Source organism: Eschscholzia californica, unplaced genomic scaffold, assembly GCF_041429995.1.
Source record: "Eschscholzia californica isolate CP2 unplaced genomic scaffold, dmEscCali1.0.p SCAF_6, whole genome shotgun sequence".
In the NCBI taxonomy this organism is placed as follows: domain Eukaryota; kingdom Viridiplantae; phylum Streptophyta; class Magnoliopsida; order Ranunculales; family Papaveraceae; genus Eschscholzia; species Eschscholzia californica.
The window spans coordinates 18,238,622-18,310,710 of record NW_028238483.1 but is presented as its reverse complement, the minus strand read 5'-3'; the positions used below and the strand labels follow the sequence as shown (position 1 = coordinate 18,310,710).

At 37.6% G+C, this 72,089-nt stretch overlaps 5 protein-coding genes, 2 long non-coding RNA genes and 1 pseudogene across 7 annotated transcripts; 5 read left to right on the top strand and 3 right to left on the bottom strand.

Annotated features, from left to right (window-relative positions):
• Window positions 1–18,283: 18,283 nt before the first annotated feature.
• LOC147532155 (uncharacterized) lies at window positions 18,284–20,984 on the bottom strand. The gene is made up of 4 exons (XR_015228325.1): window positions 20,653–20,984; window positions 20,513–20,571; window positions 19,763–19,843; window positions 18,284–18,570 (listed from the first exon to the last, which is right to left on the bottom strand). It is a non-coding gene; the product is annotated as an uncharacterized LOC147532155 (long non-coding RNA).
• A 12,063-nt stretch (window positions 20,985–33,047) lies between these two features.
• On the top strand, window positions 33,048–34,051 carry LOC147532154 (uncharacterized). The gene is made up of 3 exons (XR_015227736.1): window positions 33,048–33,237; window positions 33,338–33,436; window positions 33,842–34,051. It is a non-coding gene; the product is annotated as an uncharacterized LOC147532154 (long non-coding RNA).
• Window positions 34,052–34,356: 305 nt separating this feature from the next.
• On the top strand, window positions 34,357–36,061 carry LOC147532153 (uncharacterized; the record flags this gene model as incomplete). Its single annotated transcript, XM_086648367.1, has 2 exons — window positions 34,357–34,503; window positions 35,107–36,061. Coding segments are annotated over 2 exons (798 nt in total), but the record flags the coding sequence as incomplete, so codon positions are not given.
• Window positions 36,062–36,269: 208 nt separating this feature from the next.
• On the bottom strand, window positions 36,270–39,495 carry LOC147532152 (uncharacterized; annotated as a pseudogene).
• Window positions 39,016–41,676, top strand: LOC147532151 (F-box/kelch-repeat protein At1g57790-like). Its single transcript, XM_086649635.1, has one exon. The coding sequence runs from the start codon at window positions 39,538–39,540 to the stop codon at window positions 41,440–41,442; it is 1,905 nt and encodes a 634-aa protein (XP_086505761.1). The 5' UTR covers window positions 39,016–39,537; the 3' UTR covers window positions 41,443–41,676.
• A 13,161-nt stretch (window positions 41,677–54,837) lies between these two features.
• Window positions 54,838–58,151, top strand: LOC147532150 (uncharacterized). Its single transcript, XM_086649634.1, has one exon. The coding sequence runs from the start codon at window positions 55,537–55,539 to the stop codon at window positions 57,982–57,984; it is 2,448 nt and encodes an 815-aa protein (XP_086505760.1). The 5' UTR covers window positions 54,838–55,536; the 3' UTR covers window positions 57,985–58,151.
• A 2,097-nt stretch (window positions 58,152–60,248) lies between these two features.
• On the bottom strand, window positions 60,249–68,542 carry LOC147532149 (subtilisin-like protease SBT6.1). Its single transcript, XM_086646907.1, is given in 7 exon segments — window positions 60,249–60,593; window positions 61,271–61,377; window positions 61,380–61,491; window positions 61,493–61,714; window positions 67,156–67,729; window positions 67,817–68,080; window positions 68,481–68,542. Coding segments are annotated over 7 exon segments (1,557 nt in total). The 3' UTR covers window positions 60,249–60,377.
• Window positions 68,543–70,432: 1,890 nt separating this feature from the next.
• On the top strand, window positions 70,433–70,942 carry LOC147532148 (uncharacterized). The gene is made up of 3 exons (XM_086646900.1): window positions 70,433–70,592; window positions 70,663–70,708; window positions 70,801–70,942. Exons 1-3 carry the CDS (start codon window positions 70,433–70,435, stop codon window positions 70,937–70,939), a joined length of 345 nt encoding a protein of 114 aa, XP_086503026.1. The 3' UTR covers window positions 70,940–70,942.
• Window positions 70,943–72,089: the final 1,147 nt, after the last annotated feature.

Here is a 72,089-nt window from a genome sequence, read left to right as displayed (position 1 = left end):
CTATTAATTTAATCTTGTATCAAAATATTATTATTTTATTTTGACAAGAACTTAGATGGTTATTGCACTGATTATGACATTGAACTGACATGTCACCAAAGTGACCCCTATTTGGGTAAAATGTCATAGTTGATGCAGATAAACATGTCTTAGCCCATGTGAAGTGATCGACCTAAAGGAAGGTCACTTTTACCGGTCTAAGGGAAGCCTTAAATTGCCTTATGCCGAGGGTATGTGGTATACTTCGTTGTCATGCGAATATTATGTCGGTCCAAAGGAAGGCATAATATTTGGTAGATCTTGTACCAATATCCGAGAGTATCACTAGTATGTTACTATCTCTGTCCAAAAACTAGGTCGTAATGTTACACTTGATATCTTGAAATGGGTCCACAAATTGCAACTTTTGTTGTTTTCAATAGTTGTTAATTTTTGTCTGATGTAATTTGAACTCTAATTGAGCATATATGTATTTTGTTATTCTTTATTTTATAGTAGCTGCAGTATCTGCAAACATGAACAACATTCCTGTGCTTAATGGCACAAATTTCAAGAAATGAAAAAAGCACGTGATGATTGTGCTTGGTTGTATGGATCTAGATGTTGCTATCAGGGCTGACCGCCCAGCACCTCTGACAAACTTAAGTAACTCTGAACAGAGGGCCGCTTTTGAAAAATGGGAAAGGTCTGACCGTATGAGCTTAATGATCATGCAAAACTCAATTTCAGACTCCATAAGTAGTGGCTTGATTGAGACGAGTTCTAAGGAGTTCCTTAAGAAACTTTCTGATCGCTTCACAGCGAGTGAGAAGGTGGAGATAAGCACTGCATTAACAAAGCTTGTCACCATGCGGTACAAAGGAAAGGGGAACATAAGAGAGTACATTATGGAGAAGTCTAATCTGGTTTCCAAACTCAGGGAACTCAGATTGGAACTATCAGATGACATCCTTGTTCATTTGATCCTCATTTCACTTCCTGCTCAATATAACACACTGAAGATCTCTTACAATACTCAGAAGGATAAATGGAGTTTGAATGAGCTCATAGGACAGTGTGTTCAGGAAGAAGAGAGGATCAATCCGGAGATGTCTGAAAGTGCTCACTTAGCCTCGACCTCAGGAGTCAAGAAGTTTGCTAAGCGAAACAAAGCTAAAGGTAAAGCAACTGCAGTGGGTGGAACATCACAGACTAAAGGAAAAAAAATACAGGTCTCAGGACCTTCCTGTTTCTTTTGTAAAAAGACTGGTCATGTGAAGAAGGATTGTTCCAAATTCGCCGCTTGGCGTGCTAAAAAGGGTATATTTCTGAACTTTGTTTGTTCTGAAGTTAATTTAGCTATTTTACCAAGTGACACATGGTGGATAGAGACAGGAGCTACTACTCACATTAGTGTCACTATGCAGGATTGTCTCCACTACCGAACGCCGTCTGATGGTGAAAGATACATCTTCGTGGGCGATGGAACTATGGTTAAAGTGGAAGCTATTGGTGTTTTTAGAATTTAGTTATGTACTGGTTTTTATCTGTATTTAGAAAATACTTTTGTTGTACCGTCATTTAGACGGAACTTAATTTCTGTTTCTTGTCTAGACAAATCTGGCTTTACTTGTTCATTTGGAAATGGATTATTTAGTATTTCTCTAAAGTCTGATATTGTTGGTACTGATAACTTAATTGATAAATTGTATCTATTAAACACCATAAAGTCTAATTGTGATGAAAATTTACATATTAGCACTTTGGGTACAAAGCGGAGATTAGCTAATGAGAATTCCAGCATATTATGGTACAAACGATTAGGTCACATCTCTCAGGAGAGAATCAAGAGACTTGTGTCTGAAGGAATTCTTGACTCCCTTAACGATTCTGAATATAAAATTTGCATAGAATGTGTTAAGGGCAAACAAACAAACGAGGTAAAGGCGCATATAGAGCTACTCAACCGTTGGGACTGATACATACAGAGATATATGTGGTCCATTTCCTAAGGCATCATGGAATGTACAACGTTATTTTATTAGTTTCATCGATGATTACTCGCGCTATGGATACCTTTACCTTATCCAGCACAAATCAGAATCACTGGACAAGTTTCAAATCTTTTAAGCTGAAGTTGAAAACCAACTCGGCAAGAAGATTAAAGCTGTCAAATCTGACCGTGGAGGTGAATACTACGGCAGATACGACAGTTCAGGAGAACAACGTCCAGGACCATTCGCCCAATATTTGAGTGAGTGTGGTATAGTCCCTCAATACACCATGCCGGGAACTCCAAGTCAAAATGGAGTAGCTGAGAGACGAAATCGTACCGTCAAAGACATGGTACGAAGCATGATTAGTCATTCTTCTTTACCAGAGTCACTATGGGGCGATGCCCTAAAAACTGCAGTTAATATATTGAATAGAGTACCAAGTAAAGCAATAACTAAAACCCCTTACGAGTTATGGACAGGCAAGAAACCTAATATTAGGCACTTGCATGTATGGGGTTGTCCAGCTGAGGCTAGGCCTTACAAGCGTAACGAAAGGAAACTGGACTCGAGAACAATTAGTTGTTATTTCATCAAATACAATCATACCGACTAATCCTGTAGTAGATGAGGAACCCTTCCCTATACAAGCTGGACAAGCACCTTTGGAAACAGAGGAAGTAACTGTGGAAGTCCCAAATCAACAACTTCAAGTTGAGGAGCCACTTAGAAAATCCACTCGAGAAAGAAAAAAGGCAATTTCTGATGATTACATTGTCTATCTTAATGAGCACGAATATGACTTAGGATTGGAAAACGATCAAACTTCTCTTAATGAGGTCAAAACGAGCTCAAATTGTGAAAAGTGGATTGAGGCCAGAAGGAAGAGTTAAAGTCTATTGTTGACAACGATGTTTGGGATCTTGTCGAGTTACCTAAAGGGGCGAGGCCAATTGGTTGCAAATGGATTTTTTAAACCAAAAGGGACTCAAAAGGTAACGTAGAAAGATACAAAGCACGTCTTGTCGCTAAAGGCTTTACACAGAAGAAAGGAATAGACTTCAAAGAGACATTCTCGCCAGTCTCTACGAAGGATTCTCTAAGGATCATCATGGCTCTGGTAGCTCATTATGATTTGGAGCTTCACCAAATGGACGTAAAAACAACTTTTCTTAATGGAAACATGGAAGAAACCATATATATAATACAACCTGATAGTTTTGAGTCGAGTAGCTCAAAACAACTTGTATGTAAGTTAAAGAAGTCCATTTATGGCTTAAAGCAGGCATCCCGTCAATGGTACCGGAAATTTGATGAGGTTATTACCTCCTTTGGCTTTAAGGAAAATATCATTGATCAGTGCATATATCTCAAGATGAGTGGGCGCAAATTCATTATCCTGGTGTTGTATGTAGATGATATTCTACTAGCAGGCAGTGATATAGGCATGTTGTATGAAACTAAGGTATTTCTTTCAAATAATTTTGAAATGAAAGACCTTGGAAATGCTTCATTTGTTTTGGGTATTCAGATAGACCGAGATCGCTCAAAAGGCATCCTCAGTCTTTCTCAACAGGCTTATATCGACAAAGTTCTCCAACGCTTTGGCATGGAAAAGTGTTCACCAGGAGACACACCTGTGGCAAAAGGTGATAAATTTAGTTTGCTCCAATGTCCAAAATTGAACCTTGAGAAGAAGGAAATGGAGATGATCCCATACTCGTCTGCAGTTGGGAGTCTTATGTATGCACAGGTCTGTACACGTCCAGATCTGGCCTTTATTGTAGGAATGTTGGGCAGATATCTGAGTAACCCAGGTCTAGATCATTGGAAGGCCGTAAAGCGGGTTATGAGATATTTACAGAGGACGAAGGATTACAAGCTCACCTTCAGGAGAAACGATCACCTAGAGATCGTAGGATACTCCGATTCAGATTTTGCTGGATGTATTGATAGTAGAAAATCAACATCTGGATACATTTACATGATGGCTGGAGGAGCTATTTCTTGGAAAAGCGTTAAGCAAACTCTTATAGCCTCTTCAACCATGGAAGCAGAGTTCATAGCTTGCTTTGAAGCATCTAACCATGCTATATGGCTTCGAAATTTTGTCTCTAACTTGAAATTGGTCGATAATATTGAACGACCAATGAAGATTTATTGTGACAATAAGGCAGCCGAGTTGTACTCAAAGAACAACAGAAGTTCTTCGAAGTCTAAGTACATCGACATAAAGTATCTTGCGGTAAAAGATCGAGTTCAGAATGGTTTAGTGTGCATTGAGCACATTGACACAAACTCCAATGTAGCTGACCCGTTCACTAAAGGTTTACCGCCTAAAGTGTTTTGTGAACATGTAGTCCGTATGGGGATTCTAGGACCCCTTGATATTATTGATTAGTGGGAGTTTATTTGGTCATTTTATTGGATCCTTCAGTTTATGTTCTTTGAACATAACTGTATTTGGTATTAATCTTGTACAAGTTTTGAGTTTTAATAAAAGTATATATTTCATCTCAATATTCTGAACTTCAGTACTACAACTTTCTATTGAGGAATCATTTGGAGAAAGTTGGACTCTATGGAGTCGCTGGATTAGTTGGAAATAAGCATGTATAGATCACATAACATGTAATTTCCAAGCTACACATCCACACTTGATCTATGTTGTTAATTACGTTAGTAATGTGACCATTAAAGGTCTAGTCATGAACAAATGCGACGAACGTCGTTTTGATCCTTCGCTGATGTGATTAATGAACCAGATTGGGCGTGATATTTCTAAGCTCAGAAATAGCCTTTTATGCGCGCACTAAAATTTTTCGTATTATATAATTCAGAATCATATAAAGTCCAAGTGGGAGATTGTTAGTATTTTCAATACTAATAATTATGTGGACTTAATATGAGGTTTATAATATATAATATGTTGGCTATTTCGATTGAGGGTCCTTAGTGGTCTAATTAATAATTATGTGGACCTATTTAATATCAGTTATATTGTGTGGGGGGGATATAATAGATATGCATTGTGTAGAGCCCTTGAGTATTATTACTAAAGAATGATGGGCTCTTTAGTAATAATTTGGGTAACTTCCAATAACTGGTTGGGAGTTCCGATCCATAAATGGGAAAATCCCTGATCCAGAGAGACATCACTCTGATTTTGTTCTCTTCCCATTAAGTCAAAATTACTACAGAGATCTCTCTAGGTTTAGAAGATTTTGCTTCATCATCATCATCATGGCTTCTAATGATTCGGGTAAGTAACTCATTTAAATTTCATCTCTTTATTCATCAAATATGACTCCTGGAATGTTTTTCATTGTTTAGAATTGATAACATGTTTGATGCTTGTCTATAATGATGAAAAATCCCAACAACGAATACCCTACTTCGTATGAACTTGAAATTTCTATCTGGAAGCGACATGAACTAATTTCAGCATGTTTTTCGTTTGATTTTTATGAAATATAGATCTGAAAAACAGAGCCAAATGCAGTTCGTGGAAAGAGAAGATATGGAAGACGAAGAAGACTTGGCTGTTGATAAACGTAAATATCTATACCTATTTCAAAGTTTCTCTCTGAATTTTATTTATTGAGTTGGATTTTCTGCAAATTCTGATATAGTAGTTTTTTTGCGTTTTCAAGATTATGTCCGATTTAAGCATTTCTTTCTTCAGTGTTAGCCCTTGTTCTTATTATGCAGTTAGATGCTAATAAAATAGATCTGAATTGATTGATTCGAAATTTTTTTTAGTATGAGCGCTGATTCAGTTAGTTTTTCAATTCAAGTAGGATTTCCATGTGTTAGGTCTAATACTAATCCATGAGAATTTTTTTGTTTTGGAGATTATGTCCGATTGAAACATTTATTTCTTCAGTTTTAGTTTCGTTTTGTTACAGTTAGATGCTCGCTCCTAACCTAGATCTTAATTGATTGATTCGAATTTTTTTTTTTAGTATGAGCATTGATTCAGTTTTTCAATTCAAGTTCGTCGTCTGTTTTGCTTATACAAGTAGGATTCGATCAAGCTCTTAATTTCTGCAATTTTTGCAGTAATCACTCGGGGAATGGTTGTCGGAGACATTAAGAAGCTTGAAGATGAAGGAATCTATACATGTGATGGATTGATTATTCACACGAAGAAAGTAACACTCTCGTTAATATGAATCTTTGGTTTTTTGGCGGTTCTAGTTTCCTCCATGTTTTTGGTTGTTGCCTTTAACTAGTTTCTTATTGGGAAATTTCTATTTCAGCTCTGTCTCAGTAGTTCTTATCTTCCTGAGAATTTTGGTTACATCACTGGGAGCGATGAAATGCTACGACTAAGTTCAGAACACCTCTCTCTCTATATATATATCTATTATATAAAACAGAAGGGAAAACGATGACTGGGACAAACATCCTTATTTAATTATGTATATTGTCTAGAAGCCCTTCTCAAAATTTCAAATATAGTCCTTCGTAGAGATAAAGTTACCTATTTAAAAAATAACAATCATTTCCTTCTTAGAAATAAAAATTCTAATTTAACAAGAAAAGAAACAAAATAATTTTCAAGGGTTAAAAAAAGAAATTAAAATCTCTCTCTCTCTCAAAAAAAGAATAACTAATTTAAGAGAAAAGAAACAAAAAAAATAATACAAAAAGCCCTTCTCAAAATTTAAATGACTGGGACAAACATCCTTTTTTAATAAAGGATATTGTCTAAAAGCCCTTCTCAAAATTTAAAATATAGTCCTTCGTAGAAATAAAGTTACCTATTTAAAAAACAATAATCGTTTCCTTCTTAGAAATAAAATAACGAATTTAAGAAAAAATGTAACAAATAAATTTCAAGGGTTAAAAAAAGAAATTAAAATCTATCTCTCTCTCAATAAAATAATAACTAATTTAAGAGAAAAGAAACAAAAAAATAATAACTAATAAAAATATCTTTATCTCAAAAAAAATATAACAATAAATTTCGTAACATTTGATTGATACAAGTGTCCGTGCCCTAGGGCACGGGATATACCCTAGTCTATTATATAAAACGCAATGGTCTTTTTTGAGAAGTACTGTAGGATTTATCTCTAGATATTCATGATCGTCCGATTTATTTCTAATCTAATGGCTGATTTTAAATTTTAGATAAATAACCACCCACCCACTATTCTCTCTCTCCCACGTTTTTATTCAGAACTCTCCCTTAAACATCCTATAATCTCTCCCCATGTTCAGAAAATTAGTTACAAACCACCCAATAAATTCTCTTCCTTCCCACTTCCTACTTATTTTCACACTCTTCTTCCCACTTCCTACTTGTTTTCACACGCTCCACAAATTATGCCGTGGCGGAGGCACGGGTATACCCTAATATATATACGAGGTAATTTCTGAAAAAGTCAAAATAATATTGAAAATGAGTAGAAAAGCACAAAACATTTGAAAACTATTATTCAGGTAAAAAAGTGTGCAAATAATAAAATACCCCTTTTTGTCATTTTGTGTAACTAAATTCTTTTATTTTTTTAAACTTTAAATCGATATAACTTTTGTTTGAGATGTCGGATTTCTATAAAAATTATATATTTAGAAATGATTTTTCATTAGCTTTCTAACAAGATCCACTTTCAATACTTTTTTTTTTAAAAAAAATCCAGAAAAAACGGCATTTTTTTCCTTTACGTTTTTCTGCAAACGTGTTTGGAAGAATCTGTTATGGAAACGTGTTTGCAAAAATCTGTTATGCAAACGTGTTTGCAACAATCTGTTATGCAAACGTGTTTGCAACAATCTGTTCTGTAAACGTGTTTGCAACAATCTGTTCTGCAAACGTGTTTGCAACAATCTGATCTGCAAACATGTGTTTGCATAATGTAAACTTACATCAAACACCTTCTCTAATAGGAAATTCATCAAACACCTTCTGTCCACCTTGAATAAACTTATATTTCCCATACATTTGTAATATTACAAACTGAAAAGCTTATCTTCCCCAAACTAATTTTGTTAACATGATTTAAGATGTTAAAAAAATCGCGGTGGTATAAATTTATATTTTTAGGATTAGAGAATGATGAAAGTTCTTAGTGTGTTTTATAATGTTAATATAGAAAGTACTACCATGAAACACAACAGATAGACCACCAAAAGCTTCTAAAACTGGTTTTGTTTACATAAAAATCATAGTATATTCAACCATAACAACACCCATAACTCCCATTCATGAGGGTTATCCATCAGAGAAAGTTCCTTTCAGTCATTTCGACAAACTCCTCATGAGCTATGTTGGTATCACCGTACCTCCCATACATATTTACAAGGTCATCATTTATAATAACATCAACTCCAAAATACATATTCACAGGGTCATTATAACGATGGAATTGTGCCGTTTAGCAAGTTTCCAAACATATTCAGATCTTGAAACTTCGAATTCAATCAATCTTTTTGATGTTTTGAATGAATACATAGTAAGGTAATTTAGTCTTTTATGTTTGGGAGATGCTAGAGTGACTTAGAGTATGACTCAGAGGGTGACATAATGACGTGGAATTCATTAAAAGACAAGGTTTTTCAAAGTTTGACTACGGTGGGGACAGTTTTTGTTTTCAAATGAGGAAACATGTCATTCTCCAAGTACCAATTTCTAAGTCACTTTGGCCCCGTTTGGTTCAGCTTAAAAAAAGCTAAAAGCCAGCTTTTAGCATATTTTAAGCGCTTTTTGAAAACTTTGCGCGTTTGGTTCAAAAAAGTTGTAGCTTATTTTAAGCTAGAAAAGTCCATTTTCCCCAAAAAGCAGAAGTCACAATTTTGTGGCTTTTTTATAGGTGCTTATTAAAAGCTAGATATGAGAATAAAATAAATATTTTTTTTTTGTCACCATCAATAAACATCCACCACCATCACAACCACCCCACCACCTCTACCACCACAATCACTCCACCACCTCTGACCATCACCCCACCACCTCTGCCACCATTCCACCACCATCACTAACACTTCACCACTTCCATACCACCTCCGACGCAACTCCATCACCACCACTTTCGCCGCAACTCCACCACCACCACCACAACCACAACTATTCCACAACCATCAATTTTTTTTACAACCACTCCACCACCTTCGCCACCACTCTACCACCATCACGGGCGCTTCACCATCATCCCCCGCGACGCCAAGACCTCCGACGTAACTTCACCTTTGGTTCAACTCCACCACCACCACAACCATTCCACAACCACTTCACCATCGTCGCCACAAATCGACCACTCCACCACCACACTATACCACCTCCACTAATATCATTTCACTATAGGCGTTACAACTTTACCCCCTAACCACCAACACCCCCTCTATTCTACAACTAACATCACTACCATAACTCCGCCACCATTAAGCACCACCATAACACGTCCACCACTATTGAGCCTATCACCACTACATAAGATTCAAATTTTGACCTTTATGTGTTTATGAAAATTAAAAAATATCTATTATTTTATTTTATTTTTAATATATATACTTTTTTTTTATTAATATAATGATATAAGCATATTGTTTAATAACTACTATACGAAGTTTACCTTTTTTTACCAAATGTCATATTCTAGCTTTTTAAGATACAAAAACACTTTTTATGTAGCATACCAAACGACTCAAAAAGATTTTTAAAAAGCTCTTTTATTTATGGACTTATCATTTTCGTTTATGTTTTTTTACCTTCATAATAATTATGAAAAGTTTTGTGTTTTTATTACTTACTATCAATATTATTTTGACATTTTTAGTTAGGGTTATTTCCCTAATGGCCCCCTACTTTGTGACAAGCTTCCTGCCTAGCCCCCTACTTTATAAGAAATGCCCATATGGCCCCCTTCCGTTATAACACCGTTACTCTCTCTCTTTCATTTCTTTTCTCTCTCCTCCAACATGTTTTCTCTCTCTGCCACCTCGTTAAAACCTGCCAACTCATCATCTTCTCCGGGAAGGTCGCCGGCCGACCAATTTCCGACCGGCGACCTTTAAACCTAAAATTTTTTTTTTTTCATCTCTCTTCTCTTTCTCTCTCTCTCTCTAAAAAAAAAAAAAAATTTGTTTTTTTCACCTCCCTCTCTCTCTCTCTCTCTCAACTCCGGCGAAGGGGGTTACCCTTCGCCGGAGGACCTTTAAGGTATGCCCGAGCAGACCTTGATCTGCTCGAGCAGATCTTGAAGGTCTGCTCGAGCAGATCAAGGTCTGCTCCGGCAGTAAAGGTCTGCAGGAGCAGACCTTCAAGATCTGCTCGGGCAGACCTTTAAGGTCTGCCGGAACAGACCTTCCAGATCTGCTCGGGCAGACCTTACCATGATGGTCTGTTCCGGCAGACCTTAAAGGTCCTTCGGCGAAGGGTAACCCCCTTCGCCGGAGTTGAGAGAGAGAGAGAGGGAGGTGAAAAATTTTTTTTACTTTTTTTTAAAGAGAGAGAGAGAGAAGAGAGATGAAAAAAAAAAGTTTTTTTTTTTTTTTTAGGTTTAAAGGTCGGCGGCCGGAAATTGGTCGGCCGGCGACCTTCCCGGAGAAGATGATGAGTTGGCAGGTTTTAACGAGGTGGCAGAGAGAGAAAACATGTTGGAGGAGAGAGAAAAGAAATGGAAGAGAGAGAGTAACGGTGTTATAACGGAAGGGGGCCATATGGGCATTTCTTGTAAAGTAGGGGGCTAGGCAGGAAGCTGGTCACAAAGTAGGGGGCCATTAGGGAAATAACCCTTTTAGTTATTATCCTGTTACTTACATGTGTGGCAGTTATTTTTGCAAAAAAGTAATTAGCTATTTAAAAATTTAGAAGACCTCGTTTATATTGGTTGAAATTCAAATATAGATGAGTTTGACCATTAAACATATCTGAATATGACAGTTTATTTACTGGGACATCTTAATTCAACCCTAAACATGCAGGGGCGTGGCTATGTGAGGGCCTGTGGGGTCACAGGCCCCCACGCCCCACATACCTAAATGAGAAACTCCTTTCACCCACTTCTGTGCCCATTTTTTTTAAAATAAATCTTCTGCCCATTTAACAAACTAAGGAAGTCCTCCCTATACCTACACAACTAAACACAAGCCCATTTGTTACTTCTTCCTAAATCAACCCTTTATCTCACTTGGAAGCCATCATTTCACAAACCCAAAACAACATGTGTCTTTGACTTAGTTAAAGTCTAACTCTTTGGACCAAGTTTTTGTTAAGCCCATAACAAAAAAGAGAGTAGACGATGAACAATTTTGAAGGAAACTCTTTGTCAGCAATATGAACTATGACCCAAACAAATGAATGGAGAGAGATATTGTCGAATTAAAGACAGAGATCGCCAGATTAAGGGAAAGAGTGAGTGAAGGACAAAAAGCGAGTAGAGAGAGATAAAGATATACGAATGAGTTGATTATAAATAAGTAGATGTATGATTTCTTGTGTGTCTATATAACATCCCATTTCATTGTTAACCCTAACCTTCCTAGTATAATTTTTTTTGTATACAAATTTTTAATTTATAGTCACTAAAACGGGCCCCCACGACTAAAAGTTTTGGCTTGAGACATGTCCCCTTTTTGAGATACTAGTTGTTGAGTTTTGTATTGGAGAAGATTTTGAGTTTCTATTGCAAGTTTCAAGAATTGGAGATTATCTTATATGAGAAAGTCTAAATCTTTTAGTACTATAAAATCAGCCCCAATCCTAATAAAAATAAATTATGAAACAAAGAAAAGCTTCATCCTTGTTCGGTTCTCTGTACACGCATCAGTGGTTCCGTTGTCGGTTTTTGGTAACATGAAGAATGGTTTGAATGAACAATTATATTTCTACAATAAGAACTATAATTATGGACCACTACTCTACTACCAGAAGTCTCTCGTTACAAAGTGGAGCATAGAGAATGAAACTAGTCGTCGAAAATCCTTTTGGAAGTCTCCTTTTGTTGATTCTGCACGTGCAGAATGGTCAGTTATAGTCTGTGATGATGATGATGATGATGATGATGATGAGAAAATAAAGCTGAGTAAAAATCATCATTATGCTTACTCATCATTAAATTTGAAATTTGGGGATTGTTTGTTGTTGAATTCAATTTCTTCTGAGACAATTCAATTACCTACCCTTTTACCTTGGATTCAAAAATTCCAACCCAATCGACGACATGGTATCCATCTCCATCGCTGTATTTTGACTTCCCCTCCTTCTGCTGCTTCAGGTTCCATGGTTTTTTTATTCCTTTGTGATGCTGATATTGATGATGATTATAATGATGACAAAACTAGTGGTAATAGTTTCAATTCTTATTACTTACTTCTATTTTGTCGACCTGGAGACAAACATTGGAGAACACATGAGGACTTTCCTGCAAAAAAAGGTACTATTAGAACCCTAATTTGTTTTAATAATAACAAGTTATATGTAATTTGTTATGATGATCTTATTGTAGAGGTTGGAAATTTCAATGATGATAGTGAAAGTGAAACCCTACTAGGAGTCAGTCAGAGTTTGTGTGGTTGTTGCAAAATCCCTTATGAAATTGGAACTAGGAGTCAGTCAGAGTTTGTAAAATCTAATGATCAGTTGTTTAGGGTTACAAGACGTTATTATCCTGGATCCTTTTACAATGAAATACTCCAAGTGCTTGTCTTTAAGATGGATTTCTCTACAATGACTTGGGAGGAGGTTAAGAGTTTGGGTGATCATGTTCTCTTTATTAGTGGAAACAACATCACAATGTCTTACTCAGCCGTCGAATTAGGACTTACAAAGGGTTGTGTCTTTTACACAATGCCTCTATATGGTAGTAAGAAGACTTTGTTCAAATTTGACCCCGAAGATAATAGTATTATGGTGTCTTCGCATCGTCTGAATCTATCACCAAGGCCGTGTTTATCCCCAGATTGGGTGGTAACTACTAGTACACTCACAAATATTGGGAACATAAGAAGAATAACAACAAATGGACAAGGAAACAACAAAGAGAGAAATACTAAGAATTTCGTTGTTACAACGGGAGGAGAAAATAAGATGAACGGGAAATGCAACGGAAATGAGAGTAAACTTTTAGAGAAAAATCAAGGTGGATTAGAAGGATTGATAAATTACGAATTTCTTTGTGAGGACTTGTTGATGTCGTTAGCTAGTTTTCTTCATCCATTGGACTATATACATTTTCGTGCAATTTGTAAAGCAAATCGATCTGCAATGCCTGCACGTAATTGGAGGATATCTTCTAAGGCAACCAGTTATTTAACCCCATGGCTAGTTTTTTGTAAAGAAGACAAGGCTGTCTACAATTTCATAAACCCGATGCATAATAACGAGAACTATATTATCAACCTTTCTGAATCGCTATTAGGTGTTAACCATTCTGAATTGCTTGTGGGTGCTAAAATTCGATTTTCAAATAGCGGATGGTTATTGATGTCCCAAGGCTGGAAATCCATATTCTTCTTCAATCCCTTCACGAAAAAGATAATTCATTATAGGACCACACTACTTTACCAATTTAAGTATTATTCTTTCTCATGTACACCAACTTCTCCAGATTGTCTACTTTTTGGCATCAATGAAGGGTGGAACCGTAGTACTTCAATTTCCCTTGTGAGAAATGGAGAACCTATTTTTTCTAACTATTTCAATAGGACCAACTCCCCTAACGGAGAGTATAAGGAATTCAAGCCTTGCCGGAGCAATTCAATTTTCTTCCGTGAAGCGGTCTATTGCTTGGATCGAAGTGGAACTTTAGGAGTTTTTGATTTCAAACACGTATTCAACTGGAATGTTCTTGCAACACCTAGCGCTCCATGTTCTTCATTCACTCAGTGTTTCTTGGCGGAATGTGACGAAGAGCTTCTATCAATATTTATAGGGAAAGTCGGGCAATGGGTTCGGATATTTAGACTAGATCACAATAACAATTGGGTTAAAGTTGAAGATTTGGGAGGTTATATGTTGTTCATCAGCAATACCAGTTGTCTATCTGCAGTTGCACCGGTTAGTAGTGGCATGGAGAACAAAGTCTACTTCTCTAGACTCCACGAGGAAAGTATTTTATATTATTCTCTTAATACAAATAGATATCATGTTGTCGGAAGCCACCATTCGCTTGAAAACTTTTACGGCACAAAGGAGCTGCTAAATTGTGGTTGGATTGAACCTAACTGGTCACCCAACACAGATGAAGAGCTAATTTGGCGTCACCGTAATTTAAATCTCAAGAGGTGATTTTGGTAGTCGAGGTGGTGGGTGGGTTTGAGTAAATTATATGGAGATGTCTATTTTTGTAGTTTGCTTTAATATAACATACTAACACCATGTTGTTTCATTTATGTTCTTTTATGTCATGGTCAATTAGTATAAGAAACTGATTGTGTTTATTTCAGTTTTTTCGTCATACTAACGCCTAGATGCACAAAAGACAGCTCCAAGGCAGCTTCGAGTGGCCACCTCCCTTTAATTTGCCAAGACACATTTTGAATTTTGCTGTACAAATTTGATACAAAAGCTATGAACACCGAGTGTAAAGGATTTTCATGGAAAGAATGAAGTGTTTGCGGACTAACTTTGTTAGTCAGAAGGAATAACATGGAAAATGGTATGATAAATTGGAGTTAGATTGTCAAGAACCCTTGCACACAGCAGTTTACCCCTCAGTACTAACACCGGAACAATTTTGACGTGTGGAAAAAGAATAGGACTACAAGAATAATGATCGGCTAATGTGATTTTAGTAATTGTAATATCTTACTTTAATGTTAGACTAAATGATTGATAACTAAACTTTGTCCTAAATTTGTTAATTAACACCAAAACCAAACTGACAAAAAGAAACATTTATGTATAATTGGTTGCATTCTTATGGGATTGGAATATGGAAGTTCGGCTGGTGGACGGCGAGCCGGGTCGGTCGACCCTGTCCCTGGTCTAGAGATGACGTTGGCACAGTAGAGCCGAGTGTATCTCGCGAGGTGTCTGTAGAATCTGGCACAAGAGTGCCTACAGAGTCTCGTGAGGATGTGGTTTGTAATGTGGGCACAGAGGCGCCGTTAGAAACAGTGGGTGAGGGGGTGCCGTCAGAAACAGGAATGTCACCCTCTAAAATTGGCTCGGTAGTGCCTGCAGGGAGATCATCTGCGATTAGGCCCGGGTGCTGGTCTTTTGTCCGTGGGCACCCACTGGACGGGCCGATGATGGGAGGAGTGACAGGCGTCGGATAGACGAGAGACCCGTTATCCGACAGCGTGATTAAGTGTCGCGGAGGGCGATCGGTGCCGGTATTAGAGTGCATAGGGAAGATATTCTCGTGAAAGACAACATTACGAAAGGAGAATATTTTATTACTAGAGGGGTCGTAAATACGATAGCCCTTTTGCCCTTGTGGGTAACCGACGAAGATACCTTCTATAGTTCGTGCATCGAACTTGTTCTTGATATGGTTGTTGTGGACAAAACAACGACAACCAAACACCCGATGGTGAGTAATCGAAGGTGGAGAGCCAACTAACATCTCATGAGGTGATTTTCTATTCAATAGAGGTGTAGGTAATTTGTTTATGAGATAGACGGTCGTAAGGGCACATTCTCCCCAAAAAGAGAGAGGTGAATTTGCTTGAAGGCGAAGAGCTCTAGCAACATCGAGGATATGCCGATGTTTTCTTTCAACAACCCCGTTTTGTTGAGTGTATAGGCATAACTACGTTGGTGGATGATACCCTTTTCTTGAAACCAACGTTGTATGTCATTAGATAAAAATTCCGTACCATTATCAGAACGGAAAGTTTGTAATTGTGGAAATAATAATCCCCATTACCGGAACTAATAAAAGAGATTTTATGATGGAATTGAGTTGTCGCATAAACGAAGAAATTTGTTAAGATTTTTGTAGTTTCCGATTTCGAATGCATGAGAAAGATCCACGTGCATCTAGAAAAATTGTCTACAATAGCGACATCCGGAATGAGAGGAGATAGAGAATGGTCCCCATATGTCCGCATGGATTAATTCAAAAGGTCTACGTGATCGTGTAGTACTACGATTAAATGGTAGACGTGATTGTTTACCAAGAGGACAAATAAAACACGGAGGTTTATTAACTAAATTAGATTTAATACATGGAAATTTGTCCAAGATTAAACGAAAACGAGGTAAAGATGGGTTGCCTAGGCGCCAATGCCATACATCAAAATCACTCGTATTACAAAAAGAAAAAGAAAAAGATCCTATGCTCCGTGTGTAGAAAATAAAGACCTTTAAGTTGATCACCAAGTCCAATCGTTTGATTCGTCGTTGAGTCCTGAAAGACACAAGAGGATGAGTTAAAACTAACATCACACGAAAGAGACTTGGTAACTTGGGAGACGGAGATAAGATTGAATTTGAAACTAGGAATATGTAAGACATTACATAGAGATAATTCTTTTGTAAAAGAAATAGAACCAATATGAAATACCCGGCAACGAGAACCATCGGGTAAGCGAACAAAGTAATTAGGTGGAGCAATTACATAGTTAGAAAAGGATGAAAGGGTGCAACATATGTGTCTTGCCGCACCGGAATCTACTATCCAAGGAAGAGAAGAGAAGAGTTTACCTAGGGTGCCTTCAGCGGAGGTGTGATCAGCCGAAGAGGTGATGCCCGAAGGCCTGCTAGGGAGCGCGAGCTGCCCGTGGACAGCAAAGGCGTTCCCAGCGGAGGTGCCTACAGCAGATCGTTGTTGGTCCAGGAGGTTATTTAAAAAGGTGTACTATTCCATTGTCATGAAAGCTGCTGGAGGCGCCTCCTGGCCGTTAGTAACCGAGGCTACGGTGGTTGTTTGTCGGGACCGAGGTGGGTAACCGTGTAGCTTGTAGCACGTTTCTTTGACGTGTCCATGCATGTGACAATGGTCACAGTATGAACGAAATCGTTTACTCCTTAGTTTATCCGATCGGTCCGAAGAGGGAGGCTGGGAGGAATCGAAACGGTTAACGGCGAGGGCCGCGACCTCGGTTCCATTGGTGGTGTCATACATAATGGTTTGTTGAGTTTCTTCTTGTTTAACCAAACTATGTATTTTTAGAAGAGATGGAAAAGGATCCATTATTAGAATTTGGCTACGAATAGCCGAAAAACGGTCATGAAGTCCTTGAAGGAACTCCATTGCCCGGTGTCAAGTAATGATTTTCCTTGACATGGTTCGAGTACCATGAGAGATTGAAGTTCATCTTGAATAGTTTTAATCTTAGTGAAATAGGAAGATACATCCATTCCATCTTGCTTAAGAGAAGAGATAGCACGCTTAAGTTGGAATATCTTAGGTGCGTTAGTTTGATGGAATCGTTCAAAAAGATTTTGCCAAATAGCGGTCGCTGATTCATCATAGAGAATTGATTGTCTAATATCCGGAGTAACGGAATTGACCAACCAACTTGCTACTAGGTCATTCCAACGTCCCCGTGCATGCAAGTCAGTGATAGAGGATGGTTTTGGATTGATCCATCACAAAACCCGAATTTGTCTTTAGCTCGTAGAGCCATCTTCATCCCACGAGACCAGGAGGCATAGTTATCTCCGTTTAGAAGTGAGGTGATGAGAATAGAAGTTGGAGAATCCGAATGATGAACATCAAAGATGGGATTTTAAGAAGTTGATATAGTTTCAGAACCGGTATCAGTTTCGGAAGCCATAATGAAGGAAGTAGAGAAAAAAAAAATATGAAACCAAGTGACTTTAATTAGTGTCTAGCTCTTATACCATGTGAAATTCTCACTCACGTAGTAAATACCGTGAGAGAGAGAGATGGACGAGAGAGAGAGATGGACGAGAGAGAGAGAGAGAATCAGCCGAGAGAGAGAGAAAGTTGGCAGAGAGAGAGAACTTGGTAAATTATTTTCTTGTACATTAACAATGAGGTTACATCCCTATTTATAATAATGAGAGACTAATCCTAATACAAACACTATTACTATTTTGATAAATACAAACACTAGCTTGATGGTTATCCTAATAATGATAACCATAAAGCATGGACTCTAACCGACCGGGTCGGTGGACCCAGTCGGGTCGGATAGGCAACCCGCCTATCCTAATAAAGGAGATTCAAGAAATGGTGATTCAGGCTCAAACCACATCATCCAATTCATGCTACTAGACTACCAAGGCAACCATAGTATGTGACGCCCCGTGCCCTATAACTAGGCACGACCACGCCCTGGCAATTCACAGACGAGCCGAAAATCCAGCAGCACCTCCTCTGTAAATCGAACCGGTCGCACCTGTAACCTGTCATGCAAATCATACATTCGCATACACAAACACAACGGAAGCTAATATGAAACATAATTAACTAACAGACTCTGGTTCCAAGCCGAACCACCAGCACTCTGTCAACTCATCCTGAACAACACCGTACATCCCTATACAACCTATGTGATACATATATATTTATATTACATGGTGTTCAGTGTATAAAAGTATAACTTCGAAGATAAATCAAAACCGAAATGAAAGGAAATAACACCAAAGTGGCACCGCGCCACAACCCCTGCAATCCATCTGCTAACCCTGTCGCTGCAGATGCTTCTAACTAGGAACCTGCATACTAACACACTGGTAGGGGGTCAGTAACTCACCGACACGAGTTAACTGGTAGAGGAGTCCCAAAACAAAACTGCGATAAACCTTTTCTCGAGTAAAACATGCACACATATAAATATATATCAATCCTAATACTAGCATACAATAGCAGACTTAACTGCCCACCCTTGGTATGCCTCTCAATTAACAGAGAGTTACCCAGAGAATTCTATAGTACTTTGGCTAGTACCGTCCCATTTCCGGCACTAACCAAGGTACTCAAATTCTCTCGAGAAAGTGGCTTGCCCCTAGGTAGGTAATCCCCTCTCCCACTAGGCGACTCCACAGTCATTAAAAAGCTAACCTCGTGATAAATATATACACCTAGCTTAACTAGATACGTTTTAGCTTCACCGAAGTCGAATAGTCAGGTCGTCCCTCCAGTATTCGTGTTGGGGCGAAAAGCAAATTCTCATCGGTTCCTAGCATGCAACTATTTCTTCTGGTTTTGGAAAACCATTTATTGTGTCAACAACCGAAATAATACTCTTTTCTTGTGAAAACATCCTTCACCCACAATCTCAGCAGATTCGGAACTCGCCCGTTACTCCCTCGACTGAGATAGGCTTTTTAAAACATTACTTATCTTATCACACACAGAAGTGGCACAACCAAGAGTCATATCATAACGTGCAGAGGGATCCCAATCACCAAACCAGTCGGGCGGTCCGAGGTGTACAGCCCCTGAGCCCCGAGGGTAAGAACAAACAGGCTTACAGTCCAATCGAGCGGTCAAGGGTAGCAAATCCCTGAGCCCCGAGAGTCCAACCTAAACGAGAATCCTGGCCAGAGAGTGGAGCACTATAACTGCCAAGACCCTCATGACTCGTTTCAGTCCACTTCACCAATCACATACAACACACGAAATCTTTATGTTTTCAAAACATCGATTATCACAAAGCAGTTCAAAACTATCACTTTGAAAGTCATTTACGAGTAAAACTCATCAAAACAACTCATCCATAATCACAATAAACAATACAAGCTTCATCGTAAAACAATTACCGAAATAGGCATAATCCACGTTGTAAACCTCATTGAAATCAACGGTATAAATCATGCATATATGATCACCTACCATCTACACATAATGATGCATGCGTATCTCCTACTTCTAGCATGAATCTAGACAATAGTATAAAAGAAAACAAGAGGTATCCCCTACCTAGCGATGCAGGACTCCGTCCTCATCCGATTTGCTTCGAGCGTCTTGCTCCCAACTCGTTTCGGCTTTCCTTCTGACCTCCTAGACAAAGATAAACTTAGATTCCTCGACAAGAATCTTAAGATGACATAAATAACTCTGAAAAGACAATACGACAAGAGGGACAAAAGAGACTTGACTCGCATTAACATCGGAAGAACCCGAGTGACTCTATCACGTCTTAGCTTCATTCCCATTTTAACTCTGATCGGTTTCGGTCATACCATATATCGATGGAAAGATAATTCAATTTATAACATTTCATTACTTAGTATCTCGGTCAAACTTAAAGTGTTCGGTCCCCGAAATAGCAAAATACAAACAGCAGCAAATCTTTATTTTCTAACAGCGCGCTGCGCACTATAACAGTCGTAACTCTTTCGTCCGAAATCGGAATAACTTGAACCATACCTTTTCGGAAAGCTAACAACCTAAGCTACGACTTTTATGTTTTGGAAAAGTCCGTCCGAGTAATATATCAAGCCCAGAAATGCTCGGACAGTAGACTGAATTACTGTCGCTCGAATCGTCGTTCGATCGATAAACTATATCACATATCTCTCTAAAGTTTCTTATATACCAAAATTACTTAATTTCCAACCATATAAACCCTAAAACTACATGAATCAATCAAAACCCCCAAATATTATAAACCTTAAACCCTAGAATTTAAGAACAAGATAATCAAATCATCAAAACTATGATTCTTACCTTAACTTGGATGTTATTGATTTGTTTCTTCATATCTTTATCAATTTCTCCCAAACTTCCTACAAATTAGAAAGAGAAACCCTATTACAACTCCATTTACAGAAATATTGGATTCTAGAGAGAAGTCATGAGTTCCTTACCAAAAGTCCATAAAACCTAGTTCAATATACTTCTTGAAACTTGAATTTAACAAAAGCAAGGTTATCCCTATGAAATTCCACCCGAAATCCTTTGTTCTTCGACTCATTCATCTCCAAATAGGAACCCCAACTTGAACACGGCGAGCAGCTTATACCAATCTGATTTTGTCCCTTAAACAGCCAAATTTAAACTTCAGTCCCCATATTTGTTCTGGTTGCAAACAAGCCCCCTGATTCTGACCTGGTGGCAAGTTTAGTCTTGTTTAACCCGACCTAATTGCCACAATAGTCCTTCAACCAACCTTATTATTTGGCTCCTACTATCGGAAAACTTGGGACGCTACATAGTACAAATTTTGGAGTTAAATTTCTTTTTTTTGTTAATGTAAAGCTTACTTGTGTTGCTAGAAGTGTAAATTGTCTAGCAGTCAGTGAAGCTAAAAAGGCTAATATTGAGAGTCTACTTTGTGTGTGTAACTACAATAAGAACAGTGTGATAATCTTTTGATCTTAATGATAAGTGACCTTACCAAAAAAAGACCCAAAGGTTACACAGAACCTTAATGATTTCAAAAGTAAAACTATAACAAAACTAAGGATATTAGTGTTTACCCTAAAACTTAACATAGAGAGTGTCACACTCTCATGTGAAGGTCATAGCCAGACTCTAATCTATTAGTTTATGAAGTTGGCAATTGCCAAGCAGAACATTGTATATCAACCAGACACCAGTATCATCAAACTCAAATGTTTCTAATCCCATTTTACCACTGAGTAAGTAGTACGATAAAGTTGGCCAACATGTGATTCAATTATTGGTAAAGGGTGATAAATACTACTTATTTCTAAATCCTAAGCTAATTTAGATAAAACTTGAAAAACTCTTGAACAAAAAATTCACTAAACCAAAATCAATGTTTTGGGTGTTGTAAAATATAAGAATGTAACTATTGTCTTATTTTTACAGTTTTCCTATTGACTTATCTAGGGGTGCAAAACATACCAAATCAGATGCCACCCATCCAAATATTATTAGGTGGACTTGGTCAGATAGAAATTTTATGACCAAAATGAGTCCAAGAGCTCAAAATAAGCGGAGGTTGCAACGAGTGTTTGAAGGGCCTTCAGATAAACAATTGAATCGCCCCAAAAAATCATACCCAATCATATATTCTTATATATAAAATATACAAAAGATAATAATAAATGGTTTGGTTCGGTTTTTTTGGCTATTCGCCAAACAAATCCATGAACCAAACTAAACCATTCGGTTTTGACCTTTTAATATCCGAACCAATCCGAATAACCACTGGATCGGTTCCCAAACCGCTCAAATCTGTTTGGATCGGATTGGTTATTAAATGAACACCCCTAGGTCCGGCTCGTGGCTAGTAGCTGTAGTAGAGACTCGGGTATGAGTAGAGTCTCGAGCAGGCACAAGTATCATAGACTTCAGCATTCCAAACTGGGGTTGTGGACTTCCGGGACAAGAATCTTTCTTCCACTTATTTGGAACTCGAATACGACCTTGTGAGAAAAAAAACGAGGGTGTTGCGGTAATTTGCAAACACGCGAGGTAAGGATGCTACCTCCCAAAGGTGGTGGTGGTTTCAATTACACCTTTGCGAATTTCGTGTCCAAATCGTATAAAATATATTTAAGTGTCGCGGTAAATTTTTAAGTAATGGAGTTAGAATTAACGGTGTTAAGATTTAACTTGTCAATACTATTCCACAACCCTTTGCAAAAAACGTGGGAAACCTATAGTGGAGAGCCACAAACTTTTCTACCAAACTAAAAGGGATCCATGGGGATAAGGCCCAAAATAAAACCTAAAGCGGGATTAGGGTCTTATCTTTCCATAAAAAGAGATTTTAGTCCTTTAGCACTTTGGACCATATTACCCTCGTAAACATGGAATCCATTCCGACCCGATCCCTCCTTAATTCTCGCCCAAACTATAGAGAGCGGTACGCCCAAATATTTTTCTCTCACTTTCTCTCTCTAGAAAATAGTCCGGCTCTCTCTCTAAAACCCTATAATTTTTTCACCTAAACCAAGATGAAGCATCTAACTCCTTCTAGATCTCTCAATATTTTTGGTTTCCTCACCATATATTTTTGAAGGTTCATCAAACACATTGTAAAGCACAACTGGATCCTAAAAGTCAGAAACAAAACACCATGAATGATTCATCATCTACATCTTCAAGTTTCTTCTTCATCTTGAAGTTCCATTCACGACGGGCAATGTTTTATTAAGGTTTGTACCGTTTCATCTTGAAGCCTACTTTATATTTTTCCATATTGTGATTTACAAAAGGAGATTTCCATTCATAATAATGTGCAATTTGAGGTCTTATTATAAGTAACAAAAATATGTAACAAAATTACATTTTTTACGCAAAATGATTTGTTATTATCCAATAAAAATACCAAAAACGAAAATGAAAGTTCATTGGCAGAAGCAACATGTTTGTTTTATCAGACATTTCCTATTTAGGTAGATAAATAATATTAGAGTTATTTCCTTTTTGGCACCCTACTATGTGACCAGCTTCCTTCTTGGCCCCCTATTTTTCATAAATTCAAATTTGGCCCCTATTTTTAAGTAAATGGCGTAACTACCCTTCCTAATTTCAAAATAAAAATATCAAAAATTTTATTAAAAATATTAAAAAAAGAGAAAATAGGGGGCCAAGAAGGAAGCTGGTCACAAAGTAGGGGCCAAAAAGGAAATAACTCATAATATTAATTGTTGGATAATGTTGATTTCCGAAAGCTAAGTCAATTTTTTTCTACGGATTGTTGGAATAAGTTCTAAGAACAAAAGATAAAGGTAAGTCAATGGGAGGCCGCACGGTTGATGTGATTAGAGAACCTAAATTTATACCAGATTGCAAATTAATTTATACCAGATTGCAAATCGAAAATGGAAAATCTTTTGATATTTATTTCACTAACAAACAATGTAATTTTGTTGACAAATACGATTTGTTATTGTAATTTATTTATTTTGTTTGAAGTAAAATGTGTTTTCATCTACTTAAGTATGTTTTTCGTATACAAATGTTAATCATCACTAAACAACAAAAAACTGTTATGTTATATTTTCAGTCAAACAACCGATATACTTAAAGTTGAATAATATAAATTTTGTTGGCAGCAAAATAAGTATATTCATCTAACAAACATATATTGATTACTGAAAGTTATATAACATAGACACAATAATGAGAATAAGGTGGAATATAATGTGTTTTATTAAAGTAATAATAAAAATTTTTTTTCCTTTGCATTTCAATGGTGTCCAACCATGGATTTTCATTTCAACGGTGCCTGATGGGTCATGAAAATGTCCCATCTGAGTCGTTTAATTTAGTCGAGTTAGTCTCTTTCGAGTCTTTATTATAATAAAATATACGAAAGGGTATTTTGTCATTTGGAGTCAAGAGTATTTTGTCATTTGGAGTCAAGAGTATTCTGAGAAATTGAACCAAGATCAGTGCATGGGTTAAAAGTAGAGTCCAAGACGAGCCCGTAGGAGAAAACGGAAGTCAATTCGGAGTCTGGAAGAGAATTATGCAAAATCGAAGGTTAAGTCAAACAAAGTTGACTATTGGGACGCTATCGGGCACGGTTCTGGCTAGTGGGATAATATTTGATTACGTGGCGCAACCGGAATGCTTTGGTATCTAAGTTCTGTGTTCCTGCTAAGCATTCAAATGGGCCCTCAAGTGAATGATCTAGTGTCGCCGTTGCAACATCGAACTCGTAGTCCCACACCAAATGTTTTAATCTTGGCCATTTAAGTCCTTTCTTCTTCATCCGTCGGCTCTTGTTACCAACCCACCTTATTATACTACAACCTGCAGCACCCTATCTTCCAGAATTAAAACACTAACGGGCAGTAGTCATGTGGTCCCTCTTTTCTACTTTTAAGCCCCTCGAAATTGCCACTTTACTCCTAAACTCTTTCCTACTTGATTTTTCAACCAATAAGAGTCCATTTCTTGAGTAGAAAGCAACCCTAACTTCCTATTTTAACCTTCGAAATTACATGTTTATTTATGTTGGAAATTTAATGAACATCATAAAAGTTATTACGAAGTTCATCAAGAGAATTGAAAACTTTGAACCTCCTGCATTTAGATTTTCGTTTCATGTAGGCCTGTAAACGGAGCGAACTATTTTCGGATGCAGTACCTTCATGTGACAAAATTTGATAAAGATTTTACGTGCAATTGCAAACGCTTTAGGCTCTAAGGACACTCTAGTTAATGCATATGAAATAGGTCATCAAATCTAAATTATAACCAGACAAAATGACTAGATTTGCAAAATTAAATAGCATGTTATTAGTTTTCTTCTCAATTGAACACCTCTTATGTTTTAAAACATTTCATATTAGAAAATATCGCTCTTCTAAGTCAAAAAGCCAAAATGAACAAAAAACAATGGTTTAGACGAGTCAGACAAAAACGAGCACCTTGAAATCTTACTTGAAATTGCATTCAAACTTTTATTAAATTGGTTTTGTATTTGAATTTATAAACGATGAGTAACGGTTGACCAAATTGACCAGACCAAACTTGCTTGAACCAAACAAAATGACTTTTAGACAGAACAAAACAATACTCGACTCGTATCGGCTGAAAAAACGATCAACAGATCTTGAGTTGGTTTTACTTTGGCTTGAAGTTTTAAAAACCACACAAATTAAACTGACCGAAATATATATATATATATATATATATATATTGTATGTAAAATTCATGTAATATGATTACATATGGATTCTGTAATGCTATAAATAAATAATCATTGTCATAAATTAAGAAATAAATTTTTGTTTAGGTATTCAAATCTACATTAATTTATAAAGTGATTTTAAATTGTAACTTTCAATCATCTTCGTAAGTTCATTGAGTTTGACTAGATCGGTCAACCGAATTTAGTCGAGTCGGACCACACCGAACCAAACCGAGACGAATGAAATCAGTCAGCGACTTGATCGGCTCGACTAAAGCTGATGATTTAGGCAAACCGCCATTTATTAGTTTGACTTCGAGCTGATTTTAGATAGCCGACATCTGACCATTGGTCACCCCTCAAAATAATACTACTTCATAAGCGATTTCTAGAATAAATAACTTTTAGACTAAAGCATACGCTATTTTTATGCAAGACGTGTTGTATTATGTATACCGTACTAATTATGCTAATTAGGGTTTGAATCCTAAAACCCTCTCCTATTTATAGATGACTTAGGGTTTAGGGTTTCCTAGTTTCTGATTACTAAACTAGGAAATAATACAAAATCTATCTAATATTACCATTAGATAGTTACAAGAGATATTCTGAATATAAGAAACTAAATCTTCACATCTTCAATATATCTTCAAATATCTTCAATATTCTGAATTCTTCTTGATCGTTGGATCTCGTCTTCTCGATCCGTCACGTACGTACACGTGTTACACACGTATATTATTTCTACAACTTATCTTGGCCGCCAGATCTCCTATTTTCGATCCGTCTTATATAACGTATCCTATTACCCCCCCCCCCCCCCCCGCAAGTTGGAGCACGTAAATTTTGTAGTGTCCGACTTGGAGAGAGAAAAAGGAAATACTTCTTGATTCGTCGTATTCGTCTTCTTGCAACTCTTAGATTGTGGATGCGTTGGAAGATGATTGAACGATGATTAAGTCACAACCAAAAGGTTGGTAGTTGCGGTAAAAAAATTGAGCGAAAATCAATGATAATGAAATTACATGTATTTTTCTCATGTATGTAAAGTTGGTCATTGTATGAGGAAAATGTCAACAATTAAAAGGTTGTGATGATCAATATCTTGTCGTATAAAAAACGTCAAGTATGAATTTTAGGAGTGACAACAAAATAATTTTGTTTTGTTTAAAATGGACAAGAAATCATTGTCGGAATACCAAAAAAATATTAGATAAGGAACAACCAAAACGATGGTCGACATGAAATTGATTGCCAAAAAAGGCAAGATCGCGGATATAATTCCGGGATGAAAAATATAGATATTTTATTCGTGGAAGAGATATTCTATTAGGTGAAAAATTATTCCAAAATATTATTTGGTAGGAAAAGTCCAAAATAGAATTGGAAGAATAATCATTAGAATATATGATTATGAAAATTTTCGCGGGTTGAATTCCGCAATTAAAATCCAAAATAGGAATTCTTTCTCCTTTGAAGAGAAAATACAAAATTTTGGTAGAGAATTAAAATTGTCACAAACAAAATATGACTTTGAAAATGTCACGAGTATATCCGGAAAGAAAAATAGATGAAATTAATCTATTTTAGTGTCACAAATAGAAGAGAAAATGACAGAATAATTGTGTCACAACTAGAAAAAGTTGGTTATAGATGACATTAGAAGTTTGTCACAAAATGAATTCCGACAAATGAACTGTGGCAAATAAATTTCACACAAAACTGTGGCAAAAAACAGTGTTCAGTTGCGACAGATTGTTGAAATAAGTAACTCGTCGCAAAAACATGTAACATTAGTGACATCATGAAATAGTGTCACTTTCCTTTGGATGGAAAATAGTGACAGCATTCAAACTGTTATTGATCTGATAAAGTCGCCGTCACAAAATAATGTGGGGAAAGAAACTGTCGCAAATACTTAATTTGGGGAAATTTAAGAACTTCTATATTAGGGTTTACCCAAATTGAAAAAATTTCTCAAAATCGGGTTTCCCAAATCAGAAGGTAATTGAAAAAACCCATACCTAATCGATAGTAGGTTGCTAGAATAGATTTAAATCCAACCAATTTGAGCCAAGGTCAAGGTTCATCAATGGTGGTATATGTCTAGAGAGAGAAAGCTCCAAAAAAATATGATTTTCGGTAATAAAATAGTTGATTCTTCACCAAATCAAACAAGAAATCTTTGGTGGTTAGTAAAGTTATGTATAAATCGATGGGAACGATCGATTGGGAACGAAAATTTGGACGGAAAACGCGAGAATTAACCCTTAGGGTTTGTGTCACGACAAAGAAGAAGAAAGGTGTCAAAGAGTATTGACTGAGAGTCAATGATGACGTCAGCATGACGTCATCGTGTGTAATAAAACACGGGTCAAAGTTCGCTGACTCAAACGTGCCCATAAGGGTCTGTTTGGTTGCGATTTTGTGAAAACCGGGTTGTCTTTATTTCGGAACGGGAAATCTGGTTAGTAGAAAGTGAACCAGATCCGTGATTTTGATTCCAGAAATTTCTATTTTTAATATCAGACCTATTTTAGGTCTAAAAAATTCGAAAAAAAATTGAAAAAAAAAATTTCGAAAAAATTGAAAAGAAATATAAAATCATACTTTTGTTGGACAGGAAGTGTTTTTTGATGAACTTTAACAATCATTGATAATCTCCAGTCTCCTATTCTTAATTAGTAAAAAAAACACTTATTTCTCTTGTTTTTCTCGTCAGGAATTTCTAACATTATCACAAGAATCATCTTGGAATATTTGAACAAATCGACAAAGCGATTTCAAATAATGTAATCACAACTAAAAAATAGTTTGACACAACAATATAGAAATTGTTGGGAAAAGCGGAAGCTAAAACACGAACAAATAACCTGCTCATGATACCATGTTAAATTCACGATTATATAATAATCGAAGATATAAACATAAAGTAAAGACACGATAATTTAACGTGGTTTGGTCGAACACTGAAGACCTACATCCACGGAGAAATAACTCCTTATTAATAATCACCACATACAAATTGTATGTGGGTTTGATCGGTTACATTGGTCAGACATAACTCGATGAGTTTGAATCCTAAAACCCTCTCCTATTTATAGATGACTTAGGGTTTAGGGTTTCCTAGTTTCTGATTACTAAACTAGGAAATAATACAAAATCTATCTAATATTATCATTAGATAGTTACAAGAGATATTCTGAATATAAGAAACTAAATCTTCACATATCTTCAATATATCTTCAATATATCTTCAATATATCTTCAAATATCTTCAATGTTCTGAATTCTGCTTGATCGTCGGATCTCGTCTTCTCGATCCGTCACGTACATACACGTGTTACACACGTATATTATTTCTGCAACTTATCTTGACCGCCGGATCCCCTATTTTCGATCCGTCTTATATAACGTATCCTATTACACTTGTGTACAACGGCAAAAAATTTCAGTTTTATAGACGTCATTTTTTCTTTGTTAAGGACAAATTTTATAGACGTTATAGTTGATGCATATGAAAAATGTCTTCAAACATTAATTATAACTAGACAAAATGATGTGATTTGCCATTAATATTATTGAAAATAGAATACAGTAGAAGTTGTAAATAATTTCATATCAAAAAATTCGTTTATCGATAAATTTAGATGGTATTTTTTTTTTCGAATGGTTATGATTGGTCTAGTTTTTTTTTTTGAAATATGCTATAATTAATTTATAATATAGTTATTACAATATTTGTCAATCAAAATACACGGAATATTAAGCCAATTTTTATTTCTATTCTTCTTTCTCGCCAATTTGGCTAGCTTATCTGCATACGAGTTGCATTCTCTATTAGTATATTTGAAGTGCACTTTCTCGAAATGTCTTCTGATTTCACGTGATTTTCGGATATGGGTCATCGATTGCCAGTGGATTGAGTGCTTCTGATTGTTGAGGTGGTTGATAATGTTGATATTGTCGCTTTCGATGATGATTGACTTTAGGTTATGTTCCTTCGCCCATTCAAGACCATGTAATATTGCCATAGCTTCACTTTCTTCACTGTTTCTTGCCCTTGAAGTTTTAACTTGCGCTTCGATGAATTTAGATTCAGTGTTGTGTGCAATTAAACTGATTCCCACATTGGATGTTACATTAACAAAAGATGCATCAACATTAATTTTTATGAATTGAGGGGGCGGGGGTTGCCATTTTCCTAAGGTTCTTTGTTTCTTTTTCTCTATGATTTTGTTGTATCTCGGAAATGACACGATCATTTTAATGATTTTATTGAGGTCATTCATCTCATGTTGAAAATAGTGGTCACATCTAATTTTCCATAAAATCCAAAGAATGTTCGCAAAGTGAATATCTTCACTAGTGTAACATAGATTTGAGTCGTTCTCCCAGGAGAAGATCCAATCCGTGATGGAAGTATAATTCTCCAAAATAATATTAAAGTGAAACCAAATGTTCTTACCTAGAGCACAGTGGAGAAGGGCATGCTCTATGGTTTCAACGTTAGTGCAGTTAGGACAATTCATGTTGTTGTCAATGTATTTACCGATTCGGTCTCTGACCGGGAGGGATTTAGTGCATATTTTCTAGATGAACATCTTTATGCGAGGAACTGTGGGGAGAGACCAGATGAACTTCCAGTTTTGAGATATTGGTTCTTGATTACTGTTGTTGGTGCTAAGGTGCTGGTACATAGATTTCACTGTGAATTTACCCGAGTCCGTGAGCTTCCATTTGATCTGATCCTTACCTTCATTGTTCACTGGGATAACCTTGATGAGGTTTTGGGTCATATTATCGAAGTTAGCATTGAGGACCTCTTCATTCCAACTATTGTTCGTGATGAGCTGGGAAACCTTGGTAAGACTAGAGTGATTGTTGTTTTGAATAAAACCTGTACTTTCTCGAATCCAGTGATCTTCCCAAATATTAATGTCTCTACCCGATTGCAATTCCCATGTAGCCAGGTTGTCAATAATGGTGTAATGACTCCTAATGGTCTTCCAATTCTAAGAATGATGCTGTTTCGCTGGGCCCGATTTGTCGGTGAGCGGGAAATACTTAGCCTTGAGAAGTTTAGCCCACGGCTTTTCCGGTTCCGTTTTAAGCCTCCAGGCCAACTTAGATAGGAGAACTGTGTTATCCAGGTCCGACAGATGAATGTCAAGGCCTCCGCAGTTCTTCGGCATGCAAATATAAGACCAGGCTTTAGTGCAGATACCTTTCGACTTACCCCACCAGAAGTTACTTTGGGCGGTCTAGTTATATTATTAAAATGAATCCAAAAAAACAATTCAAATAAGTCAGAAAAGAATAACCACTACCGTCTATCGCAACGACAATAACAAGAATTTGGAGGGGAGAAGTAATAGTTTCACTAATCCTAACATTTCCACCAGTTTCATCGCTGCACAGTGAAATGAGAAGCTTTGAGTTAAGATTTTCGACTAGGTGAAAAAATGAATTTATATGAATATGATCGGGAGGGGTGATTCAATGACTATCGTAGCCTTTCTAATTAACGAGCGACCAGGATGAAGCCCCTTGGTGTGTTCCTAATTATGCTCCCCATAATGATTTATATTCCATTTTACACCATATTCACTCTGTGTTTGAGTTCAGATGTTTGTAATACGTGCACATTTAACCACTTTCTTCTTTTGATGGCACTTGTTACTACAAAAAAGAAACTAATTTACAACGTCATCAATGGAATTGACAAAGTCTAAAGCTGAAAATTAAATTGCTACAAGGCCTTGCCTAGCTTTTCTATAAAAATTGGCACTATTGTAAACTAACAAAATAATATATAGGTACCTAATATAAATTTCAACAAAAAAAAAATACCTAATATAAGACTTGGCCACACTTTGGTGAGGTGAACACCTTGATTTGGTGGCACGCAAATCGTATGCAACACTTTCTTGGTGCAGAAGAATTCTATCTCTCTCTCTCTCTAAACTGTAGTGTGTCACAATCACTAACTATATGATAGAAGGTGAAACTCTGAAGGTCGGTTAAGAAGAAGTGGGCGTAAAAGAATAATGTTAGTTAATAGTCCATTTCTCACAGAAAACTAAGCTTTCTCTCTCTAAAACTATTCTCTTCTTCTTACTGAAATTCACACTTTGAGTTCCTTCACTCTCCAAAGATGAAAGAACTTCAGGATTTGGCCGATGATGATGCTGATCGTGTGGAATCACAAGAATAGGTAAATCAATCGTTCATTCTCTATTAGAAATGTTTTTAACCGCTTTGAGACATTTCTAATTTTCTTCTTTAGTCAAATTGTTGTTAAGTTGTGTGAAGTTAGTCTTCTCATCTAATTTCTGTTAGTTTTTTTAATCAATGAAACTATTCTACTTCTTCAAAAAAAGAAAAGAAATGTTTTTAACTAAATTAATTTCTACTAAGTTCAATCGATTCTCTGCTTTTCAAAACCATATTGGAGTGTATTTTGATTGTTAGCGCTGCACGACACGACGGGGTCACTCGAGCAGAAAAAGGGTGTTAGTAGGCATTCTTGGTGCAAATGGGCACGCATTTGATGAAAGTATTCTAGTTTTGTGCAAGTGGGTAAGTATTTGATATAATATAAAACTGAATTCATACAAACTATCTGTATCTTGGGGCAGGACAAGTTTAGAAAGGCATTGTTGGTGCAATTGAATTATGAACTGATGATAGGTTTAAATGATAATGTTGGAGACTTAGACTTATGATGTTTATGGGAAAGTTGTTATTTTGTTTGTTTTCTTAATTACCTTTACATCAGAATGCTAGTTCAGATTAAGTTTATCTTGGCACTTCGCCAGGGAGATAAGTTGCATTTAGCAAGTGATCATCATGGCCATCCTCTAGTTCTTGGTGATTGAGGTGATTAGAAATGACTAAAAGAAAATAAGATGGTTTGAGTGGAAATTGAAATTTAATATCGATGTTTTTGTCCTTAGTTGCGCGTGCAATTCGCACAATTGAAACTTAACTCCGAATCAATAGTTTGGGAGTGCAAATTAAAAGTTTTAATGTTATTTTGCGAAAGGGTCATACATAAGTACCGGGTTTTGCAAAAGGGGCATGACCTTTTATTTTTTTGTAAAAGGGTCGTGGACTAGTGTTGACCAGTTAAGTTCTAACACTGTTAATCTAATTCCATTACTTAAAGAATATATTGTTACATTTAAGAAATTTATGTGATTTTGATACTAAATTCGCAAAGGTGAAAAATAAGACATTCACCTTGAAAAACATTATTTTTCTAGATTTTCTAGTATTACACATTTAAATAATGAATTTCATAATCTATTATACAAAACAACTCCTTGTGACTAGGACATAATTAAGTACAAACAATATGACTGGGACATAACAAAATCTGAGTAGGACATAATTTGATTGCCACAAAGACATTTTAAAAAGGCAACCCTTCTCTTTTAATCTTAGTCGTTCAAATGGATGATATGATTATTCATCTTTTAGTCAAGACCTTCAATTGAAGAGCATATTGAATACCAAAACCCTTTGCCTCTTCGTCGTCCTTCACGGTTTTTTCCACTCCCATGAGTCATTCATCTTTACTCTCTGTATTTAATTCGATTGACTCCATACAGTTTCTCTCAGCTTCTTTCTCTCTCCAATTTCGCTTCAGTTCCTCCTTCACCGCATATTGTCATCACGAAGGTAGGAACAATCTTTCTACGATCTACTATCTCTTCTTTCCTTGTTAGATTTTTCATAGGGTTTAGTTGTCATTGTTCACGTAGATCATATCTGACTGATGAATTATATGATTGTGGGATGTGAAGAAATGACATGAATTCTTATGTAGGTAAGTCTTTACTTTGTTTTAGGGTTTAAGTCTAGGGTTTCATTTTAGAATCATCTCTTCTTAGGGTTTTTGAATATTAATTGATCCCTAGAAAATGCAGGTTTCACTTAATTCACAACTTACATTATCAATTTGAGCAGTTGCACCAATTACCTTCTAAAGTTTCCAATATCTCATTAGCTTCTATTCCCACCCAAAGGTAAATCTTCTCTCTCAAGGTTATAACACCCAAAAGAGATACAAAAATTATCAGAGACAAAAAAACATGGAGAGTCCAAGTAGTAATATCTGTACTTACGTTGCTAAAATCAGCATGTCTAACGGAAATGGTAGATGTCATTCTTCGAATTGGCAATTGAAACTGTATACTTGACGAGTATATTAGGTGATACCAAAAAATATTTTCATGCATTATATCAATGTGAAACATATAGTTTAATGTTTGAGCCTTAAAGATAATTTCGAGGAAGAATTCAATTGGGTACTATTCATATTGTTTTTTGTAGCAGTTCGTCTAAGTAACCAATTAGCAAATCCGAAGTGTGCTCAACTGTAACTTGTGGTTGTATTTAACCAAGTGGTATTTTTTTCTCAATACTTTCAGTTTAAGGTCTCTGAAACTTTTTTAGGTTGTAAGTGATTGGGGGTAAAGCAAACCTTGGATTCCTAAAGATGGAACTACTGAGGTACTTCAACTATCGTCTGCCTGACTTTTTACTCGGTTCTAGGTACAAAAGCTTATAATTAACAATCGTGGTTCTATTTTTCCAACTTCTGAGCGAGGCTGTCAAAAAGTGGCTGGAAGAGAAGGAAGCCGAACAGAAAAGATAAGTGGTTCTTCTCATAAAATATGTTAATTGGGTTTCCTTTCATAGTTTCATGTAAATTTGGTGAACAATTCCTACCCACTTTCGAATTATTAAGTTTTATGAGAAAATATTTGATCACCGATTGGAGCTTGAAAATTTAATCATTTTATACCTAAATTTGCTAAAAATCAAGTGTCGATATCTTCTGACATGATTTCTCCATTTAGTACTCCAACATTCTCATCTGACGATTTTTACGGATGTTTGATTAAAAGAATAAGTCTTTCCCTCTAATCTCCCTTTCATGTAAAGACCAGAACTATGGAGTTTGGAATTGGTATTGTCTGGTTGTAAAATAAGTGCAGGAAGTAATGGTAAAGTTGCTTGGAGACAAACTCCATGGCACCATTCTCATGCTTCTCGTGGTCCACCGAGACCTCTTCGTCAAACCTTACAGGTTAGTTTTAGGGTTCATCTCTTCTCTCTCTCTATAGAAGATTACCTTAATTACTCAATTAATTACACTGATTTTGATGCTTCAAAGTTAAAGGTTTTAGCTAGATTAGCGTTGGTCGGTCTACCACCACAAGTGTTTTACAAAAGAAATTCCACTGTCATGTAGTATGAAGTGATCACAACTCAGAAACTGAAGTTGCTGACTCTCATTGGTTTGGATGTGTAGAGATGAAAATGCCCAAACCAATGAGAGTCGTCCACACCAGCTTTCGGGCTACGATCGCCACATTTTCGGGCAATATAGTATTCTTCTGTTATTAAACCTCTTTCCCTGTTAAAAGAAAGAAAAAGATAAAGATAAAGCTATTGATGATGATGGGTCCCAATTTGATATAAACATATGATCCATCTAACTGGCCCTACTGATTAAGGCATCGATGACAACACGTCTATATAGACATTTTCTTACGAGGGCCCGGTCAAGTCATATACAGAACTGATAAATTTAATCACACATATAACTGATAGATCTTTAAATGCAAAATAGACGATAAAAAAATGGATATATTGAAGATGTTTTAATTTGGGTTATGTTATGAAACAGGGTCTTGATCCAAAGTTGACAGCCAATCTATTTACGAATTCGATCTGCATAGGAGAGAAAGCTATAAACAATGAAGACTGTTTTGTACTAAAACTTGAAGCTGAACAAACCACATTGAAAGATAGAAGCAGCAGTAATGTAGAGATCATGTGTCATACAGTTTGGGGTTATTTCAGCCAAAGAACTGGTTTACTTGTTCAGCTAGAAGACACTCACCTCCTCAGGATAAAGAATTCTACAGGTGATGAAAGTGTGTATTGGGAAACCACCATGGAATCTTTGATCCATGATTATCGTCATGTCGATGGAATTAACATCGCACATGGCGGTCGAACAACTGTTTCGTTGTTTAGATTCGGCGAGAACTCTGAAACCCATTCAAGAACAAGAATGGAAGAAGTTTGGACAATTGTAGAGGTAGATTTTAAGGGATTATCCACGGATTGTTTCTTGCCTCCTCCTGATCCCAGGAAAGAACTACAAGATGGGTGTGAAGTTGTTTCGAGTAATATACGTGTGCCATTCAAACCTCAAACTGTCCGTCCTGTTAAAGTTGGTTTAACGAAGATAGTTGCTTTCGATGATTCAGACTCTACAAATTCATCAAACAACTCAACAAACGGTGACGACGAAGACTACAAATTTATCTAACCATGAGACCTTTTTGTGTTGTACATATATTTTACATGTTATTAGATAAAGAGAAATGTAGATGACCTCCCTAAAGACCCTGGATAAAGTGGTTTGGAGGCATTCTCTTTTAAAAAGAGGTAGAGGAATAGGGACACTCTTCCTCGATTGACTGAGTAGACGGCTATCTCCTAGCTTTTAGGTTTTCTCCATAAATCGACCTGGATTCGATCTCACTGATGTGGTTGTGATCTTGAGTTCTTAGTGTCCTAAATATCTGTAGTTAGTAGTTTTATATTAATGTGAAGTTAAGAAGAGTTTAATACCTTATTTTTCTTCTCTTTGAGATTGTCTTTTCTTGTTTTCTTCTCGGCATTGTTCTTATTCGAGAGAGGATCTGTGAGCAAAAGAAAAAAATTAAGAAGTTCTTTGACGAGATTATTTACGATATTGAATTCTCAAAGCAAAAGTAGCAAAGGGACAAAATATGGAATTCAAGATTATTAACTTCATATATAAGCATTCTTGCTGCCGATTTTACAAACTAATACCATAAACAAAAAAAACAAAGGGTTCTTCTTACCAGACTGTCTCACTAAGCACATTCCAATAGAGATTGAGCACTATTACTACGGATATGAAAGCAAATTTAGACTCAATTGCCAGACAAACTGTAAATAAGAAGTTCCTTATCTTGATTTGGAACTGGTTATTCACTATTTATTACATTTGCAATTTTCTGCATTTAAGTTGATTTGAGTACATCTGTGGAATACCTGTTTAGGTCCTTGAACACTTTGCTATTTAAATATATTTACTTACGACTAGATAGACGAAGTCTGATAGCACCTTCTGAGTAACTAAACCCTTGCAAAAGGAGAATGAGGTGGAAAAGAGGCAGAATTTGATATACTCGTCCAATCATTTGATGTTGCATCCTTCATGCTATTAGTTTTCATCGTTATGGGATCCCGTGAAGTTGTCTCACCGAGAAGGTTACCCGTTTTCCGGTAGATCAGCAAGATTTCTACGATGTAGGAAAGCTATACAAATGGAGAAGGCTTGCAATGAAGAGATAGATGTATTGAAATCAACTGAATAGATACCCTTCTTCTAAGTGGTCAAGCTGAAAAATGGCTTCTGCTCTTTAACTCCTTCCCGTGGAAATTTTTTAAGAAGAATTTTAATATAGTTCTTATCTTTTATCATCCCGGATACCATAACATCGAAATACTTAGCTAATTGATACTATGAAAAATTTCTTATGGAAATTAATCTTTTGAGACATAAAATTGAAGTTTAGAATGAAAGAAATTCTCAAATATAGAAAAGGGAGAACCGAAGATGCTTAAAACTCCTACAGATAAAACTATAGTCGAGATAAAATGGAAAGATGGAGGACAGTAAAGGTAAGAGTAGAGGTAGAAATACCTCAACGAAAAGATGAAATTGCTCTGGTGTTGTAAAAGCTTTGGATTTGCATGAGCTTTCACTGAGTTCTTCCTGGTTGGAAAGAACTCTTAGTTTGCAATCAACATCCCAACCACCACAGTCACATACTCCACCCGATCTCCAACGATGAATTAGTGGTGAAGGTCGTCCGCTGCTGGCAACCCATGAAAGCCACTTGGGAGTAAAACAGCCGTACTTGGTGAGCTGGAGCAGGAGGTCTCTTCTGGCAAGAAATCCGACAACTTCATCTTATATGAATCTGCTGAATTATCATTCTCAGACCCACCACTTGGTGATGTGCCAGTGGTTTCTCTTGGGACCTTTACAATAACGGCTGCAAGCTCACTTTTGTGTTCGAAATGTCGTGTATCTTCACCTGCTTGTCCGGGTTGATTACCAAATAATATGAATTCTCTCTCCATACATTGATCTTTATTTCTATGCTTAGTTGAGCACTGGGCACTGGTGACTTTCATTTCAACGACAACATTAGGAACGTATTCACGACTTTTAACTTTACTTCCTTGGCTTATCCACCCTACACTCTTTTCTGCAACTTGGTGAAAGGAGTAGAAAGTGTACATCCAACTGCAGTCGTACTTCCCGCAGACACTAATTCTCTTCCTTGTAGCTGCAAGAACATCTTTGTTCTTGTTTACTACAAATGTGAATCAAGGTAAACAGTAACTTGCAAAAGAGCTGGTACCATTGATGTATGGTGCTTCTCGTCTTGATGTAAACCCTCAGAGTTTGTGGGAGTGCAATTTGAAAAATCCAGACTTCTATTTACGGCCTGGGAGACGGAAAATTCATGAGATGGTTCTGATATACCCTGCCTTGGCAATGATTCATCTGGGAATGACACTGTAGCATTAACCCGATTTGCTGATTTGGGCTTCAGAAGTGAAAGCTTTCACAAGTGAAATTTATGACAAAATTACCTGTGGCGTTTGTAAGGTAATGTTTGTAAGTATTCTTCACGTATTCATCATTTTTACTGCATCTCTTTTGTAATATAAGATGTTAATTCAACATTTGTAGATGAATAGTGCAACAACAATTTTTTTTTTTGTGATATGAGTTTTGCTGAAAACTTTATATATCTTACATTAGTATGTTTCAATTTGGGATTTCTGGTATAAAAAAATTAGATTGTTTGTTGATGTTTTGTTCACGTTGTATAAGGGGCATTTCCCCGCCCGTAGGGCGGGGACTATGCCTAGTCTAATACATGATGAATAAATGATATAATCAAAATATATTTATGTGAAATATAAAAAAGGAAGCAAAATTTCAGTTTCGGCATAAACAAGAGAGAAAAAAAATCTAAAAACACATGAATATAAATCTAAACTTTATTCTGTCTACTTAATTTAAAGAGTTAGAAAGTAAAAGGAATTTAAGAAGTGTGATAAGGATTCGTAAAAAAAAAGAATTAAAAAAAAAAAGACAAATAAACTGACAAAAAAAACCCTAAGCTCTTCTCTTGTTGGCACAATCTCTTTGTAAAACTCAAGCGACAACACCTCTTTCAATTTCCGATGAAAATCGAAGGTGGAAGAAAGAAAAAAAAGAAGAAGATGAATAATGTTAACTATTCATGTAATGTGATGTTAAATTTAACATTTATTTAACGATCAATGTTAGTCCACGACTCCTTCGCAAAATAACACATAGTCATGTCCCTTTAACAAAACCCGGTACTTATCTATGCCCGTTTCGCAAAATAACCTAAAGATTTAAGAAAACGGAAGTGTTTTTTTTGTTGACAGAAGAAAAAAAAGAGAGCGGAATTGTTGTTGTAATCTCTTACTATAAAATTAACCCTAATAAAAAGAAATCATGAAATAAAGAAAAGCTTCATCCTTGTTCGGTTCTCTGTACACTCATCAGTGGTTCGGATGTCGGTTTTTGGTAAGATGACGTATGGTTTGAATGAACAATTATATTTCTACAACAAGAACTATAATTTTTTTTTGATGAGAGAACAAGAACTATAATTATGGACCAGTACTCTACTATTAGAAGACTTTGGTTACAAAGTGCACCATAGATAATGAAATTAGTCGTCGCAAATCCTTTTGGAAGTCTCTTTTTGTTGATTCTGCACGTGCAGAATGGTCAGTTCTGGTCTGTGATGATGATGATTTTGAGAAAATAAAGCCCAGTAAAAACTCATCATTAGATTTGAAATTTGGGGATTGTTTGTTGTTGAATTCGATTTCTTCTGAGACAATTCAATTACCTACCCTTTTACCTTGGATTCAAAAATTCCAACCCAATCGACGACATGGTATCCATCTCCATCGTTGTATTTTGACTTCGCCTCCTTCTGCTGCTTCAGGTTCCATGGTTTTTTTATTCCTTTGTGATGCTGATATTGATGATGATTATAATGATGACAAAACTAGTGGCAGTAGTTTCAATTCTTATTACTTACTTCTCTTTTGTCGACCTGGAGACAAACATTGGAGAACACATGAGGACTTTCCTGCAAAAAAAAGTACTATTAGAACCCTATTTTGTTTTAATAATAACAAGTTATATGTAATTTGTTATGATGATATTATTGTGGAGGTTGGAAATTTCAATGATGATAGTGAAACCCTACTAGCTATAAGAAAATTTGATTTGTATGGTTGTTGCAAAATCCCTTATGAAACTGGAACTAGGAGTCAGTTAGAGTTCGTAAAATTTAATGATCAGTTGTTTAGGGTTACAAGATGTTATTATACTGGATCCTTTTACAATGAAATACTCAAAGTTCTTGTCTTTAAGATGGATTTCTCTACAATGACTTGGGAGGAGGTTAAGAGTTTGGGTGATCATGTTCTCTTTATTAGTGGAAACAACATCACAATGTCTTACTCAGCCGTCGAATTAGGTCTTACAAAGGGTTGTGTCTTTTACACAATGCCTCTACATAATAGTATTATGATGTCTTCGCCTCGTCTGAGTCTACCACCAAGGCCATATATATCCCCAGATTGGGTGGTAACTACTAGTACACTCACAAATATTGGGAACATAAGAAGAAGAATAACAACAAATGGACGAGGAAACAACAGAGACAGAGAGAATGAGATGAACGGGAAATGCAATGGAAATGAGAGCCAACTTCTAGAGAAAAATGAAAGTGGATTAGAATTTCTTTGTGAGGACTTGTTGATGTCGTTAGCTAGTTTTCTTCATCCATTGGACTATATACATTTTCGTGCAATTTGTAAAGCAAATCGATCTGCATTACCTGCACGTAACTGGAGAATATCTTCTAAGGCAACAAGTTATTTACCCCCATGGCTAGTTTTTTGTAAAGAAGACAAGGCTATTTACAATTTCATAAACCCGATGCATAATAACGAGAACTATATTATCAACCTCTCTGAATCGCTGGTATTAGGTGCTAACAATTCTGAATTGCTAGTGGGTGCTAAAATTCGATTTTCAAAAGGCGGATGGTTATTGATGTCCCAAGGCTCCGAATCCATATTCTTCTTCAATCCCTTCACGAAAAAGATAATTCATTATATAATTCAAGCACTCTACCAATTTATGTATTATTCTTTTTCATGCACACCAACATCTCCAGATTGTCTACTTTTTGCCATCAATAATAATGAATGGCACAATACTGTTTCAATTGCACTTGTGAGAAATGGAGGACGTATTGTTTATAATCTTTACGAAAATACCAAGCTACCAAACGGAAAGTATATGCAATTTAAGCCTTGCCGGAACAATTCAATATTCTTTCGTGGAGCAGTCTACTGCTTGGATCGAACTGGAACATTAGGAGTTTTTAATTTCAAACACGTATGCAATTGGAATGTTCTTGCAACACCTAGCGCTCCATGTTCTTCATTTTGTCGTTGTTTCTTGGCGGAATGTGACGAAGAGCTTCTATCAATATTTATAGGGAAAGTTGGGCAACGGGTTCGGATATTTAGAATAGATCACAATAACAATTGGGTTAAAGTTGAAAATTTGGGAGGTTATATGTTGTTCATCAGCAATACCAGTTGTCTATCTGCAGTTGCACCGGTTAGTAGTGGCATGGAGAACAAAGTCTACTTCTCTAGACTCCACGAGGGAAGTACTTTATATTATTCTCTTGATACAAATAGATATCATGTTGTCGGAAGCCACCATTCGCTTGAAAATTTTTACGGCACAAAGGAGCTGCTAAATTGTGGTTGGATTGAACCTAACTGGTCACCCAACACAGATGAGGAGCTAATTTGGCGTCGTAATTAGTTGTACTATCATAAGGCATTTATTGGGAGCTAATCTATGGTATTCTTAATTTCAATTTCATGAGGTGTTTTGGTAGTCGAGGTGGTGGGTGGGTTTGAGTAAATTATATGAAAATATCTATTTATGTAGTTTGCTTTAATGTAACATACTAACACCATCTTGTTTGATTGATGTTCTTTTATGTCATGGTCAATTTTTATTACTATTGAATGTGATTACAATTAGTACAAGAAATTGATTGTGTTTATTACAGTTTTTCTTATAAGGCAAGCCTTGCCCTACGCCTAGATGCATAAAAGACAGCTCCAAGGCAGCTTCGAGTGGCCACCTCCCTTTAATTTGCCAAGACGCATTTTCAATTTTTCAGCTCTCTATGAAGCTGCGCAAATTTGATACAAAAGCTATGAACACCGAGTGTAAAGGATTTTCATGGAAAGAATGTAGTGTTTGCGGACTAACTTTGTTAGTCAGAAGGAATAACATGGAAAATGGTATGATAAATTGGAGTTAGATCGTCAAGAACCCTTGCACACAGCAGTTTACCCCTCAATACTAACACCGGAACAATTTTGACGCGTGGAAAAAGAATAAGACCACAAGAATAATGATCGGCTAATGTGATTTTAGTAATTGTAATATCTTACTTTAATGTTAGACTAAATGATTGATAACTAAACTTTGTCCTAAATTTGTTAATTAACACCAAAAACAAACTGACAAAAAGAATCATTTATGTATAATTGGTTGCATTCTTATGGGATTGGAATATGGAAGTTCAGCTTTTTGCATCCATCTAAGCTAAACCACCGACCAGACAATATAAGGCTCACTACTTTCATTTAACTTTGCTTTAAACACATTGTGCCGAATTATAAAAATCTCACAAAGAAAGAGTTCTACAAAAAGACTATTGGATTTTGAATGAGAAACTATCTTCCCTTAACGCCAATGTCGTGGGAAACTCCTACAAAATTTCCAAGGGCAAGAGCGGCAACAAGTGTGAAGTCTTCAGACAAATAGACAAGGTTCTTAGAAATAGAACTCTTTGACATATACATTGGGGAAACTACCCGAGCTTGATTTCCTCCTCCTTCCTGCGCTTTCGCCTGATTCGCCAAAAGCTCAAGAACAACACAAGTCCTAAACAACACCAATAATGAATGATTATCACAATATCATATTTCAGTGGTAGGGTAATGCTAAAGTTACAGAAGTTTTGAAGGAATAACTATCAAAAATTCTATTTCTCCCTTCATTTTGGTCCCTTCCCTAGCCAAGGGCGGCCCTGGCCCAAAGCCACCAAAGCGGTGGCCTTACGCCCCCAATTTTGAAGGGCCTCCCGTTAAATTTTATAAGTTGTTTACTTATTTCCTTATATCAATTAGCACAAAAGAGATCTTAGTGGATTGATCCACACACTTGGACTCGTCCCAACTGACTCAGGTTTGAGTCCCCACAAGTGTATTTTCTTTAGTCTTTTTGTATAAAACATTACAAGGAACTATTAGGGGCCCCAAATTGTCTCTCCAATTGCTCCACACTCAAGTGATATGTTGTCACATCGGCAGAAAGTTAGTGGAGGGACCAAAATGGAGGGATGAAAAGAACTTCTTTCTAAAAATTCTATTTATCCCTCCATTTTGGTCCCTCCCCCAGCCCTCCTCTGATGTTGCGACATATTACTGGAATATATTTCTAACCATTCTCTCTCCAATTGCTCCACACTCAAGTGATATGTTGCCCATAACGTTTCCATTGAGAGAGAGATGGACTTTAGAGAGAGAGAGAGAGAGAGAGGGACTTAAGAGAGAGAGGGAGAGATGAAAACCATTAGGATGATTCACCATTAATGGAGTACAAGGTGTTCCAATTTGATCAGCCATAAAGAAATAGAGGAACTAATAAACTCAGAGCAGAGCACATTTGTTGAAGTCCGGAAATAGTGCTTTGTGTGAGGGAATTTTTTGATTTGATGACAGCTGACTTCAATGAGAAGGAAGATCCAGTTTGCATTGGTTTGATCTTCTTCATCAATTTGATGGGTTTTCTATTTGGTGAAGTTTTTAAAGAGATCGGATTGGAAAAATGTTAGATGAGAGAGAGAAGTGTGACTTTTTGCAGACGACATTAATTGTTTGAATCCATTGAATCTGGGCCCTTCATTTTTGATGACCCAGACTCAGTCAAAATTTCAAATTGGGACGCCACGTCATTCCGCAACATTTATTCGTCAAAAATGGGCCTCATCTCGAAACCCTAACAGTAGAGGAGGAAATTATCAAAAGAAAAAGTTATTGAAGAAAGTTAAGTGTTTAAGAAAACTCAAGGCCTAAGGAGGCTATTTATAGTGGAAGAAGAAGATCAAGAGACCTTCTTAAACAAGAGGAAAGCATTAAAGAGAGAGGGAAAAAACACCTCGGTGACGCACCAAGTCATAATGACTGTGCATCAAATCGCGACTATAGTCTGACCAAGCTAGAGAAGGGAATTAGTGAGACCCGACAAGACTCCTTCGTCCCTCCACTCACAAGACGCCACGTACCCCACGCATGGCAATATAGGTACCGTGGGCAGTTACCCAAAAGATCAACGTCGAAAGCAGGTGATCATATGATCAAATCTTTGACAACATAAAATCACGCATGAAAGCGAAAGTTAATCTTTTGAGGCACGGAACCCAAACGTGTCAAGCGAAAGACGATACGTGGGTATATCGCTCAAGAACCACCACTCGCCCTCTCTGGGTGAACAACCTTGACAAGCAAAACTGCATCAGCGCAGTAACAAGAAACAAGGCTTCGAAATAATCCTGAAACACGAAGCTCACAAATTCAAAAGAACGACCGAGCTTCACGAAACGACTCTTGTCCAGGTATACCCATTATCTTCAGGGTTATTTAAGATATTTAAATATTAAAACTCGGGAGTCACTTCTATTCCTTAGTTTCTCTACTTTCGACTAAGGAGTGGGCGGACTCATGATGATGCAGAAACTGTCGAGAGGTTGACTGACCTCAAGAAGTCAAGAATACCAAAAGTCCAACAACTCAACCTGGCTTAAGGCAGGAGGCCTACTGAACCCGCAACACTCCGCCACTTGCACCCCTAACTGGGTGGTCGCTCAGGATCAGCTAAGAGGTATCAGCCCTTTCGTTTAACAACACGATCAAATCAAGCCTGGAATCTCTAAAGGAATGAGGCGGGTCCACGTAAGCCAGGCGGATGCCTCACGCCTTAAACTGGGGAGACAGAAGCGCGCCGCAAGCCTACCCACTCAATCCCCGAATCTCCCTAAAAGATTATAATTGGTTAAAGATCTAAATTGTTTAAGCAAGCTTGAACTTCAAGAATCTCAAATGAGGAAACATTTCTTAGAAGATCTATCACCTCGGCAGGATATTTACGAAGTATCCTTGAACTTAAGAACTTCTATTTATCGTAGATACGAGATAAACTATAAGAAAAATCTTAACCACGAACAGTGGGAAACTCCCCAGACGGTGGATCACAACCGCCTCATCTACACAGTCTAATTACAGTCAGTCTAAATCAGCCTATAACAAGACCCGCCATCGTCTTGCACAGGACACGATCACTACACTAAGTTATCACAACTTGCCCCCAAAAGGTTCAATCAATATTTAATCTTTTCCTGCAAAAAGCAACCTGATTGTCTTGAGCGTCAGAACAGTTTTTGAACGCTTTGCAGGTTTTTCTCCAAGTTTACAAGGAACATGAGCAAGAGGAAGGAATATCGATCAACTTAACGAAATATTCAATCATAACGTATGTTGTCATGCAACAAGTCTCAATTTCTCGACTGATTAATGGAAAGCCATTTTTCGACATCAGCACTAGCGACACTTGTTGATGTCAAAAATTAGCTTTCCATTAAGCAGTCCGAGAATTTAGACTTGATGCATGATAACGTCAGTTATGAATGGATATTTTGTCTGGATGATTAATACTCCTTCCTTTTCCCTTTCCTTGATCCTTCCTCTTTATAAACCAAGGGGCAGGGGGGTTGCATAGGGTTTGAAAACCGCTCTAATACTCAAAACAGCCAGATTGCTCTTTGTAGTTAAAAGATTGAGTATTGATGATCCTTGTGGAATGTATTGAATTTACTCAATGTGCTTTGAAGAAGGCGATGTGATGCCCTTTTATAGGCCGAATTTGACCGACTGTGCTAGACGGTGTAGATGAGGGGGTTGTGATCCACCATTTGAGAATTAAACTTCGTAGATAGGGTTCTCTTTTTTGTTTATCTCGTCTAGGATAACTAGAAGTTCTTATGTTCTAAGATACTTCGTAGATATCCTGCCGAGTTGATTGATCTTCTAGGAAATGTTACCTCCTTTGAGACTCTTGACACCCAAGTTGCTTAAACACTTAGGATCTTTAACCGACTGAGATCTTTAAGAAGATTCGAGATTAACTCGGTAAGCGTGTGGCGCGCTTCTGCCTTCCCAGATTAGGACGTAAGGCATCGCCTTGCTTACGTAGACCCCCCCCCCCCCCTCTTACTATTCTAGAGAATCTTGGGGCTGACCAGATTGTGTTTTAGGCGAAACAGGGCTGGAGCTCCTTAGCTGATCTTTGCGGACCTCCCAGTTCTAGGCTTAGGTGGCAGATCGTTGCGAGTCCAGCAGTCCTGTTACTTTAAGCCGGTTTGACCCGCTGGACTTCTGGTCTATCTTTAACTTATTGACATTAGTCTACAGTTGAACATTTTGTGCATCGTCAGGTGTAAGTTTCTATTGTGAAGAGAACCATCGACCATGTCAAAGGATAATAAGTTAGGTTAGAAGCATTAGTATAAATAGGACTGATTAGAATTTTTTCGTGCAGGAGGAGACTTTAGTACCAGACATAGTAAATTAGGGAAACAACATTAGTAAGCTTAGGGTTATGCTAACATGATAACAGGGTTTCTTTTTGATGTTTTGAATGAATACATAGTAAGGTAATTTAGTCTTTTATGTTTGGGAGATGCTAGAGTGACTTAGAGGATGACTCAGAGGGTGACATAATGACGTGGAATTCATTAAAAGACAACGTTTTTCAAAGTTTGGCTACGGTGGGGACAGTTTTTGTTTCCAAATGAGGAAACATGTCATTCTCTAAGTACCAATTTCTAAGTCACTTTATCATTTTCGTTTATGTTTTTTTACCTTCATAATAATTATGAAAAGTTTTGTGTTTTTTCACTTACTATCAATATTATTTTGACATATTTAGTTATTATCCTGTTATTTACATGTGTGGCAGTTATTTTTGCAAAAAAGTAATTAGCTATTTAAAAATTTAGAAGACCTCGTTTATATTGGTTGAAATTCAAATATAGATGAGTTTGACCATTAAACATATCTGAATATGACAGTTTATTTACTGGGACATCTTAATTCAACCCTCGACATGCAGGGGCGTGTCTATGTGAGCCCCCACGCCCCACATACCTAAATGAGAAACTCCTCTCACCCGCTTCCTCCTCTTGTGTGCCCATTTTTTTTTTAAATAAATCTTCTGCCCATTTAACAAACCAAGGAAGTCCTTCCTATACCTACACAACTAAACACAAGCCCATTTGTTACTTCTTCCTATATCAACCCTTTATCTCACTTGGAAGCCATCATTTCACAAACCCAAAACAATATTTGTCTTTGACTTAGTTAAAGTCTAACTCTTTGGACCAAGTTTTTGTTAAGCCCGTAACAAAAAAGAGAGTAGACGACGAACAATTTTGAAGGAAACTCTTTGTCAGCAATATGAACAATGACCCAATGAATGGAGAGAGATATTGTCGAATTAAAGACAGAGATCGCCAGATTAAGGGAAAGAGTGAGTGAAGGACAAAAAGCGAGTAGAGAGAGATAAAGATATACGAATGAGTTGATTATAAATAAGTAGATTTATAATTTCTTGTGTGTCTATATAACATCCCATTTCATTGTTTTTTTTTATGAGAGAACATTGCATTAAAGAAAAACGAGAGTACAAAATACAAACCAAACAACTAAAGTAGAACCGAAACAAAAGAAGGTACAGAATTCCACACTTTTCGATCCTCATTTCTTCTTCCCCATTTCGCAATCGCATCAGCTGGAGCATTGCAATCTCTAGGTACACAGGTGAACATGATTCCTTCGAAATTGTCTATAAGGGATCTAATTTGTTGAATAATCTTTAAGGATTGCCAGTGTAGTCCTACATTTTGACCATTGATGAAATTGACAAGAGCTTGATTATCACTTTCTATATGAGCGTGAGTAATGTTCAATTGTAATGCCCATTGTATACTAGAAAGGATAGCCAATCCTTCACACTCTTCCGCGTTTTGGCATCGCACCGAGTTTGCTGCTGCTATAATGAATTTCGACTCTTCATCACTGATAATACATCCTATTCCGGCCGGATCTGTAGCTTTGGTAAAAGAGGCGTCAACGTTCAACTTTAAATATGGTGTCGATGGAGGTCTCCATATTTGTTTCTTAGTGGATTTCCTGCATTTGTTAGTGATAACCGTCTCAAATTTGAGAGGAGTGATAGACACATTATTAATTCTGTCTATTATTTGTCGAGGATTTTGTTTGTTCGTGTTAAAACAGTTTTCACATCGAGCTTTCCATATGAACCAAAGTATCTTGGCGTATTGATTGGTAATATCCTCATTTAGTGTTTTCCATTGTTTGATCCATTGATTAGTCGAGCTAATCTGATCTGTTCTCACTTGATAATGGAACCATATTGCTTTAGCAAACGTGCAGTGAAGCATCACATGGTTTAAAGTTTCGTTTTCATCACAGTTAATACAAGAGAATTGGTCTCCAATGAACTTGCCAATTTTAGATTTGACAGGTAAGCTATTGGTACAGCATTTTCATAGGAGTAGTTTCACGCGTGGGATAGTATTCAAATTCCAGATAAATAACCAGTCGGAGTTATCCTGCATAACGTTCGTGCTTTCTGTTCTTAAATAGTAATACATTGATTTTATGGAGAAATTACCTGATTTAGTTAATGTCCATATCGGTTTATCTTCTTGATTACTTTGAAGGTTGATGCTCAGGATAGAACTGCATATCTCATCATTAAAACATTGCTGTAAAATCTGAAAATTCCAAGTATTATTAGTAATAAGTTGTGAGACCCATTTAAAGTTAGACCCCGTTTGGTTAGTTATTGGAGGGGGTGGTTCGGGATCCAAAAATCCTGCCAAATGTTAATGTTAGTCCCTGTATTAATGTCCCAGAAAATAAGACCTTCCATATGAGAATATTGCTTAATAATAGATTCCCAAGGCCAAGAATGAGTGGCTTTGGGGGGAGTGGGCTTATGTGATTCGGGGAAGTACTTGCTTTTGAGCACGCGAACCCATATATCATTAGGGTTATTGATAATACGCCAGATTATCTTGCTGAGAAAGACTGATTATCAAGAAGAGGGAGACGTAACCCCAGACCACCCAGTTTCTTAGGCTTGCAAATAGTATACCAGTTGATAGTATGGAAAGTTTTGAATTTTCCCCACCAGAAAGTCCTTTGGAGGGACTCAATGCTGTTACATATGCCTTTAGGGATGGCAAAGCACTGCATTTGGTATAGGGGAACGACCGCTGCGATAGTTGAAATGACTACCGAGCGACCAGCTTGAGAGAGAAGATTGGATTGCCATTTGACGAGTTTGTTTTTAATTTGGGTGAGAAGGGGTTGAAAGATAGATATTTTGTTTTTTCCAATGAACAGATTAGTGCCGAGGTATTTGTCGCCAGCCGAGGATTGATGAACCTTAAGTTCACGAATAATCATACGCTTGAATTTCGGATGCGAGTTTTTAGAGAAGAAGATGTTGGATTTAGAATAGTTTATCATCTGACCCGACGCATCACTGAATTCTTTAAGAATCATCTTGAGATTGTGGATGTTGTCAAGAGAATTTTGACCAAAAATAATACAGTCATCTGCAAAGAGTAGATGATTGATAGTGAGATCCGAATTAGAGATCGGGAAGCCGATGAAGGGGGTGTGGCTGTTTTGTCTATCAAGGAGACGGCTAAGGCCTTCCATGGCAATAGCGAAAAGGAAAAGCGAAAGCGGGTCGCCCTGACGAATCCCCCTGCTAACATCAAAAGTGCTCCCGGGACGCCCATTGATCAGGACAGCCATGGAGCTAGAGTTGAGACAAGTACTGACAAGCTTAATCCAGCTAGGAGAGAAACCCATCAGGAGCATAATTTGCTCCAGATAATTCCATTAGATCCGATCAAAAGCTTTGGACATATCAAGTTTAAGACCGAAATAGCTTTTCGCTCCTTTGATTTTCTTGAAGGAATGAATTAGCTCTTGGCTAATCAAGATGTTGTCTGTGATTTGCCTTCCCGGAACATAAGCAGCTTGGAAGGGGGATATGATATCAGCCAGAGTTGGCTTGAGCCTAATGGCAAGGATTTTGGTGATGATTTTGTAGGTCGTGTTGAGAAGACTAATCGGTCTATAGTCAGCCGGGGTTTGGGGAGTTTTAGTTTTAGGGATTAGGCAGATGTGAGTGTGATTAGACATCGTAGGGAGAGTGGCCTCTCGAAATAAGATAGAAACCATATGGTGGAGATCCTCCTTGACTGTTTCCCAGTTGGCTTGATAGAATAGAGGAGGATATCCATCCGGCCCAGGAGCAGCACCAGGTTTCGAAGAGAAAGTGGCCTTACAGATTTCATCTAATTCCGGGATGGCAATAAGAGCGTCATTATGGAATTGAGATATCTGCGGGTTGAAACACTCAATGAGATTGCTAGAAAGGGTGGAGTGATAGGCCTAAAATAGGTCTATTCCCGCAAGTATACGGGGTTAAGTTATAGTACTTCTAATAAGTCGAGTTTCGTTCCAAAGGACAAGCTATTTTATCTAAATCTCGAATTAAACCCCCTTTCAAACTTTTGATTTGATTTGGAAACTACTATGAAAAAAAAGAGCAATACTAATACACTAATGAGAATGAAATCAAGATGAGAAGAAGAATCTAGGGTTTTCGATTTCACCACATAAATGGACTACTTAAAACATGCATTAATTAACAAATCCCTTTTCTCATGTATAACTCAAAATCTAACATAATAAACTATTTAGATTTCGGAATATATTCTTTAATAACACAATTCAAAATCAAGAATGTATGACTGACTACCATATAAAACTAATTTTTTACACTATCATTCAAGATCTAAAAGGCATATCTCATCTAATAAATCAATAAAAGCATGAAATATCTAATTATAATACATGAATGATAACAAGGTTATAGAATCAACATGAAATGACAATCAATAGGCATTGAAGCTCAAAATAAGGATTCATTGATTTATAACATATCTCAAAATAAGCCCAAATATGGGTTTCCTCTACACCCTAGATACAAAATTTAGCTACTCATGGAATCTAAAATAATATTCATTGAATTCATAAAATAAATGGAATTACAAAAGATTAATGGAAAGAAATCACCAAGAATGTTCACAATCCATATTCCCATGTATCTCCATTTTGATGTCCAATTTAAGCTCCAAGTATCTCAAGAATATTGCTCAAAACTCCAAATAATAGCTTATTAGAAGATAAAAGAAGAGAAATTTAGAAGAGAGATAGAAGAAGAAGAGATTTTAGAGAAGAAGGTATGGAGAAATTAGAAGGTTAGAAGAAGAAATTAGAAGAAGAAAGTAAATCTAGAGAAAAGATGAAGATGGTAGAGAAAAGAATGGTGGCTAGGGTTTTTAGTTGAGAAGAGGTAGAGAGAAAAGGAGGCTAAGAGAGGCTAAGAGGGGAAAAGAAGGGTTAGGGTTTTACAACTACAAGAAGGAGGAAAGAGGGGCTAAGAAAAGAGAAAGAGGGTAAGAGAGGATTGAGAGGGTTTGCAAGTCTAGCCTTTAATGGAGGAGCAAGAGATTTATTTATAGAGTTGGGTTAGGGTTTTGATTGGGTCAAATGGTAAATAGTAGGAGAAAAGAGGGTCATTTTTGGAGTTTTAGGGATTAAAGTGCAAAACCCTAAGGCATAACCAATTGTAGTTGGCGGCTAGGGTTTAAAGTTGGGAATTCGGTTTGATTTGGTGCGGCCGGATGTAAGATAATAGAGTGAATCGAAGCAGTAGCCGTCGGATCTCACGCGCACGGATCTGGAGTGACGATACAGGGCCACGTGTCCCGGACCACGGAGTTTAAGCTGCTCCGGGTGCACGGAATAAATGATAAAGTGGCTGATGCACAAGAACCGTCAGATCTTGAAAACACGGAAGGTTACGGTCAAGATTAAATGGCGGGATTGGGGCTATGGGAGCTAAGTGACTTCGGTTGCACGGGATCATAAGAAATGGAAAATCATCCGGAGTCGTCGGATCTGGGACACGAAGGGTAACGGCTGAGATTATAACGTGAGAAGGGGGCTACCGAAGAAAGCCGCAACGCGCTACACAGGATCCGACCTATTCGATGCTCAGCAGAAACACGGGAACTGGATGCGACGGCCTTCCGATCTCGACACGTGTCCTTAGGCATACCGCGGGCCAGAAACTTGCCCGACATTGTACCGAATGTTGACCAAATGTTGACCTGACTCTGACTTTGCATTTTTCACTCATCCGGACTCCGAATTGACTTCCGTTTTCTCCTACGGACTCGTCTCGACCTCTACTTTTCAACCACGCACTGACCTTGGCCAAATTACCAGAATTTCCTTGACTCAAAATGACCAAAGTACCCTTCATGCATCTTTTCCTCGTTTTTAACCGTTTTTCACGTCTAACTCCGCAAAAGACATCTAATCAAGAAAACCAATCATTTTATTATAATAAAGACTCGAAACCGACTAACTTGGCTAAATTAAACGACTCAGATGGGGCATTTTCATGACCCATCATGGAGCCAACTGAAGCCGAAATATTCTAGAGGTGAGAAACAAAAACATTGGCTATCTCAGCTTCATCATTAGTCCACGAGTTGTCAGCCAACTTAATGGAATGGATTTGATTTTTACGATTTCTCGTGGTGGCTTTTGCATGGAAGGATTGAGTGTTACGATCACTTAAGTTGATGTTGGCTACTCTCGATTTTTCTTTCCACAGGTTTTCTTGTTGAAGTAGAAGAGTCTCAATCTGAGTGAAAGTCTCTTTGAACTGGTCAACATTTTTAATGAATTGGAGTTGCTGGGTGAGGCTCTTAATGTTATTGTCAATGTGTCCAAAGACCTCTTTATTCCACTTAGAGAGTTTGATAGCCAGGGAGTTAAGTTTGGTTTGGATCTGGGTGGGGATAGAGCTCCAGTTAGTTTTTATGAATTGAGCACAATTTGGATGGGCCATCCATGTAGGAATGAATTTAAAAGGTTTACGCCCAAGAGTGGAGTTAGGTTTAGTGGAGAGAAAGATGGGGTTGTGATCAGAGCCTAAAGTAGGAAGATGTGTGAGCTTGGAGTGGGGATAAGTGGTAAGCCAGGTATAATTCACTAAGGCGCGATCTAGTCTCTCTTGGATGAGGTTACCACTAAATTGTTTGTTAGACCAGGTGAAAGGGTAGCCCACATATCCAATATCCTGGAGACCCATGTCATTAATAATATGTTTATTAAGGTCAATAGAACTCTGCGACACTTCTTTGCCTCCTAGTTTTTCAGACTAGTCAAAAATGCAGTTTAAGTCTCCTATGACCGGCCAGGGGATGTGGGGGTCAGGGGCTTGCTGCGCCAATATCTCCCAAGGTTTAGTTTTATCCCTACTGTACGGGCTTCCATATATTAAAGATGTTTTCCTTGGCTGAGTGAGTTCCCTGTACATGAATCATATTGTTGTTAGAGTAGATAACGTTAATATCAAATTGGGGTGACCAATAAAGAGCTTGACCGCCGGCTTTATTGACCGGGTCTATAACATGCTTATCGTAGATGCTGGTAAGATTAAGAAGTTTGTCAAGATTAGTGTTGATACATTTGGTTTCAGATAGAAAAAGAAAATCAGGATTATGCTCTTTAATAAGCCTGCTAAAGTGTTTGCGATTAGCAAAGTTCCCGCACCCACGGACATTCCAAGCTAAGAAAGAGGGCTCCATCCACAGAACGAGGAGAGGACGATCAACTAACAAAAACGGCAGCCCCAAAATAACCCACCACTTCCGGGGTCAGCCTAAACCTTAGTAATCTAATGGCCCCTGAGTGGAAAAAACCACAAAACCAAGAAAAACCAGAGGCCCAGCCCACCGAAGAAGAAAGCAAAGCACCACAGGGGCGCCCTAAGATCCGACCACCTATAAGCACCTACCACTGCGTCTAACTAACCACCTCAACACTAAGAATGCCAAACCCGACCAAACCCGAAACTATAGCCACCACAAGAGGCCTAGCCAGGCCCAAAAAAGCCTAACACGAAAGAAGGTTTATCGACAAACCACTCAGAGCTACCTACCCTCCCAAGGTCCAAGAGCCCAGAAAATCCAACTGCAGCTAAGAGGATAAGGCAAAGAAAAGGCAGTCTCAAACCGACAACCTTAAACCTAAAGAAGTTTAAAGACAGACCACTGAAGCTAGCGACCCCACCAAGGTCCAAAAGGGCCAAACAGGGCCGACCACAAATATATGAGGAATAGATCACTAAAATCAGCCTCTATCAGGTCACCCTCCTACCTACCGAACACTCCTCGAGACCCTAATCAGCTAAAGAAAACCAGATAAACTACAAGCAAAAAACCAGAGGTAGATGTCTAACAGAGGTAATATTATTAAAAAGACAGAAAGTACACAACCTAAATTAAGAACTGAACAAAAGCAAATAAAGGAACTAGAAAACAAATAAAGGAGGTAGAAGAAAGAGACAGTAAACAAAAGAAAAAAACCAACTAAGTCTGTTAATTATCTCGAACAAGCTTCTACAAATATGATGAGAAAGATAGGTGACTATATCCACCTATTTCCATCAAGCTCGATGAAAGTCAAAAGGTCCATCATAGGACAAAAGCAACCAGAGATACCTGGCAGACTAACCACTAACAACTAGAACCAAAAGAGCCCAAGGACCAAGTCACTACCCTGGGTTAACCATAGCTAGACAAAGCATACCACAAAACCAAGAAACAGCAAAAAAAGATACAACTAAGAAGATAAAATATAAGATAAGAACAGGAAAGAAAAGAGGACACCAAGAGTAACTACTGAGAGGACGAAACTGAAGTGTCCGATGACATCATTGAAAGAGAGAAAAAGAAGGAGAGAAGACAGAAAAAACAAAATCAAAACTAACAACAGTTAAGTAATACCGGCGGAGGGGAAAAGGAAGGGTTGTGAAATACCTTTACGTGGTGATAATGGCAGAGAAGATGTCTCGGTTTTAACGTTTAGCCCCCTTAAACTGCTCCTCGAGTTGATGTTCCCCCAATCCCTATGGTTCTTGACTTGGAAAGCGAGATTCGCGTGCTCTATAATGCTAATTGTTGTCTGCTGTTGTAAATGCTTGAGATGATTTAATTGAGGTTGCTTAATTAGGCTTTGATTTGCTGAGATATGGAGATTTCATGTTTGAATTTGGTGACAACTAGGGTTGTGAATTTGGGGATCTAGAGGTGGCGTATTGAAAATCTGATTGCGTGATTATGTAGGTGAGATGATAGTAATTAGGTGGGAGTAATTGCATGTAATGAATGGGATAGCTAGGAGGATGGTTAAGATGAAAGTTGGTGTTGGTATTAGGTTTGGCTGTGGAAAGGAGAAGGAAGGAGACGAGCTTCAGATGACGTCAGCCTGGTCTCTCTCTCCACATCCCATTTCATTGTTAACCCTAACCTTCCTACTATAACTTTTTTTGTATACAAATTTTTTATTTATAGTCACTAAAACGTGTCCCCACGACTAAAATTTTCTGGCTTCGCCACTAAGACATGTCCCTTTGTGTAGGAGAAGATTTTGAGTTTCTAAAATTCAGAGTTTCTAGAATTGGAGATTATTGAGACGTAAAGTCAAAATCTTTTACTATAAAAGATCAGCCCCAACCCTAATAAAAATAAATCATGAAACAAAGAAAAGCTTCATCCTTGTTCGGTTCTCTGTACACTCATCAGTTCTTCCGATGTCGGTTTTTGGTAACATGAAGAATGGTTTGAATGAACAATTATATTTCTACAATAAGAACTATAATTATGGACCACTACTCTACTACCAGAAGTCTCTGGTTACAAAGTGGAGCATAGAGAATGAAACTAGTCGTCGAAAATCCTTTTGGAAGTCTCCTTTTGTTGATTCTGCACGTGCAGAATGGTCAGTTATAGTCTGTGATGATGATGATGATGATGAGAAAATAAAGCTGAGTAAAAATCATCATTATGCTTACTCATCATTAAATTTGAAATTTGGGGATTGTTTGTTGTTGAATTCAATTTCTTCTGAGACAATTCAATTACCTACCCTTTTACCTTGGATTCAAAAATTCCAACCCAATCGACGACATGGTATCCATCTCCATCGCTGTATTTTGACTTCCCCTCCTTCTGCTGCTTCAGGTTCCATGGTTTTTTTATTCCTTTGTGATGCTGATATTGATGATGATTATAATGATGACAAAACTAGTGGTAATAGTTTCAATTCTTATTACTTACTTCTATTTTGTCGACCTGGAGACAAACATTGGAGAACACATGAGGACTTTCCTGCAAAAAAAGGTACTATTAGAACCCTAATTTGTTTTAATAATAACAAGTTATATGTAATTTGTTATGATGATCTTATTGTAGAGGTTGGAAATTTCAATGATGATAGTGAAAGTGAAACCCTACTAGGAGTCAGTCAGAGTTTGTGTGGTTGTTGCAAAATCCCTTATGAAACTGGAACTAGGAGTCAGTCAGAGTTTGTAAAATCTAATGATCAGTTGTTTAGGGTTACAAGACGTTATTATCCTGGATCCTTTTACAATGAAATACTCCAAGTGCTTGTCTTTAAGATGGATTTCTCTACAATGACTTGGGAGGAGGTTAAGAGTTTGGGTGATCATGTTCTCTTTATTAGTGGAAACAACATCACAATGTCTTACTCAGCCGTCGAATTAGGACTTACAAAGGGTTGTGTCTTTTACACAATGCCTCTATATGATAGTAATAAGACTTTGTTCAAATTTGACCCGGAAGATAATAGTATTACGGTGTCTTCGCCTCGTCTGAATCTACCACCAACGCCGTGTTTATCCCCAGATTGGTTGGTAACTACTAGTACACTCACAAATATTGGGATAATAAGGAGAAGAATAACAACAAATGGACGAGGAAACAACAAAGAGAGAAATACTAAGAATTTCGTTGTTACAACGGGAGGAGAAAATAAGATGAACGGGAAATGCAACGGAAATGAGAGTAAACTTCTAGAGAAAAATCAAGGTGGATTAGAAGGATTGATAAATTATGAATTTCTTTGTGAGGACTTGTTCATGTCGTTAGCTAGTTTTCTTCATCCATTGGACTATATACATTTTCGTGCAATTTGTAAAGCAAATCGATCTGCAATGCCTGCACGTAACTGGAGGATATCTTCTAAGGCAACCAGTTATTTAACCCCATGGCTAGTTTTTTGTAAAGAAGACAAGGCTGTCTACAATTTCATAAACCCGATGCATAATAACGAGAACTATATTATCAACCTCTCTGATTCGCTTGTATTAGGTGCTAACCATTCTGAATTGCTAGTGGGTGCTAAAATCCGATTTTCAAAAGGCGGATGGTTACTGATGTCCCATGGATGGGAATCCATATTCTTCTTCAATCCCTTCACGAAAAAGATAATTCATTATATAACCCTATCACTAGCTCGTTTTAAGTATTATTCCTTCTCATGTACACCAACTTCTCCAGATTGTTTAGTTTTTGAAATCAATTATGATTGGAATAATAGTGTTTCAATCGCACTTGTGAGAAAGGGAGAGCGTATTTCTTCTAATCTTTACGAAAATACCAAACTACCTAACGGAAAGTATATGGAATTTAAGCCTTGCCGGAGCAATTCAATTTTCTTCCGTGAAGCGGTCTATTGCTTGGATCGAAGTGGAACTTTAGGAGTTTTTGATTTCAAACACGTATTCAACTGGAATGTTCTTGCAACACCTAGCGCTCCATGTTCTTCATTCACTCAGTGTTTCTTGGCGGAATGTGACGAAGAGCTTCTATCAATATTTATAGGGAAAGTCGGGCAATGGGTTCGGATATTTAGACTAGATCACAATAACAATTGGGTTAAAGTTGAAGATTTGGGAGGTTATATGTTGTTCATCAGCAATACCAGTTGTCTATCTGCCGTTGCACCGGTTAGTAGTGGCATGGAGAACAAAGTCTACTTCTCTAGACTCCACGAGGAAAGTATTTTATATTATTCTCTTAATACAAATAGATATCATGTTGTGGGAAGCCACCATTCGCTCGAAAACTTTTACGGCACAAAAGAGCTGCTAAATTGTGGTTGGATTGAACCTAACTGGTCACCCAACACAGATGAAGAGCTAATTTGGCATCACCGTAATTTAAATCTCAAGAGGTGATTGTGGTAGTCGAGGTGGTAGGTGGGTTTGAGTAAATTATATGAAGATGTCTATTTATGTAGTTTGCTTTAATATAACATACTAACACCATCTTGTTTCATTGTTGTTCTTTTATGTCATGGTCAATTTTTATTACTATTGAATGTGATTACAATTAGTACAAGAAATTGATTGTGTTTATTTCAGTTTTTACGTCATACTAACGCCTAGATGCATAAAAGACAGCTCCAAGGCAGCTTCGAGTGGCCACCTCCCTTTAATTTGCCAAGACACATTTTGAATTTTGCTGTGCAAATTTGATACTAAAGCTATGAACACCGAGTGTAAAGGATTTTCATGGAAAGAATGAAATGTTTGCGGACTAACTTTGTTAGTGAGAAGGAATAACATGGAAAATGGTATGATAAATTCGAGTTAGATCATCAACAACCCTTGCACACAGCAGTTTACACTCAATACTAACGGCGGGACAATTTTGACGTGTGGAAAAAGAATAGGACTACAAGAACAATGATCGGCTAATGTGATAACTAAACTTTGTCCTAAATTTGTTAATTAACACTATTAACAAACTAATGAAAAGAACCATTTATGTAGAATTGCTTGCATTCCTATGGGATTGGAATATGTATGTTCAGCTTTTTTTTAGTCCATTAAGCTAAACCACCAACCTGACAACATAAGACTCACTACTTTCATTTAACTTCTCTTTTAACACATTGTGTCGAATTATCAAAATCTCAGAAAGAAAAAATAGTTCTATTAAAGACTTATTGGATTTTGAATGTGAAACTATCTTCCCTCTTAACGCCGATGGCGTGGAAACTCCTTACGGAATTTCCAAGGGAAAGTGCAGTAGCAAGTGTGAAGTCTTCTGAATAAATAGACAAGGTTCTCAGAAATAGAACCCTTTGACCTATACATTGGCGAAACGACCCGAGCTTGATTTCCTCCTCCAACGGCCCTTTTGCCTGATTCACCAAAAGCTCAAAAACAACACAAGTCCTAAACAACAGTAGCAATGAATGGTTATTACAATATCATATTTCAGTGGTACTAAAAAATATAGCACTAGCAGTAGACATTTCAACTACCCTATAATATTCAAGTTGTTTGACTTAACAAAGAGAGTCTCGAAAATTCGAAATTTAAAACGGTATCTAATTATTTTAGTTAACAGTGATCACTACATCAGGCGGAGTGTTAACAGTGATCATGTTTTCATAACGAAAAGCAACACCTTGAAAATATGGAACTAATCATTCTTTTTTTGTTTTATATGGAACGAAGAAACGATTTTTAGAATGCTTTCACTTACCAGTACAAGAAATAAGAATAGGTATTAGCTACTGAGCTGCAACAACTCCATGTGTCAAGCTACAAAAAACCATAATTAAAAAGCTAATAGGCCAAACTAAACCAGTGCCAAGATGGAGCGGAGGAGCGAATAAACCTAGGCGTATCTGCATTTACCAATGGAACAGAAATAGAATCTACTTACCTCATCTCTACGAAGCAGACCCAAGAAGTCCATGGTTTTGCTATATTTGTTTCTGACTATGGAAGAAGAGGAGCTTCCTTTATTTGCATTGAACCCCTCGATCTTCCCCAGATTTGAGTTTTCCATGGTCATATTTGAATCTCTAACGACATCCGAATTAGGAAGTCCTGGTAATCTTCTATTCTTACCCATCATTTGCAAACTATATGCCTTCGTTTTGTTGGGAATGTAAAGCTACTTAGTTTGAAGCTTGAGGTGGAATCAACAAGCTTGTGGTGTCAATTATCTATGTGAGGTGTCAACCAACATGAAACACCCATGGTGAGTGAGACACCTAACCTATGTGACAAGTCTCTTATCTTTTGAAGTGTCCATCTCTCAAGAGGACAACACAAGTTCATGAGACATCTCATGTGGTGAGTTGTCTACACAATGTTTCTCCTCCAACACTATAAAAGGAGATGGAGAAGTTTAACTCAAAATCATCCCATTCTCGTCCCATCCATTCCATCTTCATATACAAATCAAGAGAAGAGAAAGTGTGTTAGTATTAGAAAGAGGGTATAGTTTATTTTAAATACATGTCTTTCCTTTTGTAAAGAGAGAGTTTATAAAATATCTCCTAGAATAAGAGAGAGGTTGTTCATAAGTGTTATCTCCTTATTTAGAGAGAAGAGGTTGTAATTAATTTATCTCTAAGTGTAAATTTATCTACAAAGTTGCTCATCTTCGTGTTGTTTGGTATTCGGCTTTAGTTGCAATTGAGTGTCTAAGACTCACAACCTTTCTAACACGTTTTCCATATCTCAGATCTGGAATCTTTCTGGCAGATCATATCCTTTTCTAGAACTGCAGAATAAGTAGAGAAGTTCACATCGATTCTGCGAGTTGTTTACTGACTCTCTTCCTTGTGTAGGGGTACACTTTTCGTAACCAAATCAGAGAAGAGCACTGGATCTTTGATATTCGCACTAGTGAAATCCAATATTTTCTTCAGAAGCCAATAGCAATTTGTCACCATATGGCTACTGTCAAGGCAATTGGAGTCGCCATACACAGAAATACGTCCAGTACCCACTTTTACAAGTCCTAAAATAGAAGAGTCCTCCTACGTTGTTTGAAAGGCAACAACAAACAAAAGGTGAGCTTTCTTTCTTACATTGTAGACTACTTTTTCTGTTCCAGAAATACGTTGAAAAAACAACTAGAATAGTGAACACCATGAAACAAATTATTTCGTATTTTGGTGACGACAAGCTTATATATAAACTTGATAGATCCTAAATTCATATTTCAGATGAAAAGCAGCCTTACTGTATGGACTCGTGTCACATAGACCTTTATATACTAGTTGTTCTGACACATGTTTTCTAAGAATTATTAAGTAACTAACTGATAGTACTAATAATTGTTCTTAAAGAACCTACTTCAACAATTCGACACCATACATCAGACAGTTGGTTTATCTTAGTGTGATGAAGTTAGGAACATAGGTCTGTATGCAAATACGTTCAGGTGTCTAAGATCGATCCCTACCCGGAAGACTGTCATCCTAATGTTTTACTAAAAGATGTTAAGAAATGAGTTTCCACTTAAGTTCTATTTCCATCTTTTACTCGTAGGGTGCAAAGCTAGCAATGACTACGTAAATCCTTTGCCTGTGCAAAATAATTTGAACACTAGGAACCCTACATTCCTGTTAAAGTAATGCATGTTGACTGGTTTACATTTCACATCTATCAAGCGCTACCCCAACAGATTAACTGGAAAAAGTTGTATACCCACCTTCATCAAACCAGAAGAAGCACCACTCTCTGAGCTATCAAGGAATGGGAAGCTATGCAAATACCCACCCCCTGGAAACCTGACTATGCCTGTTCCAGACGCATAACGACTTTGTCCCCAAAAGCAATTCCGTATGGAGCAAGAAGATCATTTAGTGCAGGAACATTTGAACCTCCAGTAATCCGTGTCCACCAGCTTCGAGTGTTAGCGTCAAAAAAATCTCATTTTCACCATTGTGTCCACATTATACCACTCAGCAAACACAGCCAACCCTAGTCCAGTATTAACAATGTCGTCCCTTAGTTTCTCAATCTCTTCTTCAAAATACTCATCCTCAAGATCCACCAAGAGAAGTGTTCCATACTGACAAGCATCAAAACATGTGAATGGTGAACCAAGATTTTCAACATAGTATCCGGCGTCTCTCAGCATATTGAACATAATGTGTGTAAGAGGCAGTTTCTAAAAATTGAAGAGGAGGTTTAAGAGGCAGCAATAGGCAGTTTCCAAATTGGGATGGTTTCCAATTTTTTGGCTCAATAGGCAGTTTCCAATTTTTTGGCTTATAATATATATAAATAGGGGTTGAGTGCTTTGTAATCAACACACCAACACAAGCAACAACAACTCTTCTTTAGAGAGCTAGAGAGAGAGAGCAAGAGTGAGAGAAATTTTTCATAGTTTTTGAGCGGTGTTAAATTTCTCGGTCGTCGAAGATTTAGTATAGAAGGTTATTACTATACGGTACCATCTTGGGACGAACTTGCGGATTGTGTTAGTCGTCTTCATCTATCCTTCAATAAAGATTTCTTGTTTGCCCGAGGACGTAGGCTTTAAAGCCGAACCTCGTTAAATTCTGTTCGCATATTTGATTTTGACTTAGCTTTTCGATTAATCTTCATAATCGGATCAATTTCTAGGATAGGTTCGATAGCTTCCGCGACCTTTCAGTTATAACAATTGGTACCAGAGCCTTGTTGAGATTGAACGAAGAGAAGATGGGATCGAGAAGCGGTACGGTCAAAGCAGGGAAATATGAGATAGAGAAGTTCAATGGGAAAAACGATTTTTCTTATTGGCGGATGCAGATGAAGAATCTGTTAATCTCGCAGAAATTACACAAGACGTTGACGGGAAAGAAACCAGGAGATATGTCAGATGAGGATTGGGAGGAGTTAGATCTCGAAGCACGGGCTACCATTATGTTGTGTCTTGAGAGGGACGTGGCGTTCCTAGTAGACGGAGAAACAACGGCGGCGGGTGTGTGGTTAAAGCTAGAAAGCAGTTTCATGACGAAAACTTTAACGAATCGGGTCTACTTAAAATCCAAATTATTCACATGTAGAATGGAAGAGGGTTCTTCTATTCAGGAATATGTGAATAGGTTTGACATGATTATCTCAGATTTGAAGGATATTGATGTTAAGGTTGAGGATGAGGACCAAGCCCTCATATTGTTATTTTCATTGCCTAAATCCTATGAGAACCTTGTTCAAACTTTGATGCTTGTTGGTGATAGTCTAAGCATGGAAGAGACGAGAAATTCGCTATTAGCGGATGACCTTCGTAAGGTTGCTACTAGCAGTATGGCGTCGGGTGGAGTAGACAAGGAACAAGCACAAGGGTTGTTTGTAACGAGGGGGAAGAGTAATGAAAGGGGAAAGGGAAAGGGCGGGAAATCTATATCCAAATCTAGAGGCTCTTTCAAGAAAACGTGCTTTAGTTGTGGTGAGTTTGGCCACTTTAAAGCGGCTTGTCCAAAGAGAAAGTTGAAGCAAAAGAACGAAGACTACAAAGGGAAACAAGAGATGCAAGAGGCGGGATATGTGTCAGAAGAGGCGGACGAATGTTTCTCGGTGACAGAGGTGTCTGAGAAAATCTTCGATAAGTGGATGCTTGATTCAGGGGAGTCACACCATATGTGTCCAAATAGGGAGTTGTTTACTACCTATAGGAGTATAGATGGTGGTACAGTTATACTGGGTGATGATAGTATATGTAAAACTGTGGGACTCGGAACAATACGGATCAAGATGCACGATGGAGTGGTGAGAACATTGACGGACGTAAGACACATACCCGATTTGCGGAAAAATCTAATTTCCCTTGGTGTGTTGGAGCGGAACGGCTGTAAGATAATTATAGAGAATGGCTCCATAAAAGTCGTTAAGGGTTCTTTGGTGGTAATGAGAGGTACTCGTTACGGTAATTTATACAAACTTTTGGGGACAACAATTACGGGAGATGTAGCAGTAGGAATCAGTGGAAGGGATCCAACGGCTAGTACGAGGCTTTGGCATATGCGCCTTGGGCATATGTCAGAAAAGGGTCTATCTTTGATGTGCGGGAAAGACTTGTTGAAGGACATGAAGAAGCCTTGCATGGAGTTTTGTGAGCATTGTGTGTTCGGGAAGGCACACAGGGTGACGTTCTCTACAAGCAAGCACAGGAGCAAAGAGGTGTTAGACTACGTACACACCGATGTCTGGGGACCGGCAAAGTTACCTTCCAAGGGTGGTTCCAGGTATTTTGTTACATTCGTTGATGATCATTCGAGATTTGTCTGGCTTTATTTTCTGAAGCATAAGAATGAGGTATTCAACACATTCCTAGTGTGGAAAGCAATGGTTGAGAACAAAACTGGTCGAAAGCTGAAGACGTTAAGGTCGGATAATGGGACCGAGTACACGGATGGGGCATTCAAGGAGTTTTGTAATCAGGAAGGCATTGTGAGGCACTGGATAGTAGTAAACACACCTCAGCAGAATGGAGTCGCAGAGAGATTGAACCGTACACTACTTGAGAAGGCTAGATGTATGCGCTCCAATTCGGGATTAGGCGTAGAATGGTGGGCAGAATCTGTTGCTACAGCTTGTTATATTGTGAACAGGTCTCCACATTCTTCTTTAGATAGCGGCATACCTTACGAGGTATGGTCAGGTGAACATGCAGATTACGGGAGACTTAGGGTTTTCGGTTGTACGGCCTATTACCATGTTAAAGGTAACAAACTTGACAATAGAGCAAAGAAGGCAATTTTCTTAGGATATGCTACAGGAGTCAAGGGTTATCGGCTATGGTGTACGGAAGACAAGAAGTTTGTAATCAGCAGAGATGTGGTGTTTGATGAGTCATCTATTGTAGCTATGGCGAAAGCTGCGGTGCCTAGTTGTGGTGATGTTGGGTCTACTAAAGCTCAAGTAGTGGAAGTAGAAGCCGAAGACCAACGGGTTTCTAGGAATCATGATCAGGTGGAGTATCAGGATAATACTCAGGATGAGGAAATTGATGAACCCGATCATGAGGAGGTTCAAGGGAAAGGTACACAAGTTTTACAACAACAACAGCAGGATGTTTCGGTACACACTAGGCCGAAACGGTTATATAAGCCGGTACAGAGGTTAGGGTCAGACAAAACTCTTAGGCATTATGGGCAGGCAAATCTTGTTGAATATGCACTCTCGGTGGAAGACGACGAGCCGGTCACCTTCAAACAAGCTATTACCGCGGAGGATAGAGAGAGTTGGTTGGTTGCTATGCAAGAAGAGATGGAGTCTCTTCACAAGAACAAGACATGGGAGGTTGTCCCATTGCCCGAAGGTAAGTCTGTTATTGGTTGTAAATGGGTGTACAAGAAGAAAGAGGATTCTTCCGAGATCAAGGGTACAAGGTATAAGGCAAGACTAGTGGCCAAGGGTTATGCACAGAAAGAAGGGGTCGACTACAATGAGATTTTCTCACCAGTCGTGAAACATACTTCTATTCGAGTGCTATTGAGTATTGTTGCTCACAGTGATCTTGAGCTGGAACAACTCGATGTTAAAACCGCCTTCTTGCACGGTGATTTGGAAGAAGAAATTTATATGGCTCAACCTGAGGGATACAAGGTTGAGGGCAAAGAAAATCAAGTATGTCGTTTGAGGAAATCTCTTTACGGATTGAAACAATCCCCTCGCCAATGGTACAAACGATTTGATTTTTTCATGCTAAAGCATGGTTTTCGCAGAAGTGACTATGATTGTTGTGTATACATCAAGAAGCTTCGCGAAGGTGACTTTATTTATCTCCTTTTGTATGTGGATGACATGCTTATTGCTTCTCGAAGCATGGTGGAGATAAATAAGTTGAAATCTCAACTCAGTCAAGAGTTTGAGATGAAAGACATGGGCGCTGCAAAGAAGATACTGGGAATGGAGATTAAGAGAGAGCGGTCAAGTAAGAAACTGTACTTGAATCAGAAAAATTACGTCGAACGAGTAGTCTCTCGATTCGGGATGCAGAATGCGAAGGCGGTTTCAACACCTTTGGCACCACACTTCAGGCTCTCGGGAAAACAATCTCCCACTACTACGGTGGAGAAGGATCATATGGATCGTGTACTGTATGCTAGTGCAGTTGGCAGTTTGATGTACGCTATGGTGTGTACTCGTCCGGATATTTCACAGGCGGTCAGTGTGGTTAGTAGGTTTATGGCAAACCCGGGGAAGACACATTGGGAAGCTGTGAAGTGGGTCTTGAGGTACTTGAAGGGTACTGTTGATACGGGTTTGTGCTTTGGTGGAGACACATGTCAGGTAAGCGGTTATGTTGACTCGGATTATGCTGGCGATCTAGATAGAAGACGATCTATTACTGGTTATGTATTTAGGGTACATGGTACTCCAGTTAGTTGGCGATCGATGTTACAATCTACAGTTGCGTTATCTACTACAGAGGCCGAGTATATGGCTATGGCCGAGGGTGTGAAGGAAGCATTGTGGTTGTGGGGTCTTCTGGATGACCTAGGGATTAAGCAGGAGTGCGTAGATGTATGGTGTGATAGTCAAAGTGCGATCCACTTGGCGAAGAATCAGATTCATCATGCTCGTACTAAGCATATCGATGTCAGGTATCACTTTGTACGAGATGTCATAGAGGAAGGTGATGTTTCTCTCATGAATTTACACACGGATGAGAATCCCGCGGACATGTTGACTAAAGTGGTGACATGTAGCAAGTTTCAGCATTGTCTGGAATTGCTACAAATCGGATCGTGTTAAGTTGCCCGAAAGGGCGTAATGGCGACAAGGTTTTCTTTATGTGAAGGGTTGGTAGAACTACGGTAGGCTTGATCCTGTAAAAGGGTACGTAGGCAGCCATGGTCATGTGGCGCAGTCGGATGAAGTCACAAAAGGAAGATATATCTTACAAGGAGTATCCTGGTGTTCGTCCAAAATTTGAAGTATATCAAATTGTGTACGAGGTGGAGAATTGTAAGAGGCAGTTTCTAAAAATTGAAGAGGAGGTTTAAGAGGCAGCAATAGGCAGTTTCCAAATTGGGATGGTTTCCAATTTTTTGGCTCAATAGGCAGTTTCCAATTTTTTGGCTTATAATATATATAAATAGGGGTTGAGTGCTTTGTAATCAACACACCAACACAAGCAACAACAACTCTTCTTTAGAGAGCTAGAGAGAGAGAGCAAGAGTGAGAGAAATTTTTCATAGTTTTTGAGCGGTGTTAAATTTCTCGGTCGTCGAAGATTTAGTATAGAAGGTTATTACTATACGGTACCATCTTGGGACGAACTTGCGGATTGTGTTAGTCGTCTTCATCTATCCTTCAATAAAGATTTCTTGTTTGCCCGAGGACGTAGGCTTTAAAGCCGAACCTCGTTAAATTCTGTTCGCATATTTGATTTTGACTTAGCTTTTCGATTAATCTTCATAATCGGATCAATTTCTAGGATAGGTTCGATAGCTTCCGCGACTTTTCAGTTATAACAATTGGTACCAGAGCCTTGTTGAGATTGAACGAAGAGAAGATGGGATCGAGAAGCGGTACGGTCAAAGCAGGGAAATATGAGATAGAGAAGTTCAATGGGAAAAACGATTTAGTTCTAACAATGTGGAAATTTGTATGTAGGTGATCCCCGTGCCAATCTAGTATATCATTACAACCATCCAACGAGTCTCTTGGGATATAACCGGGTGGATACTTGATATTGTGAAATTGATCCCAAAGAACCCGTTTTGCTCTTGGAGGAGTCGAGATAACTTTTAGCTTCAACTGAAGATTACATGTGCTAGTCCTTGGGCTTTTATCTCCTCTGGCTGCCGGACTAGTTACTGTAACTGTCACATTACCCTCAATCACACCTGAAAACTGGACACCTTCTTCTTTTATTTGCATATGGATAGCTAGATAACCGGTCCAAGGCCAGATGACTTCAGAGTATGTAAAGTGAATGCTGAGCAGATTGCCCACATCTGTTGACGGTTGCCATGTAGGTGGGGACGCAACATAGCCAATGACACCCATCCCATTTAGAATAGTGACATCGAAGATGACTGGCATTGCACCTGCATAGAGTGGCTGACGGCAAAAGGGCCAGGAGTAGGGGCAATCTGTGTAGTCGAGAACACTAGGAAAAACGCTTGCCCGAGGTTTGTAGCTTTTCAGAACTTCATATGACTCTAAGCTAACAGAAAAGGGGAGAGTTAGCAAGCTTGTGAGCAGAGAATTATGGAAAATGAAGAAATTAACATGATTAATTTGGAAAACTTACAGATCGAGTCTTCCTGCACCCTGCTCGTACATATTGGGACCAGACAGCTTAGCGGCCCCTTCAACCAGTGCCTGTTTCATACTAGCCGGATTTAAAATATCTTTTCGATTTCCTTCGGGCATGACACTGACAAGCAAACAGACCACACCTGCAACCACTGGACTAGCCACACTGGTACCTGAGAGACTTTTGCAACCTGTGCTGATCTTGGATCCCATGATTTCTCGTCCATATGCAACAATGTCTGGTTTCACACGACCATAGCTGCATTAGTAAAAGTTTACTGTAGTTAGAGATTAGCTCAACATGCTTGAATTAGACCAAAATCAGCATCAGACTAAATAAAAAGACAGATGAAATTAGACTATCACGTGACATAGGTACCTTCTTTTTCTTTCCTTTTTAGGAGGAAAGCCTACAAGTATGAATCCAATGCATATACAATTTCACGTAACTGGAGAATATCTTCTAAGGCGACCAGTAATTTACCCCCATGGCTAGTTTTTTGTAAAGAAGACAAGGCTATATACAATTTCATAAACCCAATGCATATATAATAACGAGAACTATATTATCAACCTCTCTGATTCGCTGGTATTAGGTATTAACCATTCTGAATTGCTAGTGGGTGCTAAAATTCGATTTTCAAAAGGCGGATGGTTACTGATGTCCCAAGGCTGGAAATCCATATTCTTCTTCAATCCCTTCACGAAAAAGATAATTCATTATATCACTGGCTCAATTTAAGTATTATTCTTTCTCATGTACACCAACTTCTCCAGATTGTTTAGTTTTTGCAATCAATTATGATTGGAACAATACTGTTTCAATCGAACTTGTGAGAAAGGGAGAGCGTATTTTTTCTAATCTTTACAAAAATACCAAGCTACCTAACGGAAAGTATATAGAATTTAAGCCTTGCCGAAACAATTCAATTTTCTTCCGTGAAGCGGTCTATTGCTTGGGCCGAAGTGGAACTTTAGGAGTTTTTTATTTCAAACATGTATACAATTGGAATGTTCTTGCAACACCTAGCGCTCCATGTTCTTCATTCAATCAGTGTTTCTTGGCAGAATGTGACGAAGAGCTTCTATCAGTATTTATAGGGAATGTCGGGCAATGGGTTCGGATATTTAGACTAGATCGCAATAACAATTGGGTTAAAGTTGAAAGTTTGGGAGGTTATATGTTGTTCATCAGCAATACCTGTTGTCTATATGCAGTTGCTCCGGTTAGTAGTGGCATGGAGAACAAAGTCTACTTCTCTAGACTCCACGAGGAAAGGATTTTATATTGTTCGCTTGATACAAATAGATATCATGTTGTCGGAAGTCACCGTTCTCTTGAAAAATTTTACGACACAAAGGAGCTGCTAAATTGTGGTTGGATTGAACCTAACTGGTCACCCAACACAGATGAAGAGCTTATTTGTCATCGTAATTAGTTGTACAACCACAAGGCATTATTGGGTGTTCTTCTATATCTAAAGAAGGTTGTTTTAATTTTTCTTTTTTCTTATGGTATTTTTAATTTAGATTTCATGAGGAGTTTGTAGTTGAGGTTGGTTTGAGTAAATTTTATGAAGGTGTCTATTTATGTAGTTTGCTTTAATATAACATACTAACACCATCTTGTTTCATTAATTTTCTTTTATGTCATGGTCAATTTTTATTACTATTGAATGTGATTACAATTAGTATAAGAAGTGAATTGTGGTATATGTATGTGATTATTACATTTTTTTGATAATTTGTTCGGTAAAGGCAAGCGCTGTCTTTTGGCGTACACCTAGATCCATAAACGGCTTACATTGATTTATTACAGGAGAGAAAGACGATACCAAAGACTCAAATGTTCAACAAACTAGAAATATAAATATGGTTATATTATATCCATTTCATCGATGTTTGTACATTTTTCTTTGTCAGTTGGTGGTGATAACTTTGGCGCTTCAGGTTCTAGCATGCAGGGGGGAACCTACGAGCCACATAGAATGTTTCATGATGCACAAGTGAAAATGTACTGCTTGAAGTATCAGCTCCAACAAGTGGACCAGAAAAGTGCAAAGCGTGCGCCTTATACAAGGGAACAAGTTCCTAATTGATAGAAAAGATTGGGGTTTTGGTAAGTTAATTTCTGATTTGTGATTTCATTACGGTTTTGTTAGTATGTTGCATTGACTATTGAGAATAACTCTTTAGAATTTTTTCTTTTGCTTTTCATTGTTATATTTTATGATCAATTATATAATTTTTTTAATTAAATCTTGGAGAGTTATAAGCAGATACCGATAGAAATTTACCCAGGTTATTCTTCATAGAATTTAGGACAGAAGTCCGCATAACATAAACGTAAATAATGTAAAACCTTAAGTTACTGAAAGTGAAAAGTTACAATGAGTAAAAAAAGACTAGAAATAAATTAATAATGGTCGAAGTGTTTCTCTAGAACAATATTATTTCGGAATAGATAAATTTTCTTTCTATCAGATGGACAGAAGGAACCATGTTGATCTTCAACTCCTTGACCCCTTCAATTTTCAATGTCCAAACACCAAATTGTGTATTTAGTTCTTTTCTTAGTTTTACCTATTTGAGTTTCTTGTTACGTAGTAGCATGGCATCCTTGCAAAGAGCACTACGGGATATTGCAGCTCCGCCAAGCATTCCGCCAACTTCAAGTCTTAATAACCCTTCTCCACACTGGATGGCTCCTCAAGATTCATCTTATGGATCTGCAGTGCCACCAGCATCCTATGCATCCACCTTACCACCAAGTAAGTCTCCCATAACTCTTTGTGTTCTACAACTTACTTTATGTTTCTAAGGATCATCCGAAATTATCAGGTCCTTACATGGTTCAACAAATTCCGAACAACATGTCAACTTTGGGGTATGTCTTTGTTTATGTATCAGTTTTGCACTTAATTTGGGCTTGGTCTAATGTTGTTTTAAGTATACCTAATCACATTTCGACTGTCACAGATATCAAGGTATCCGATACTCTGGCGCCAATGAAGGGATATTTGGCACCTCAAATAAAGGTCAGCAGATGACTGGAATATACTCAAAACCTGACAATCAAAACTCTTTTACTTCTCTTGGAGGAAACCCTTTAGGATAGCTGATACAGGTACAAAACATTGACCCTTCTTTATATTTATAATATTCAATTTATTTATGGTTAGTCAGCATCTTGTTTTTCAAACTGTTAATCTCTTGATCAAAATTAGAGTCCTTTTCTGCTGAAGCTTCAGAGCATCTCAATGCAAAACTCAATCTTAGAAACTCGGAGTGCCACATAGAATTTTCTGAGCTTTTCTTAAAAAATCATCTCCAATGCAAAACTCAACTAAGATCTCAAAGATGATGTGTCGAGAGTGGAATAGAGATATCTCAAGAGGACACTCTATTTTCAGAGTGTCCTCTTGAGATATCTCTAATTGTCTAACTCATCAATATTTAAATTTCAACCAATAGAAATCAAGTCTTCGTATATTTCCAAAATAACTAATTATTTTTTTACAAAAATAATCATGACACGTAAGTAAAATAAAAAAGTTTAGAGTGTTGCATTGGAGACATACAAGAATTGAGGATCTCTATTTTCGACACCTAAGAGTGAGAATCTCAATTGGAACTTGACAAATAGGACGAATAGAGATTTTTTTGAGTTTTGCATTGGAGATGCTCTCAGCAAGACCCGGATATGTTAAGAAAACAAGAGGCGGAAACAAAGTCTAAAGATGTGTGAAGTTCACGTTAGTTGAATGGCAACATTAAAGCTCTCCACAGGACATACCAATATCTGCTGAAAAATAAGTCCACAAAAACATTACAATGTTCATTGTCTTTATTTACATATTCATGGTGGTTCTTGTTGTCTCTCAACTATGTAACATATTTGATTTAGGGTTTTGGGTTCTTCTGTATGATCATTTATCCTCTAGCCGACACATTTCCAAACAAATCCCAATAGGTATGTGATTGTGAACATACGTTCTTGTTGGTAAAATACGGTAAAAATAATATTATTCTACTATGCAGCGGAAAAAGGATGTTTAGCATCTTCTATAAACATAAAGCAATCAAAAAGATAATATTAGATCGTACTTGAGAGTTCTGGATTGAATAATAAGAAATAGAACCAATCCGCAGCCTATTCGCAGCCTCTCTGATTTATGATTAATTTGTACTGCTGTAGTATTTTGGTTATAACTCCAAATGCTTTGAAACTTTCAGGGTCGACTAGAAATCGTATTCTGAACAACTTT

Bases quoted from the DNA above. Each gene is read 5' to 3' on its own strand.
- LOC147532151 (XM_086649635.1), top strand. From the start codon at position 39,538: ATGGTTTTTTTATTCCTTTGTGATGCTGATATTGATGATGATTATAAT.
- LOC147532150 (XM_086649634.1), top strand. From the start codon at position 55,537: ATGTCGGTTTTTGGTAACATGAAGAATGGTTTGAATGAACAATTATAT.
- LOC147532148 (XM_086646900.1), top strand. From the start codon at position 70,433: ATGGCATCCTTGCAAAGAGCACTACGGGATATTGCAGCTCCGCCAAGC. The intron at 70,593-70,662 runs GTAAGTCTCCCA...CGAAATTATCAG, and splicing joins TGCATCCACCTTACCACCAA to GTCCTTACATGGTTCAACAA. The intron at 70,709-70,800 runs GTATGTCTTTGT...CGACTGTCACAG, and splicing joins AACAACATGTCAACTTTGGG to ATATCAAGGTATCCGATACT.